This window comes from Nicotiana attenuata, unplaced genomic scaffold (genome assembly GCF_001879085.1).
Source record: "Nicotiana attenuata strain UT unplaced genomic scaffold, NIATTr2, whole genome shotgun sequence".
Lineage (NCBI taxonomy): Eukaryota > Viridiplantae > Streptophyta > Magnoliopsida > Solanales > Solanaceae > Nicotiana > Nicotiana attenuata.
This window is the reverse complement of record NW_017671063.1, coordinates 258,589-329,176: the sequence shown is the minus strand read 5'-3', so window position 1 is coordinate 329,176 and position 70,588 is coordinate 258,589. Positions and strand designations below refer to the sequence as shown.

At 35.2% G+C, this 70,588-nt stretch overlaps 8 protein-coding genes and 1 pseudogene across 10 annotated transcripts; 5 read left to right on the top strand and 4 right to left on the bottom strand.

Annotated features, from left to right (window-relative positions):
• The first annotated feature begins 7,303 nt into the window (after positions 1-7,303).
• LOC109205627 (signal recognition particle receptor subunit beta-like) lies at positions 7,304-12,278 on the top strand. 3 transcript variants are annotated; one of them, XM_019368344.1, is made up of 7 exons: positions 7,304-7,409; positions 8,676-8,856; positions 10,584-10,666; positions 10,760-10,846; positions 11,063-11,211; positions 11,293-11,424; positions 11,829-12,278. In XM_019368344.1, the coding sequence occupies exons 2-7, from the start codon at positions 8,712-8,714 to the stop codon at positions 12,016-12,018; spliced, it is 786 nt and encodes a 261-aa protein (XP_019223889.1). In that variant the 5' UTR covers positions 7,304-7,409; positions 8,676-8,711; the 3' UTR covers positions 12,019-12,278. The 3 variants fall into 3 exon arrangements, with proteins under 3 accessions (XP_019223889.1, XP_019223890.1, XP_019223891.1); XM_019368345.1 differs by lacking the exon at positions 7,304-7,409 and adding an exon at positions 7,436-7,561; XM_019368346.1 differs by lacking the exon at positions 7,304-7,409 and adding an exon at positions 7,617-7,905.
• A 545-nt stretch (positions 12,279-12,823) lies between these two features.
• Positions 12,824-13,364, top strand: LOC109205626 (photosystem II 5 kDa protein, chloroplastic-like). The gene has a single exon (XM_019368343.1). It carries the CDS (start codon positions 12,908-12,910, stop codon positions 13,241-13,243), a length of 336 nt encoding a protein of 111 aa, XP_019223888.1. The 5' UTR covers positions 12,824-12,907; the 3' UTR covers positions 13,244-13,364.
• A 285-nt stretch (positions 13,365-13,649) lies between these two features.
• On the bottom strand, positions 13,650-16,037 carry LOC109205625. The gene is made up of 4 exons (XM_019368342.1): positions 15,909-16,037; positions 14,913-15,246; positions 14,217-14,317; positions 13,650-13,914 (listed from the first exon to the last, which is right to left on the bottom strand). Exons 1-4 carry the CDS (start codon positions 15,963-15,965, stop codon positions 13,747-13,749), a joined length of 660 nt encoding a protein of 219 aa, XP_019223887.1. The 5' UTR covers positions 15,966-16,037; the 3' UTR covers positions 13,650-13,746.
• A 3,367-nt stretch (positions 16,038-19,404) lies between these two features.
• On the top strand, positions 19,405-29,076 carry LOC109205624 (glucosidase 2 subunit beta-like). Its single transcript, XM_019368341.1, has 16 exons — positions 19,405-19,634; positions 19,803-19,925; positions 22,067-22,162; positions 22,571-22,810; positions 23,857-24,053; positions 25,723-25,836; positions 25,936-26,001; positions 26,378-26,693; positions 26,771-26,875; positions 26,983-27,084; positions 27,209-27,266; positions 27,372-27,440; positions 27,955-28,042; positions 28,139-28,200; positions 28,300-28,351; positions 28,494-29,076. Exons 1-16 carry the CDS (start codon positions 19,526-19,528, stop codon positions 28,554-28,556), a joined length of 1,860 nt encoding a protein of 619 aa, XP_019223886.1. The 5' UTR covers positions 19,405-19,525; the 3' UTR covers positions 28,557-29,076.
• A 308-nt stretch (positions 29,077-29,384) lies between these two features.
• On the bottom strand, positions 29,385-35,004 carry LOC109205619 (histidine kinase CKI1-like). Its single transcript, XM_019368335.1, has 6 exons — positions 34,951-35,004; positions 34,696-34,776; positions 33,807-34,182; positions 32,100-32,692; positions 30,290-31,426; positions 29,385-29,606 (listed from the first exon to the last, which is right to left on the bottom strand). Exons 1-6 carry the CDS (start codon positions 35,002-35,004, stop codon positions 29,385-29,387), a joined length of 2,463 nt encoding a protein of 820 aa, XP_019223880.1.
• Positions 35,005-37,384: 2,380 nt separating this feature from the next.
• LOC109205618 lies at positions 37,385-38,621 on the top strand (annotated as a pseudogene).
• Positions 38,622-51,215: 12,594 nt separating this feature from the next.
• Positions 51,216-55,354, bottom strand: LOC109205617 (NAC transcription factor 29-like). Its single transcript, XM_019368333.1, has 5 exons — positions 55,319-55,354; positions 55,008-55,173; positions 53,676-53,956; positions 52,558-52,922; positions 51,216-51,429 (listed from the first exon to the last, which is right to left on the bottom strand). The coding sequence occupies exons 1-5, from the start codon at positions 55,352-55,354 to the stop codon at positions 51,216-51,218; spliced, it is 1,062 nt and encodes a 353-aa protein (XP_019223878.1).
• Positions 55,355-62,216: 6,862 nt separating this feature from the next.
• Positions 62,217-66,898, bottom strand: LOC109205623 (BTB/POZ domain-containing protein At3g49900). Its single transcript, XM_019368339.1, has 4 exons — positions 66,146-66,898; positions 65,837-65,906; positions 64,376-64,897; positions 62,217-63,125 (listed from the first exon to the last, which is right to left on the bottom strand). The coding sequence occupies exons 1-4, from the start codon at positions 66,295-66,297 to the stop codon at positions 62,373-62,375; spliced, it is 1,497 nt and encodes a 498-aa protein (XP_019223884.1). The 5' UTR covers positions 66,298-66,898; the 3' UTR covers positions 62,217-62,372.
• On the top strand, positions 64,801-69,247 carry LOC109205616. Its single transcript, XM_019368332.1, has 2 exons — positions 64,801-64,902; positions 68,247-69,247. The coding sequence occupies exons 1-2, from the start codon at positions 64,801-64,803 to the stop codon at positions 69,096-69,098; spliced, it is 954 nt and encodes a 317-aa protein (XP_019223877.1). The 3' UTR covers positions 69,099-69,247.
• The last annotated feature ends 1,341 nt before the right edge of the window (positions 69,248-70,588 follow it).

Below are 70,588 nucleotides of genomic sequence, written 5' to 3'. Positions count from 1 at the left end.
AGGGCTGCACGCCGCAGCATGCCATATTGGCTTTATATACTTTATTATTATGGGATTGGGCTGCACGCCGCAACATGTCAGATTGGCTTATTATAGCACGTGAGTTGTCCGTGCAGATCCAAATATTGATACTATAGCACGTAAGTTGTTCGTGCAGCACGTGAGTTGTCCGTGCGAATCCAGATATTGATATTATAACACATGAGTTGTCCATGGAGATCCAGATGTTGATACTATAACACGTGAGTTGTCCGTGCTGATTATAGTGCTTGGGCTGAAGGAGCCCCTCCGGAATCTGCACCCCCCCCCCCCCACAATGAGCGCATTTGATATTTATATTCGGGATGAATCTTCCCAGGGCATGGAGTTGCCTTATTTATTTAAATTTTATTTATATTTGGGTTGGATCTGTCCTGTATAGTGTGGAGTGACTAAGTGTACTGAATATTGAGCGTGATGAGTGGAAATGCGAGATAGTGAGATTGAGTACTCTGAGAGTATGAGTATATGAGTTCATCACTGTTCTGCATTGCATTAGACATGCATACTTGATATGTAAGCATAGAGAATCATTTTTTCCTCATGCCATCTGATAATGAAATTTCTTATCTGTTGTTAATGTTTTTGAGAAAAATCACAAATTTCAAACTTACTCATATTTTTGGTGATTTCGGCAAAAGATTTGAGTTTAATTGTTATACTTGAAAAGAAATGTTTATTTTTCTGAATTGTATACTAGCTAAGCATTTTATTGTGAGTTATTACCGGTGTTACTTTCATTATATTGTTATGCATTGTTGTTGGTTATTGGTGTTGTACGCTGACCTTTGTTTCAGCTTGTCACTACTTTCAACCTAAGGTTATGTTTGTTACTTATTGAGTACATGGGGTCGGTTATACTCATACTACACTTCTGCATCTTGCGTGCAGATTTTGGATGTTGATGTTGTTGTACATGGCGGGAGCTAGCATAGAAGATGTACCTGCGATCCAGTCACAGATGCCTCTTGTTCTTAGTAGCTTTAGAATTTTTTTATCTGTTCAGGTATATTTCAAACAGATGATGTATTTTTATTCTCACCGGCTTTGTAAATTATAATCTTAGAAGCTCATGATTTGTAACGCCAGTCATTGGGGAGTGTATTAGAGTTAGTTGAATATCTTTAAAAACTGGATTGTTATTATTTGGTTTACCTAGCAGGTGAAGTTAGGGCATCACGACTAGTTGAATTTTTGATCGTGACACTACTTCCCAACTACCTAACAACTTGATGGAAAATATTGAAGTGCCCTTAGTTTGACTGCGTAAATGTCTAAGATACCACTATTATATCTTTACTATAATATGCCTATAACAATCACCCAAAAAAAAATTGTCGCTAACATTTTGAAATATATTTGTATGGTGAATGTTTTGATTATTGTTTACAATCGGATATTGTATTTGGTTAAAATTCATTAAATAAGTACAAATTCCGAACCTAGTAAGCTAATGAGTTGTGGAAGAATATAATTCCGAACTTGAACATTCAAATCTTAGATTCGCCTTCAACAACAACAACCTAGTAAAATCCTACTAGTGGAGTTTGAGGAGGGTAATGTGTATGCAGACCTTACCCCTACCCCGAGGGAATAGAGAGGCTGTTTTCCGAAAGACCCTCGGCTCAAAAACACGAATAGAGAAAAGGAGAACCGGAGACAGTCATGTGGAAAAGGAGAATAATTAAGACACGGAATTAATATATGGAAACTTAAGGATTATGAAAGGAGAAAATTACCATAAATTATATTCTGAAAAAATAAATTTACTTGCCAAATATGGATAGGTCAGAAAAGGAGAATCGGACGCGGGATTTATAGTACAATGAGCTTAGGGTTAAAGTTTGAATTTTGGATAAGCCTCTTCACTTATAAGTTTATTTGAAATAAATATTTATTATAAATGTTAATTGATATACTCCCTCCGGTCCACTTTAAATGATTTTGGGTTGTTTTCACATAAATTAAGGAATTCTCTTTTTGTCATTAATTAATAATGAAATTGACTATATTAATTAACCTTAATTTGTTCATTGGAACTATAACAAATACTCCTAAACTCTTTACTCCAAGGGCAACTTTGGAGAAAAAAAAAACTAATTCTTTCTTGATATATGAAAAAATTAAATATTGTGGACCACAAAAAAAAATTAATTAAAATGAACCGAAGGAAGTAACATTTAATGTTTGGTGCAGTTGCTGTAATATACATTAATCTATCTGATAGAAGTTACTCGTTTCATTTCACTTTGTGTGATATATATTTCAAAGTATGTAGTAGGGTCAAACTAACTAATTTTCTGTGTGAATTAGATCATTAAATCTTCAACTTATTTCAAATGAAATGTACATACTTAAAAACTATTGACAAATATAGTTTTAAACATATAGAAATTATTTGATCGAGAAGAGGTGATACCAGCCTTCGTCTTCTTCTTCTTCTTATTTTTTTTGTTTCATGCAAAGTTCAATAATTAAAAGAAAAGAATGTATAATTCCTCATTAACATATAAAGCCTATAATTATTACTCTAATATTTGGATTCACGCTATATATAAACTTTTGGAAAATTACGCTAATCTGGAAGAAACAAGCAGGGGCGTATGTATAGCCTACAATACGGGGCACGTGAACTCATGGAGGGATCCCTCCGTCAAATTAGGTATATTATGTATGTATTTTCTAAAATTTGTCCAGTATTATGTATTGGCAACCATGCTCCATAAAGGTTGAATGGTACACTTGATTTAATGCTTAATTATTTTTCCTTATTTTTTAGTGGTGCACTAATGTTCTCGAAATCCTAGATCCCGAAAACAAGTGCAAGTCCTATATATGTCTCGTGATAATAACCAATAAAAAAATAGAAAGAGAGAAAGAAATCGCAAAATCAGACTAACTAATGCTATATATTACTAGTACTAGTTATTTGAGGCCAGTAAAAAGAATAACAAAAATACAATTGCAGTAGTGAAGGAATTAAGTAAAGAAAGAAAGAAATACAATAAAAAACACAAAACCTAAACCTGTTGCTAACTCTTCTATGGTGACTATATTAATTATTAATTATAATTAATTAATAATTAATAATATTAATCATTACAACCCAAATGAACGTAGAATACTATTTAACCACAAGTGCTTTATATATAAATTTTTGAAATATAACTCACCATGCACAAATATAGAAAAAAAGTACCGAGAATTTTTATATTATTTACTAGCCAAAATTATTACTTTTGAAAGATTTCCTACATAAGATCTTAAAGGTTTTGGATTCTGTCTTGCCAACACGAAAAGAAGTATTGTAAATTAAGACATAGTTTTATATAAAATTACTTGCTACAGTAATAAACTAAATTCACATGTTGTTACTGGACTTTAACTGCTACAATAGTAAAATGAATTTTTTTTTTATCATATTAAAGTAGCTTATAATGAACTCCTTTTGTCTCAATTTATGTGACGGTATTTAATTAGATACGAAGTTTAAAAAAGAAAAGAAAAACTTTTAAAGCTTGTGGTTAGAATAAGTCGTAAATATTTATATGATTATAATTTGTGCTAAGTACATGTATAATAATATATAATAGGTGTATAATCATGTAAAATTAATATTTAATTAATGTATATCGACTAGAAAAAACAAACAGTAAATTCGGCCAGCTATTTTTGCGAAGATCTCAATAATATGTACAACAAGGAAAAATGACATTGTATAGCCGCTGTAAAAATAATAAACAAAAATCATATATATTTTATACACTTTTTCGGCTACCAAATGTAAATAGTTTCTGGCGCGGGCTAAAAATGATAACAGCATTTGGCGGAGGAGGAGGAGCAATGGGCCTACTGTTTTGAAAAGGGATTTTTTCATTCCTATACACTATTGGAAACTTTATTACCCTAAATGTTCATGTTTAGTTAATTACCCGGCATAAACAAGTTTTGTTTACAAAATATATACAATCCACCTTAAAAGGCTCACAATCCATTATTTGTGCCTTCAATCAAGGGATTTAGTCACACCCTTTTCCTTTTTCTCTCCTCTGTCCCCTCATCTCTCCAAAATCTGAAGCATAAGAAAAAAAATTAAGTTTTGATAACAAATTAAATAAACGAGATGCTACTAGCACAACTGTGCAACTAAAATTGGTAATCGCCATTGATGATGGAGGCGCTAGCAGACTGGGCTATTGATTTCTTCCTAAGTACGTCCAAACACTTTGATGTTACTGTTCCCTAAATGTGATTTTTGGGGGATGGGGTGGGGGTGCTAGCAGCATAGTTTAGGAGTGAAAATTACTACAGTTAATTTTGAGCGCCCATAGGCATTCGCTCTACAGCTGGAGTACAGGGCTAATAAAGGGACAGAGCGCGGTCTCAGAATTCTTCAAGTTGAGATTTGTAGATAAAAAATAAAAAGAATATTTGATCAGAATTTTACAACTTATCTACATTATTTTGTATACATAGTAAAGACAAATTTCATATAACTAACTATATATTATACAACTTATCTACAATTTATCTACAACTTTCATACATTATTTCTCCCAAGTTATATACAACTACAATATCATACTACTTAATACAAATTTTATACAATATGTCTTTTGTATATTTTGTATCTAACTTATACATAGTAAAAAAAAAACATACAACTAATTATATATTATACAACTTATCTACAATTTTATACATTATTTCTACCCATTTAAATACAACTACAATACAAAATTTATACAATATGTCTTTTGTATCTGATTTATACATAGTAAAAACAAATTTCATACAACTAATCTACAATTTTCATACACTATTTCTACCCAGTTATATACAACTACAATATCATGCAACTTAAATATAATTTTTATACAATATTGTTCAGCTTTCATACAATAGTTAAATAAATAAAAAAATATATATAAACAACATAATATAATTTTTCTACAATTTTACTACAATTTCGTAAATATAATGTATATCATGTCTTCTTTTTCTTCTTCTTCGAGTTTCAATCTGAAATTCAGCCAAAATCAAGTCTAATCTTCACCAAAACACCCTCAAAATTGAGATATAAACTCCAAACCATATTCCCAATTGTTTGCAACAACACCCAATCCAAACAAATAATGATTTTTGAAAATCCAAATTCGAATTCAAAGCTTTTTAATGGCTTTGCTGCTCTCTTTTCCTTTGCTTTACATTACTGAAATTAGGGATTGGGAGATATAGAGAGACGTAGAGAGAATCCCAGTTCTTTGCAATAATACCCAATTCAAATAAATAATATTTTACGAAAACCCAAATTCGAATTAAAGGGAAACAAACGAAACAACTTTGATGAGAAAACATCCAAATCAAATGAAGGAATATCTGCTTCTTTGTCTTTTGTAGGGATGTTTTTTGAATATATCTTCTTCTTCATTGAAAATCAAGCTAGTAAGAGACGTTAATGGAGGTAGGAATTTTGAATGAGTAAAAATTTCGTCTAGTTTTTGAAGAAGAGATGAAATAGGCGTTAATGGAGGACTTTTGAGATTTGTGAAGAGAAACTCGTGGGTGAGTGCATAATACGTGGGTGAGGGGGTGAGATGTGGAGAGAGAAATGTGTGTGTGTGTGGGGTGGGGGGGGGGGGGGGAATATACGGTAGAGTTATTTTAGAACACTAATTAATATAATTAATTCCATTAAAATGTACATAAATGATAATTGGGTATATAAAAAATATAACGAGAGAACTTCATTTATAGCCCATCGGGCAAAACAAATTTCAACCGTTAGCCCACAAATTGACCCATACAAGTCATAGCCTAAAAATAATGACAAGTGCTAGCCGAAAACTTCACTGATCGAATTCCCTCGCCGGAAAATCCTAGATCTAAGAAGATCTGGACTTTTACCCATTAAAACAACAGCGAAACGCGGAAAATCCTAGAACCGGCCAGATCTAAGAAGATCTGGACTTTTACCCGTTAAATCAAAAACAAAAGAAAAAGGGGTGTGTGCAAGCATCTGTTACCAGCAACACAGAAAAAACAAAAAGCAAAACAATTGTAAAAATGGAGAAAGAAAAGGTGTCCTTGGTCCAGTTGAGAAGGGAGCCCGAGCTTTAAGTATTCTTCGTGACATATTTCTTGCAAATGTTCCTGTACATCAACATATTTCAATAGCAGCAACCTATAGGGAAGAAGAGGAAAGCGAGAGGAGCAGTGTGTAGCATAAGGCAACGAGAGAGACAGTCTTGTCTTCTTTCTCTGATTTTCTCTTATAGTTTCTGTAAATATGTAGATAATATTTTAAAGATCTTTGGCTAAATATTTAAAACTCCGGCGATCTTGTTACCATTTTCGGGAATTGTGAGGCCATGGACGCCGGTGGCTGGTTTCTCAATGAGAGGAAGAACAAAGGAGATGACTATGAAAAAAGTTGAAATATCTACAAAATAGACTCTTACTATACAAAAATTATACAAAATAGAATGTCACTATACAATTTATATACAAATAGACTGTCACTATACAATTTATATACAAATAGAGTGCCACTATACAAAATATATACAAAAATAGAATGTCATTATACAAAAAATATACTAAACAGACTGTCATTATACAAAATAGACTATCACTATATAAAAATATACTAAATAGACTGCCACTATACAATTTATATACAATTAGCTCTCACTATACAAAATATATACAAAATAAATTGTCACTATACAAAATAAACTGTCACTATACAAAATAGACTGTTACTATACAAAAAATATACAAAATAGACTGTCACTATACAAATAGAATGTTACTATACAAAAAATATACAAAAATAGACTGTTATTATACAAAAATAGACATTTCGTATATGACCTGCATTACATATTTCATTCAATTGTTAGCTAATACTTATCAGATCCAGAAGTACATTTAAAAAGGCAAAAAGGGTTGCTCTATAGCGCAAGGTAGGGGTCGAACCTATGACCTTCAGCTTAGGAAACATGCACTCTATCCACTGAGCTACAGGCGCCTGTGTTGTCATGCTTATTCCTTTCGGCATTTTTTTTAAGTAGGACAAAACATGGGCTATTAAAATTTTGAGGTGTTATAGAGGATAGTTTTCTCAAATATAATTATAGTAAACCTTGAGTAGGGAGGGTAATATAGTTTCATATAGTGTATAGGAATGTAAAAATCTCTTTTCAAAATGAACCAAATTACATCCTAAAAGGCCCATTTGAGTGGATTAACCACAGGCCCAAATCCTCATTTCCATTGTAATTCTACATCTTGACCCGAATTTCCACAGATTTTGTCTTCACTTTTGAATTCTACCTCATTGCTGCAGTCAATTGAGTGAATTACAGGTTTCCCTCTCACCCTTTCTTAGATTTATTCTCTTATTTTTCTTTTTTCTTTGTTGACATCAAATCCAAAACTCCAATTCTCTTTGAATAGTTCGGCAAAAATCTGTGTTCATTTCTTATTTGCATTTCTCTGTGTAATCTGAATTTTGCAGGTCCAATTGTTAATTTTTTTTCTGCAATTTGCTTATTGTGGCCTTTTTAGACAGAATTATTTGTTGAAAGATGTTTTCTTATTGAGTTTATGATCTGTTTGAGAGGAATTCAAAATTTTAAGTCAGTGAATGCTCATAATTGCTGAACCCATTAGCAACGTGTGTGTGTGTGTACATTTACATATTTAAATTGTTCAACTATGTGTGTCAACTATATATAGGTTGAGTCGAAAGCAATGGACACCTGTTGCACATATACTACCTCAGCCTATATTGTTAAAGGAAATCTTTTTGGCGGTTTCTGCATGACCCTTGATAGGAAGATGTGGAGGTCGAGAAATAAGGTAGAAGGCTAGTAGGTAGTCGTGAGTGTTTCTTTTTCATACCAATAGTATTAGTGTTAGTCTAGTGCGATACTACTGTTAAATTTATAGTGTTACGTGTTGTCCTCTTTGCTTTGTTTTCTGTTTTTCTTGTTGTTGTTAATGCTTGTGCTACTGCTTTATTTTCATCTTGCCCTGAGTCGAGGGTCTATTGGAAATAGTCTCTCTACCTTCCAGGTAGGGGTAAGGTCTACGTACATACTACCTCCCCAGACCCCACTTGTGGCATTATACTGGGATTGTTGTTATTGGTTTCTACTAGGGGCGGATGTAGTGCATTGCCTTGGGTTCATCCAAACCTAGTAGCTTTGGCTCAGACCCTGTATATGTATTAAAAAAATTCACTTTGTATAATAGATTTTGAACCCAGTTAATCAAATAGGCCGATGGCCTAGGTTGGTGACTTCCATTGCACTTTGGAAGGGCGCCCGCCTAAGGTCGGCCCAAGTGGCCGAGCCTACGTCATAATTTATGGCAGCGGGAGCCTGCGTTCATGCGGCTCCTACTATTAAATGCATAAATAAAAAATATCAAAAAAGAATCTCAACCTCATAAAGTTTGAATCTTGGATCCACCTATGGTTTCTTACAAGGGTTCTGCCCCACCTTGAATGAGATATCTGGTTGATAAACTTATGAAACACTTGCATGCTTTTATTGTGTCTTTGTGGGTGTATATATTGCCTCTATGTGCTATAGACTGACACTGTTTCTTTAAATGGTGTTTCTCAGAGAAATATTCAAACTCAGTGAAGGGAGTTCAAAGTAATGGATAAGGAGAAAATAGAGCATTTGAAGATTCAAATGCAGCAGTGGTTATATGAAGTTGAAGAATATGTTCATCAGATACCCCCTACTCAACTTTATGCTGCAATTGGTGTCGTCTTATTTACCGTGATTTTGTTTCTAATAAGTAAGCTGTTACTATATTCCTTTAACACATTTTGCACTTTAGAGTCTTTCTTGGGTGTGTCAAATGGCTATCTGTACTTTCCTTTTGAGCTCATCGCATGTGTGATTTACTCTTAGATCAAATGTATCTTCGTCTTTTGACAATCCAACATGTTGGGGCAAAAAAGTAACCACTATAAACAGAATGAGACTTGGGTAGAACTACCTTGTGGTTGTACCTTAAAGTGTTGGAGATTTCCCAAATCCTGTGAACTATTAATGCGAATGTTGGCTTACTAATCCAGTTATTCACGTAATTCAAGAAGTAAAATCATCAGGTATGTCTTCTTTTTGTAACTTGGAATTATCTTACTGTTTAAGAAATCTCTGTAATGCAACTTAAATTGCATATTGTGAAAAGGAAGTACCTTGAACTTGGAGAAGGATCTAGAAGGATAAGTATTTTAGGAGGTAAAGAATAGAGGCGAGATGACTCTACCACATTATTGCCTTCCTTCCAAGTCTGAATTAGCTTTTGAGCCGAGACTTGGCAGAAGATTCCTAATTATTCTGGATAATCTTCTTGTTTTGGATGCTCATTAGGTTAAAGGGATCTTAGTCTCTATCGGAATTTCAACCTATCTATCGCCATCGTCCTTGCTAATGTAAAGCAACCAAGGCTGTCCATTTTTAACATATCATTTATATCTTAATCAGGTTCAATTGCTCTTGACTCAAAGCCCCAGAGTTCCCTATATTATGTCTCCTGTAGTTCATAGTGCTACTGTCCAGCATATCTTCTTCTTAAGTCACTAGGTGCGTTGTTTCTTCTGGCTTCATGGTGCTGCTTCTTTCTAACCTTAATGAAATTTTTTTGACTTACTAGTATTCTTCCTTGAGGATGTGTATGACCAATGAAGACAACAGAGCCAACAAGTTCATCAATGGCCACTATTATCTCTACTGTTTTAATCTATAATTTTTTAAGTGTTATCAAACGTTTGATGCGTTTTGAAATTGCTTTACATATGCTGGATCCATGTTGGGTGATAATGTGATAACAGAAGAAAGGATTTGTTGTAGTGATGCTCGTAGAGGATATTGATGTAGCCACAAAAGCAATGCAGATTGATTAATGTTGATGTAGGTGTTGTAATCAATATGTGAACTCTATTCTTTCTTTTCCTCTGTAAAGACAAGTCATAAAGCTCTGACAGTACGAGCATTTGTTTCATATGTTCAATGAGTAGATGTCGGCCGTGTGTGGGTGTGCAGTGGAATATGTCAGTGGGAACACTAAGAGTTGACTTGGGTGTGTACTGTGTAGTGGATTGTGTTAGTGGAAACACGAGGCGTAAAATTGTGATGTCGATATTAACTCTTAGCAACAGTAGCACGTCTCCTGGTATCAGCAGCTGGAAACAATATATAGTTAATAAACTGAGTCACGTGATTGTAATAAATGATTCATGGAGAATTGGATATAGAAATGAACCACGTGCCGTTGAATTTAAATTGTCCTTGAATTACATGCCTCGCTTGGTCTTTCTGTTATTTTCTCCCACAGCATTTTTTCTTCTCTGTGTAATGAACTTATAGGTTAAGTCTTTTTTTTTAAAATCTACTTCCGTCTTGGTCCCTTCCCCTAAACTTTTATGTCTCTCTACTGTCCCTAAATGCTCCATGTTAGCTGCTGAATTTTTTCTCATCAAAAGCTGAAATTTAGAAATTCTTAGTGTCTTTTTGCAGTTCGCCTTTTTAAACGTACTACATCTAATACAATTTTACTCACTGGACTGAGTGGAAGTGGCAAAACTTTCCTCTTCTACCAGGTAAGTGCTGTTGAATGAACGAATGCAGAACCTGATATAAGCTTTTTTAAAAAGGTTATGTGACTTTATCTTTTTATGATGTCTGTTATATAGCTTAGAGATGGCTCAGCCCATCAGGGTACTGTGACATCGATGGAACCAAATGAAGACAGTTTTATACTACATTCCGAGAGGGACAAGGTAGTGACAGCCATCTCTCTTTTTTTTTTTCCGTGCCTTTTAGCTAGATTATCATTCTCTCAACCTCCACTAAGATGGATCGGATTTTATTAGTTGTTAGTAGTCCACCTCGATTGTATCTTTAGTTTTTATCTTAATTGATTTGCTGAAGTTCCAAGCTTTCTGCAAATAGACTTCAAAATTCAACTATTCAGACCTGTTTATATTTGGCTGCAGAAGGGGAAAACAAGACCTGTTCATATTGTTGATGTTCCAGGGCATTCTCGTCTGCGTTTGAAATTAGACGAGTTTTTGCCTCAAGCAGCTGGCATTGTGTTTGTGGTGGATTCAGTGGAATTTTTACCAAACAGCCGTGCTGCTGCAGAGTACTTACTTCTTCTATTCATTTCCATGTTAGATTATATGCTTGATAACTGATTCTAACATTTTAACACCGTCCCAAAAAGGTACCTGTATGAAATATTGACGAAAGCAACTGTGGTCAAGAAAAAGATTCCAGTACTTCTCCTGTGCAACAAGGTCGATAAAATAACTGCACATACAAAGGAGTTCATAAGGAAACAGCTGGAGAAGGAAATGTAAGATAACTCTACGCTCCCATTTTTGTCAATAGTAGGGATATCGTTAGCTGCTATTTGCATCAGCAAGCTACTCGAGTCCATGTTCTTAGAGTTTCTGAAACAATATCAGTTGTTATTTCAAAAAATAAAAACTAATGTCAAGTTGACTAATGTTAGATGTAAATATAGGATTATATTTGATAAAAAATGCATCCTCTACCAGGACTGCCTCATGGGAAAGCTAACTCAATAGTTCCGCATTTTATACTGTCACGTTTGTTTTCCTTCTTTTTTCCTTTTTCTTTATAGCAAACTTGTCCTTCTGTCAATGGACTTAACTAAAACTGCTTTAATTTTATGTTGAACTGGGAATTTTCTGTTTTCTGAATGTGTTCCACGGTTGTTTTACCAATGATATTCAGCGACAAGCTTCGTACATCAAGAACTGCTGTATCTGAGGCAGATATTTCTAACGAGGTTACGCTTGGAGTACCTGGAGAACCATTTGGATTTTCTCAGTGCTATAACAAAGTAATTGTTGCCGAAGCTTCTGGTTTGACTGGTGAAATCTCTCAGTTGGAGCAGTTCATCAGGGAGAATGTGAAACCTTGATTCAATAGTCAGTCAACGACTCAAAGTGGTTTCCTTGTACCCTTTTCCTTTCTTCCTCATTGATGGAGGAGGAAGAAAAAGACATAGTTAGATGGGATGATCAAGATAAAAATAGAATTTGGACAGTTTTTTTTCTTCTCTTTTGTAATTTGATTCATTCAGACTTTGTTAGTTTGTTATGTCTTGAAAAACTTGTTAATGGCAAATGCCTAGCTAGCTTGGACTATCTTTGTGTCTATTTTTTTTGCTCATTCCAGATTCCCCTTTGCTTGTTATTGCTATTGCCTGTGGAGATTGATTAGTTAATATTTGATAATTTAGGAAGTTCTTAGGGGAGACTTTGAATTCTTTTATGGTACAACGACGACGACGACCCAGTAAAATCCCACTAGTAGGGTCTGGGATAGTGTGTACGCAGACCTTACCCCTACTCGAGGGAGTAGTAAATTGATTGCAAAAATTGAGATTATTTTGCTGATGGTTTTCACTCTTAAGGCAAATCAACAAACTAATTGGAAAGATTTTGTTTTTTGTTTTTTGGGAGGGATGAAAGTGTCATTGGTTGTTAATATTAAAGTTTAAATAATATTTTGGAAAAGCTAAAGGAACCATAAAATGGTCATGAAAAGACAATTTGAAACAAAGTCGTCCTCAAAATTGGTACCTATAATAGGAGCTCAATAACCACAAATTTACTTTCCAAGATTGAATGTCCAGATGGCAAAATATCATTGGCTCTTAACCCTTTGTTTAGATAACAAAATGGATAACATTCCCATGGAACCTTACATGCATACATATTTTTAACACACACCAAATTCCATTCCTTTGCACAAAACAGAAAACAAGTAATAAGCAATCAAACTAGGAAATTTTTTGAGTTGATCAAATGGCTTCAATGACAATGACAACCTCCTTGGCCGGCGGCTCCGTCGCGGCCTTGACCAAAGTCCCGGCCGCGAACCGCCGCGGGGTTGTCATGGTGAAGGCAAGCTCAAAGGTGCCATGTGAGGGAGAAAATGTTGTAATGAGCAACAAGAAAGAGAGCAACAACAGTGGTCGGAGAGAGTTGTTCATCGCCATGGCGGCCGTTGCCGCTAGCTCAGTGGCAAAGGCCGCCATGGCTGACGAGGAGCCAAAGCGTGGCTCCCCGGAAGCCAAGAAGAAGTACTACCAAGTTTGTGTTACAAATCCAACTGCTAGAATTTGCCACAACGCAAATTAAGAGAGGGGAAGTGTATGTTGTCTTTATTCTTGTTATTATGCATGTTTTTTGTTAATGTAAAAAGGAAAAAAAATTAAATAAGACATTGTTAAAGCTTTCTCGTGCAAATTTAGTATTTCAATTACCCTTCTACTATTAAATTGCTTTTTTTACTTTTCTAATATATATGTACTACATTGTACAAATGTGTATATATTAATAATCAAATCCAAGAGCAAGATAGGGCGCGATTAAAAACTCAGTGAATAATGAGTCCGTTCGTTTCCCAAATTATATAATAGTTTGAAATTAATCAGTGACGAAATCATGGAGAGCTATGGTGGATGTAAAAAGTTTTTATTGTTCATTAAAATTTGCCAGAAATTAGAACATTTATTAAAAATTACTCAAGAAAAGACCGTCTAAATACCATGAAAATCAATTTAAACTATGTGAATGAGTAATACATAAAATAACATAATCTTTAAATGGATAATAGACTATGTAAAAAAACACTTTGGCCTTCAAAATTTTCCAAACACCAATGAGTAATTCTGGCTGGAATTTGGCATTTGCTTTCCTTCATTTTTCTCTAAAAATTCCATTGCTTCTGAGTGAGTTTTGAACCAAAGAAAACCATAGCCCATAGATTTGCCAGTTTCTTTATCTCTAATCACCTCCACAGAAACAAACTGAAAATCACAAATCAATTAAATAATCAAAATTTAATGTTAAATAACATAAAAATATGAAATTAGATAATCAACACATGATATGAATAAACAGTCGGGCGAGCCCCGAGTGTAGAATGTTATGCGAGTTTAGGGCGCATAGTCGACCGCTTGGGACATAAAGCTCACAAAACTAAGTCTCGGGCATTTTGCAAGTGTCCCGCCTAAGGGTGAGCCCCGGCAATCCCAAAAAAGATTTTTAAGATACTGATTATATTACCGGTTTAAAATTATATATGAAGAAAGATAAACAGTAATTATACCTTTTTGAATGTGTAACAGCACTTGTAATAAAGATAATTCTCATCCATCCAGTCCTGCAAATTATTAACCTTAATACAGCAATGTTTCTCTTCCTCACATTCTGCAACAAATAACCCCATATTGAAAGAAAAATTAAAATATAATATTACCAACTAAATTTTAGGTGAATATTGTTTAAAAACATAACAATTATTCCATACGTTTAAACAATAATAGCCTTCCACTTTCTCAAGTCAATTTTATCAAGTTTTAGTGTCTTTTGAAAGGAAAATACTAAGAGATTTAAGAAATATGAAAAGTAATTTTTTTTTCTCCTAAACAATTTTACAAGAATTTCTACTCATAAACTGAATAAGAAAGTAGAATGTTATTTTTAATAAATAAAGTTTGACTTTTATGCATCAATAATGTTTAGCTGACCTACAATAGCATGTTATTCGCTATAATAACATAATTTATTAATTTAAAAAATAACGTAAATAACATGCTATAGCAAGTTAAAATACATTGATTTTGTAAGAAATTCACTACTAAAATAACGAAAATTTCCGATGGACATTATTCCATCGGAAATCCCTCGGGATTTGGTTTCGTTGCAAAGATCAAATAAAAAATTCCTGTTCTTTAATAATAATTCTTTATACGGTCAGTATATATAAGTTAAATTATTTTTTATAATAAAGAGTATTAATTACCTGAGAGTTTTGGCGCATAAGGGGCAAGTCGAAAAATCTCTACTTTATAGCCAGTGTTGATTTTTTCCCAAACCTTAGCTTGATAATGAAGAATTTTCCTAGAAAATAAATCCATGGCTGCCAAAGTAATATAATAAATTGCACCAGCAGTAGGTTCAAAATTTACATTCATAATTCTCAATAATTCCAACTTTGATTTTTCTGATTTCTCATTGTATTTATCGACTGCAAAAGTTGTAGCTTTCTTTGCTTTTTCAAAAGCTTCAGAATTTTTGCCAATTTTCACTATTCCACATGGTGTTTTCCAACCAAAATCGTTCATTACATAGAAACCCTACATATTTTCATAAAAAAAAATAGCAAAAAGAAGGAAGAAGTTAGTTATCAACAGGGAAAAAAAAAATAACAAAAAACTTACGATATATCAAAACTATAGAAAGTTAAAAACCATACAGCTACATGAAAACACACAATAAAAATAAAATTTAAAAAAAAACATGAAATATCATATTGGATTGCAAGAAAAAATAAAGAAATTACAATCTGGATATTTTTAATTCAAAAATAATAATAATAATAATAATAATAATAATTATGCCAACAAGTTCAATTGAACTTTTAGTATTTCTACATATAGAAAATCACTATAACAAATATTATGTTCTGAACTCATAATTACAAGAAAGAGATTCGATAGTGAGGACATAAATATATATTGAACGTATCAAAATTAAATCCCTGAATTCACTTCTGGCTATTTTAGAATAACAACAATAATAACTTGATTAGCAGCTAGGGGTATTCACGAAAAATTTGTAAATACTTGATAAAATTAATTTAACAAAAAAATTTATAAGCACCTTAACTATTTAAAAACGGAAATTAGTAACGGACAATTGTGTAGCTAAACATCAAAATCACTCGCTGATACTACTTAACTACAAATTAGCAACAAATTATCAAGATTTAACGACAGATTAGCAACGAAGTTTGTACCTGACTCTCGATCACATCTTCCAAGTATTCGTTTTGTTCGAAAGTATACGTGGCCATAATTGGTATTGAAGAAATAGTTGTTCTTATTTGTGAAGAAGAAAGAGATTATTTGTAGATGAAAACAAGAAGGAAAGAACCAAAATATATATATAAGAGGTTTTATAACCAACATTAATATAATAAATCCCATGCCAACAAGGAGTAGGAAGCAAGAAATTAATTAAGTTCTATTCCTTTTGGGATTTCAATTAATTTAATAATTAGAAAGCTTTAAAGTTATTGGAGACTAGGAAAGGGAACCGTAAGGAAAGAGAAAGTAAAAAAGAAATAAATTAAGGGGCGAATCCAAATTAGTCGGGCCTAATGCGTTGGGCGCGAAACAAAAAAAGATATATATATAGAATTTTTCTTTAGTTGGTTGAAAAAATGTTGAAAAACTCCAACTTCCTCAAAACTCGTTAAAATAACACGGTATAGTCAGTTTTCGGACTAGTCATTCAAAAATAGCCAGCATTTACCAAGTCAATGAAAAATAGCCACTATTTTGCTGCAGCAGAGACCGATCCAGCATAATATACTGGAGTTCGGTGCACCTGTGTATGAACTCCAACATATTATGCTGTACCGGTATACTTTGCTCGCTCCAGTATAATATACTGGAGACTGGAATACCGGTGCTCCAAACTCCAGTATATTATGCTGGACCGATATACTTGCTAGAACTCCAGTATATTATGCTGGAGTTCTAGTGTACTTATGCTGGAGCTCCATCATATTATGTTGGAGTTCCAGCATACTTATCTTGGAACTCCAATATAATATGCTGAAGTTCAAGTATACTTATGCGGGAACTCCAGCATAATATACTTGCGTATTTTTCGGATTTTGAACAGTGTTTTCGCTCAGATTTATCTTTACATAAAAAGTGGCTAAATTTCGATTACTCATGAAACTGGGCTATTTTTGAACGACCAGTTGTAAATCTGGCTATTTTTTTATTTCACCTTAAAAAATCTCCTTTACTTTGGTTGAAAAATAATTAGAAACTCTATTTAACTTTGCTAATAGTACTTTTGCAACATTTGAATTATTTTTTTCGTTAATCATTGTAATTAATTGACATTATCTTCAATATAAACAAACAAAATAAAAATTAAAGTCAAAAGAAAAGTAAACGATATAGAAAAAAAAACATTCAATTATCATGATTCATGCCGTCACCTATCAAAAGTACTTGTTAGGTTTCATTAGTTAATCAATTATCTTTTTGCTTTTAATATTTTTTTTAGAAAATAGAATAAGAAAATTCAATTAAAGTATTTCAGGCATTTGTGGTTGCGTAACATATTGAAAGAAAACGATACAATATTTTTCCAAATAGCAAGAAGAAAATACATTCAATTAATCATGATTCATGCTATTAATAAAACAAACGTAATTAAAGAGATATATATTATTTTACAATTTGCTAGTACAAAAATATAAAAAATATTGCAACACTCGAAGTAACAATCTCAAACAATTATAAAAAAATATATATAAGGAATCAACCTCCAAAAACAATAACAACAAGAGGAGAAACGTTTTAGACATTCTACACATTATTTAATAAGTTTTTCTACATTTCAAGACACACTGGTGGTGTACGGTTATCGTTAGTTCGTGCAAAGGCGGAGTCATTTTAAGATTGTGGGTTCGGAGTTTTAATTTTATTAAGTTATTGGGTTCTATATTAATAAATTATATATTCAATAGATTTTTTCAGACAAATACAAAATTAGAATCAAAATTATTAGGTTTAGCCGAATCCACATTGGACACTGTGGCTCCGCCCCTAAGCTCGTGTGGTAAGGTGTTGGTTAGGTTCCGTAACAAACACAAGTCTCATGTTTGGACTCTGTTTTAAAAGGCAGAATTGGGACTCGCCCCGGGGCGGAGCACTCGTAAAACGCCCCTGGGCTTATGTGTGGGGCTTAGTTCCGTGAGACTTACGCCTCAACTATTGGGGCTTACGCCCCGGACACGCCCAACGCCCAACGTACTGGGCTCGCCTAACAGAACTTTATGCAATTGTATGTAACTAACCTTGTAAATCCTCAAATTTTCTTAATAAATCGTTGACTATTCAAATTTACTTTTTTTCTTCTAATTTTAAATCATTAAATTAAGAGTATTTTATGTCATTTAAAGTAAAAATTATTGCACGTTATCCACTAAGATTGCTATGATAGTTAATTTTAAATAAATCTTTCATTTAAAAAGTATTTATTTATTAACTTTTGTTATGTCTTACTATATACTAGTCCATAATTTTTTTTATAATTATTTTTTCTAATTTTTTTTTCATGTTTATGAGATATAATACTTATTAATTTAATAGCTCAGTATTAATAACTATTTACAAATAATTACATCATGGTATTGTATGGTGAATTATGTGTCACTTTATGAACTTGTTGAAACTTAAAAATGAACGATGCTTGAGAATCATATTTAAATTGTGAATTATGTTTTTATATAAATTCTCTTTCAAATACAAAGCATATTAAATAGAAAGAGTATTTTTAAGAAAATATCAAATTATAATATCGAAATTCTTTCAAGATTCATTACTCCTTAAGAGATACATATAAGATTTCGTATCGAATACATTACTTTTGATGTTTGAGCTGTAACGACGTTGCAGCTAATTTGCATATTATGATATATGTCATACTTTTCGTATTATTCATAGTTCAATTATAATTTATAAATATTTTTAAATAGGTTGTTCGTATAATTTTGTGATTTTAACGTAATTTTTATAATTATTTTTTATTTTATGCTATCTTAAAATTCTTGAAATTAGTAAAATTTAAAGATCCGTGGTACTTACGCCCCATGTCTCAGGGCTTACGCCTCGCCTCGTCAGAGGTAAAACGCCTCGCCTCACGCCCCCGCCTTTTAAAACACGTATTATTTCATTTTCATTCTTTTATATTACTTCGAGGCTCTTATGATTTTGGTTTTCTTGAGCCAAGATTCTATTAAAAACAGTCTCTTTATTTATACAAGGTAGATGTAAGGTCTAATTCTGTTACTTAAAAATCACCAATTCAAAGATCATTACACAGAAGTTTACTATTCTAACTATGTCCTAAAAAATCAATTAACTAAACACTGATCAATTCAATAGAAAATTTAGGGCCCGTTTGGCCATAAGAAATTTCTTTACCTTTTTCGATTTTTTGAAATCAGTGTTTGTCCATGAAAATTTCAAATTTCACTTAAAAACCTATTTTTCTAAATTTTCACTTCAAATCACTAACAAAAATGCAAGAACAGATCCAAATTATATTCATGTCCAAACATAACTCTAATTTTCAAATAACAATTTCACTTAAATTATTTTTCTTCACCTTTTTCCGAAATTTTATAATTTTTATGTCCAAACACCCACTTAGATAGTAGTCCTATGAGAAGATCATTAAACGCCGTCGTTTTTAAGTACCCACCATTACCAATGGAGGTCGAACTTTCAATTACTAACTGAAGAAAAAACTCTTTTGATTGGGCTGTCAGTAATGGTGATTTACAAACATACATAGGAGAGCTCCAATTGCATAATTTGGTGAAAAATGATGAAAACAAAATTTCAATTCATTTTTTTACTCTTTGTTATAATATCTTCAATTGACAGATCTGTATCTCTTCCTTCCATTGACAACCTCGGAATTTCCCCTCAAGGTTTCCCGTTAATTTGTCCTACACTCATTTCTTTATTTCAATTTATTTCGTAAAAAATAATGATAAATATCCAATCTTCGCTTTTATAATGGGATTAATGAGGATCCATTTCGTGATTTTATAATTTTCCGGTAAAAATATTCATTAATTTTTGTTATTGAAGTGCAGATGAGAATTATTACAAGGGTCTATCATTGGGTGCTATAAAATGCAAAGATGTGTCCAAGAAATTCACTAAGTCTCAGCTCAATGATGATTTTTGTGACTGCCCTGATGGGTCCGACGAGCCAGGTGTGTGTGTGTGTGTGTGTGTGTGTGTTTGTGTGTGTTTGTGTTTGTGTTTGTGTGTGTGTGTGTGTGTGTGTGTGTCTGTGTATGTGTGTGTGTGTGGTTTGTGTGTGAGTGTGAGTGTGTGTGTGTGTGAGTGGTTTGTGTGTGTGTGTTTTCCCTATTTTCCCTCTTATCACTTGTTCCTTTGTTTATGCAAAAAATATGCATTTCTAGTTGTGGAAATAGATACGTATGATATAGATCCAATGTGGTACGGCCCTTCACCAAAACCCACATATAAGAGGAGCTAAGTGCACCAGGCTGCCCTTTAAAGTGCCCCTCATGCGGGATCCTGATTGTTTATCTTGGTCCAAGCACGTGAAAATATTTTGTTTGTGGTGGCGCGGGGACTCGAACCGCTAGTGTCTTTGCTTGATATGAAATAATAATATTATGTGAACCACATTATCCAAAAATGGACATCTTCACTTATTTATTTTAGGTCAGCAACATCATAGTTGGGTTTGACTATACGAATCCTCTATATGCATTTCACATAATGGGGCTCATTTCATGCGAATACTAAATAATTTGTCTTTTTAGAAAATTGAGGATTTATTTGCTGTGCATGTCAGAGGCAATAGTATGTTAGAATTTTATTCGGGTACGACGAGCCAGGTGTGTGTATGTATTTCCCTTATTTCCCCTCTTTTTTTCACTTGTTCCTTTGTTTATGCAAAATTATGCATTTCTTATGCATTTCAATCAATCAACTATGCATCAATTTCAAATATCGAATTATGTAGACCACTACAGAAAGACACTTCCATTTACTTATATTAGGTTTGCAAAGTGCCCCTCATGCGGGAGCCTGATTTTTTTTATCTCAGTCCAAGCATGTGAAAATGTTTTGCTCGTGGTGTTGTTGAGACTCGAACCGCTAGGATCCCTGCATGCTCTGATAGCAAAATAAATTGCTTGAACCACCTTATCTAAAAATGGACATTTCCATTTATTTATTTGTTTATTTGAGGTAAGCAACAACATAATTGAGAGCCCGTTTGGATTAGCTGATTTGAAGTAGCTGATAAGCGTTAGGTGCTGAAAAACACTTTTAAGTGCTGAAACTGCTTTAATAAATAAGCAGTTACGTGTTTGGGTACAAGTGCTGAAATTGATAATAAGTTGCTGCAGTATTTGATAAAAAAGTGTTGATAAGCTCTTTTTCTGTTAAAATGACTGAAATAATCCTAGAACTGTTTACACTTATAATGGCGTAATTTCTTCAAAATTTTGGATTCCAGATCGATTCAAATACAAAATATTCTATTTGTCATTTTAATTTAAATACGACTGTGCTTAGATAAGATAATTTTACTGATAATTATAATTTATTTTATGATAAGCATATAACATAAGTTATAATAATTAATAAATTGACAAAAGTTTCTCAGAAAAAAATAAACCTAAATAGGACAAAATATTTGAAGAGAAACAAACATTGTCTTCATCACCACAACACTTAGAAAGCAATACACCAAAAATTTGATATGTCCTCATTTATTACATACAGTTCAAAGATTAATACACAATCACATATGTAAAGGAATAGAGAATTTGCTTATCTTAAATAATCAATGAGAATTGCAGACTTGAAGAGGAGGGGGGAGGGGGTTAGGTTGAATACTTGAGGGCTGAGGCTGTGGGTTTTGTTCTAAAAAGGAATATTTTAAGGATAAAATAATAAAAAAATTGGTCAAACTTAAAGTGCTTATAAGCTAAAAATTCATAAGCTGGGGGTGACCAGCTTATGGTTTTGGCTTATTTTTGACTTATAAGCACTTGGCTTATAAGCACTTTTAACTTTACCAAACGCGTAGATAAGCCGAAAAGTGCTTATAAGCTAGTTTGACCAGCTTATAAGCTTAGCCAAACACCCTCTGAGTTTGACTATATGAATCCTCTATATACATTTCACCGCAGTGGCTTATTTCATTAAAGTACTAAATTATTTGTCTTTTTAGAAAATTAAGGATTTATTGCATTTCAGAGGCAAAATATGCTAGAATTTCATTTGGCTTCAAAGATGTTTGCTTTTCTTTTTTTGGCTATGCTATGTGCATGTTGTTGAATGTTGTTTGTGCTTGGTGATTGGTTTGCAGGGACTTCGGCATGCCCCAGTGGAAAGTTTTATTGCAAAAATACAGGACATATTCCTCTCTTCATATACTCATCCAGGGTTAATGATGGCATTTGCGGTACGAATCACTGCACTCTTGCCTTTCTGTATAGTGTTTGATTAGCATCTTTTTCTACGTCACAGTGCTTTGTGTGATTTGCAATAGTGCATTTTTAGTAACTACAAAGATGTTTGAATGATGATCAATACAGAAGTGCCTATGAATAAAAAGAAAAAAGACAAAGATGTTGCACAGCACCTATCTTTCAAATCCAGGAAAAGCAAAGTTTCATAAATTTTAGATTTTTGAAGAATTCATTGTCAGTATAGGATATTACTTCTTACATAAATAACCATTGTAGAATGATTTATATTGCCCTTGGACTATCTTTGACAATCTCTTCCTGTTGATTAAATCATATTTATGTATATTCATGTTTCTCAAAATTTAAATCCTATTAACTATCTTAGTGGCACAATTGAGCAGATTGTTGCGACGGGAGTGATGAGTATGATGGTAAAGTTGAGTGCCCAAATACATGTTGGGAGGTTGGCAAAGTAGCTAGAGATAAATTGAAGAAAAAGATTGCAACGTATCAGGAAGGTATTACTCTTAGGTGGAAGGAGGTTGAAGAAGCTAAACTTGCAATAGCAAAAGAGGAAGCTGAACTATCTAAGCTGAAAACTGAGGAGAAGATACTTAAAGATACGGTTGAGCAGCTTAAGGGTAATTTTCTCTTCCCCCCCCCCCCCCCCCCTCCTCAAGTAAGATTGTACTTGAGACGATTATCATCCCAGCTTGATCAATCCACTCCCACTCCAGATTGGGGGTGGTTTGTATATCTCTGGAAAATGGTTCTCTCCAATATTGATGATTTCTGTGTTATCGTACAAATGAAACAAAGAATAAATAGAAAAGAGAATGGGCCTCATTTCCTACATTTCCTCATTTTTATGCTAAAAAAAGGGCCTCCATACTGCCAGCTTAGCAATGAAATACACCTTCTTTGGTGCTTCAGGAATCCAGAAAAAAGAATAAGGAAGGTCACTTTCTCCCCTTCTCAAAACTCTAATATCACAATCTTTCTGTGAAGAAACCATTCCTCTTTCCTGCCTCTTTCAATAGTCTCTGCATGTATTGAGATCTTTTCCCTGTCCAAGCAAGCTTTGAAGATATACCATGTCCCAATCTTGCAAAATTGTTCATGAATATGAGGTCACATACAACTCACGCTCTCTGCTCCCTTTAATTTGCTGGGAAGGGCTACTAAATATGGCGGAAATCATAGCCCAAGAGGTCATCTCCATTTGTTTACAAGAACTTACTCTGCTATCTATATGGTACCACTCCACAAGGCTAATCCACCAATTAAAAGCAGATTGTATTGCGATACTGTTTTGACCATAGATACTATTTTAGAAATGATTATAAGCTGTTTGTTATGCATATTTTGTTAATTTATAGGGAACATTCTGAGGAGATACCTAATAGTTCCCTGATCTGAGACCTTGTAGAAACTAGAAGACTATCATGTTCAATAACATATTTACACCTTTGCCAAGTAGAGCAACCTTCAAAACTAATTATTGATATCATTGTCACTTTTCTTGTTGTTCATTTTCTACAGGCGACATGAGAAAAGTCCAACTTTTTGTGTATTTTTGAGATTTCACGCACTAATATCTGTTTCTCTTCTAGCGAGGTGATAGCTTACAAGCAACTCAATGATTTGCTTTTAGTCATTTCTTATAAGTTCACTTCTGTTGATATAGATAAAAAAGAACAAATAGAAAAGGCTGAGGAGAAAGAACGGTTAAAGAGAGAAAAGGAAGAGAAGGATCGAAAGGAAGCTGATGATGCTAATCTAGAGGCAAGCAAAGCCAAGGAGAAAACTGAAGGTCAAGAAGAAGCCGTGAAGAGTGACATCCATGATAAGATTGGCCTCCTGGAAGACTCTCCTTCCATAAAGGTTAATTGTTTTACGTTTATAACTGTTACATTGTTAGATGATGTCAAACGTGTACCAAATTAAGGAGAGATTATTTTAATATCTTATAGAAGTAGATACTGGGAACTTGGGGAAAAATTTATGGTTGGCTGACTGATTTTTTTCCCTTCACATGTTTTAGGCAATTGATTTTTGCGCTCTAAATCGACCATTGTTTTTGCAGTTTTTAGATATCCAAACTATCAAAACCTCTTTATGAGTTTAGAAAGTAAAATTTTCTTTCACGGGTATAAAACTTGGTATCCTTGCTTGATTCGTTCACAGAATGTCTATCAGAAGGAGGAGGCTTACAATTTGTCGCATGCTTAAACAAAGGATTACAAAATAGATATAGACAAAGGGCTGCACTTACAAAATTACCGTAAAAGAAGAAATACAATCGTTAACAAACTTATAGGTGTTTATTGTTACCTTCTCAAAAAAAAAACTTATAGGTGTAGGAGGATAACTGTTATATTTCATGGTTCCAATCTGGGGTATTAGCTCTTTAATTGTGGGCATTAAATGCCTGAAACAAAAGGGAATATGTGAAGAAAGTCTTGCATCAACCATAAGAAAACGAGATATTGCCAACATTTAGCTGGTTGGGAAGCTCTTGTGATAAATTCCACCAAGTTCTGGAGTCTTTATGGGAGAAAGTGATCTGAATTACGTATGACTGAAGGGAATTTAACTTACTTCATTGACTAGTCATTCATTCATCCTTGTGTCCTTATAGGTGAAAGGCAAGGGTATGTGCTTTTGTGGAGATGCTAAGTAATCTGAAGCAAGTATGACTTAAGGGAATTTAAGTTATTTCCTTGATACATTATTCTCATGCCTTGTGTCCTTGAACGTGAAAGTCAATGCTATATGTTTAGTGAATATTTTGGCCTAGATATGCCACATGTTCTCTTTTTGATGAATGATTATGTAGCCTCGCACTGCTTCATTAGCTCCTACATGAATAATAAGGTAATGTATTCACATAGCAAAAGGCTTCTTCTAGCAATTTACATTTGCGGCTGCATAAGATCTTCATATTTGGAGTTGGATTTCATGCTTGCAATTGTTTCCACTCTCACCTCTTCCTTTCATAGGTTCCTTAGCCCTTTTTGCTTATTTACTTGTAATTTAATGTTCCCCCAAATGTTAAGGATTTACCTAATCGTGGGTCCACAAAGTGTAAACTACTCCGACAAATGATCTTTTATGGTTCCAAAGATCCTAAAGTTTCCTTATTTTTAGTGGTGAATCTATTTTACTATTGCTCTTTCACAAGGATATGCAGCATAACTAGTTTGGTTTTGCGTCAGATGTGTTATGTCCCATTATGCCTAGTACGTTTCTTTGTGATAAAATTTTGCAATACATTGTGACATGGGGTACTTCTTTTGTTTAGAAATAAAAATTTTCACTTTCCAAGAGATTTACAACTGTGTACACGCTGGAGATAATAATGCCATTGACATTTGGTCAATTAGTAAATGTAGAACTGATTCTAGATGTTCGTATTGCAACATTATCTGTTATCTCCAAATGATTGCTGTGAAACTTGTATGTGCTTTTTGGTAAAAAAAAGTCTCCTTTATGCTCTCTTTTTTTGACATTTGTTGCTTGATCTAGTACTTATGTTACATATTTATATCAGGATGCGGTAGAAGGCCATGACAAAAATGTGGACGAAGTACAGCATGGTGACCATTCTGTGAACGATGAGTTTACTGTTGATGAGGTAGAGCACGTGCCTGAAGATTCTTCTCAGGTTTGTTGTCTTTGAGAAGCCGAAGTTCCTTCACATGTGATCCCGTAACAGTATTTGGTTTATCTTTATCGTGACTAAACAGAATCTCATTTTGTATAGCATCCTGAAATGAAAGAGGAGCCTTCCACCAACAATGATAAAGTTGATGTTAGTAGCCGAAATGAGGTACAACTATTGATTTAAAAGTACTGTGTTTTAGTGGATGGTATACCGAGTAATTTTTATCTCCTTAATATCAGTGAAGGGCATAACCCCTCTCTTCTGCTCCTGTATGGTGTTAAGTAATCTTTTTGAGAGAGAAAGTCCTAAGTAGTGGTCCTCTGGTGTCTTTTGCATCTTCTCGTGGGTGAACAATTAATTTACTTTTCTAATCAAAGCATATGGAACTTGTCACTATTGGGCGTCCTGTTGTATCATTTGATTTTTTTGTAGCTTTGGAGTAAATAGCTTGTTCAGAACCATAGTGCATGAGAACAAGTGGTCAGGGATTTTGATCAACATTGTTAACATTTTAATCTTGTGATTCATTTTACGTTTTTAGGAGAAAGATGCTACTGAAAATACAGAGTCACTGTCAAAGGAAGAGTTAGGTCGTGTTGTTGGTTCTCGTTGGTTAGGAAAAAAGAGCGAGCAGGAACTTGAGGAGGTTGGTGCTAGTACAGATATCAACCATGATAACCATGATGAGGTGCTACCTGATACCCATGAAGAGGAGTATAACGGATATGATTCTGAGGTAGATGAACACAAGTATGATGATGGTGACAGCGAGGACCAAGTTGAAGATTTTGTTGGAGAGGACCATGATTCAAGTTCTTCACATAAGTCTGAGTCTGATGATGATTCTGATTTCGCAGGCATGCAGGACAACAATCTATTGCATTTGATGCCTACAGCTAGTACCTATTTAATTTGTTATATTTTAATTATCCAGATATTACAACCACAAGTAGTCCTTCGTGGATGGAGAAGATACAACAAACTGTAAAGAGCATTTTTCGAGCTGTCAATTTGTTCCAAACTCCCGTGAACATTTCTGGTAGTAATTGAGGTTTCATCCATTTTACTGCTCTTGTAGTCTAAGGAGGAGGAAAATAAAAGGCTGAGAAGGAAAATGATGGATGATGTTTTGTTTTTGCTCCGTAGATGCTGACCGCATACGCAAAGAGTACGATGAGTCAAGTTCTAAGTTGACAAATATACAATCGAGGATATCTAGCTTGACGGAAAAGTTGAAACAAGATTTTGGTATGGAAATTCATGTATTTATGTTTATTAATGTTCTTCTTCCTTGTGGATTTGTTCATAACTTTCCTTCTGTAAGAAGAAGGCGAATAATCTTGCATATGCTGAACCACTAGTTCTATTGCAGGACCGGAGAAGGAATTCTACTCATTCCATGGTCAATGTTTCGGGAGCAAGGAGAACAAGTGATGAATCTTTCATTGTCTTGTTAACCTAAGTTTTAGTTTTAGTTTTAGTAATATATTACTAAGTTATTCTTTAGCAGGCACTGACTTATTTTTTTACTTAAGGTACACGTACAAGATTTGCCCTTTCAAAGAAGCTAGCCAAGTTGAGGGCTACAGTACAACTCGTTTGGGGTAGGTTCTTTAATATCTTAAGCATATGCCTTATCTGAGTCGTTCTGTGCAGCAAATTTTAGTTGATTGTCTCTGAAGTAGAAGGCAAGCATGACTAGTTTTGCAAATATCCTTTCATGATTCTGGAGTACTTTCTGCACTTTGTTATCCTCTCTTTAGTTTTAGATATTGATGGCAGACCTATTATAGAAATGATAAAACCGTTTGATAGCTAGCCATCTTATTTCTATGATAAGAACGCAGCACGCGTGATGTGTGGGTTAGGCGCATGTCATGGGTTCGAATCCTGCTGCAGACAAAAGCGAAGAAGGGTAGAGGGGGAAATTATCCATCGAGTTTAGAACCATGCACTGCTGCTCTTGGTCATAAAAAAAAGAGATAGCTTTACCTAATTTTAGGTTTGACGTGTATAATTATGATCTTGATTCCTTTTTGAGATTTTATCTTTCTGCCTGAATGTTATAAGCTCAGAACTCATCATACTCCTTTTTTCTTTCTCCCTTGCTTCATCAAGAAACTGGGATAAATTTGAGGATTCCTATAAAACCATGCAATTTTCAAATGGCGACCATTGCTGGAATGGACCAAATAGAAGTTTAAAGGTGAGGATATCTTACTAATTTGATTGTCAGCATTCACTGTTAAGCATTCTTTTTAAGATCCCTCTTTGCCTTCTAAATTGTTTTTGATTTGTACAGGTCAAATTAAGGTGTGGTTTGAAAAATGAGCTCACTGATGTAGATGAACCTAGCCGCTGCGAGTAAGCATTTATCTTTGTTTGTATATGCAGAATTGTGCATGATTTATGTGTTTAGTGAATTTTTGTGCACTTAATCTGACTTGTTGTTTGTTATGGCAGATATTTAGCATTTTTGTCTACACCGGCACTTTGTCGAGAAGAAAAACTGAAGGTGCTCTTCCGAACCCCTATATTGGCTCCCCACCCCGGCACCCCCTACAAAAGCTTCTTCTAATACCGTATATATAATCTCCTCTTATGACATTAACTACTTATTGTAAAACTTCTAACAGTGAAACATTGAAATGTGATAGGAACTACAAGATAAACTAGAAACGATGAACAGGGAACAACCGCATGGTCACGATGAACTGTGACCCCTCCAGTATGCTGTGGGACTGCCACCATTGACCTCAAGGGATGCAAAAACTGGTGAAGTAGACGTATTGTCTCACGAAGAGTATTAACGATATGAAGTCGTCTCTGTTTACATTTTTTGCTCTCTCACTTCCTTGTGTAGTTGCCAATTTTCTCAAAATATGAACACACTGCTTCCAGCAAGAATGTAGGAGAGAGATGGCTTGGAGGCTTTTTTTGAGGATTTCTTGGATAACTGAGGCCAGGATTAGGACACAGTTATCCCTTTTAAGGGCTTGTATCTTCGACTCGTTCGGACTTACAATACAATGTTCATTGGGTTAGGAAAGATGATCACTGAGGCCATAGCTGGTGCTCAGATTTATAGAAATGAGAATGTTTCCATACGGATTTTGTAATCAGGAAAATATATCATAGTTGTACCAGTTGTCAGTTTACCCTGTCATTGTAGGTCAGCTTAATCTGATAGTGTAAAAATTCTTTACGGTGTCAGCACAAAATCATAAACTCATTTCATGAGCTCCATCTCCATCTGGTAAGATTTAAGAATTTCTTTCTTCATTTCATGTTGTAAATATCACGAAAACATTTACATGAGAGTAAAAAAAACAAGACACTAAACTTTAGAAAGAACATAAAACTATGAGAAAAGACAGTTAAGGGCCGTTCTCGCGACCCTCTGCACATAAGAATAAAAGGGCAGCCCGGAGCACTAAGCTCCCTCTATGCGTGGGGAATATCCCTCTGCAGGCAAGAATATCTCGAGAAATTTTACTTTATGTCTCACATAACAGACTTATTAATGCTCGACGAAATAGAACATTTTTTTAAACATTTCTATGCTCTATATAATCTATTGCTTTCAAAAGCTCATCACGATCGATTCGTTTATCAGGTAAGTAATAATCCATTCCAACTTGAAAAATCTTAGCTATGATCTCTTCTTCGGCTGAATGAGCTGTTAAAGCTATAATAGGAATTCGAATACCATATCGCGCTTCTTCTTCCCTAATGCATCTGGTTGCTTCATATCCATCCATTACTGGCATCTGTCAAAAACAAAAAAAAACAACGATATAAGTTATATATACTGACAATGTAATAAATTTTATACTATCGACGTAGTTTAACTTGTTATCTATTCTATTTTTCAGGTTACTCGATTTGGCTTGCTATAAGCAGTTACCTGTTATTATAGGCCAACGTAACCTAACAATGTAAAAGAATTATACACTGGCAAAATTACTTCTTCTTATGGTAACATGTAAAAGTCTAATGATCTCTAGCAGTTTAGCTTTCCTTTTTAATAATACAAAAATTTAAGCTTGCCATTTATGAACCATGCAACAAAAATGTTAACTTAAGTCCTATTTAACCTAAAAAAAGGGCAGTCCGCCGCATTCACGCAAGGTCCGGGGAGGGGCTGCACCGCAAGGGGTGTGACGTAGACAGCCTACCCTAATGCAAGTATTAGTGGCTGCTTCCACGGCTTGAACCCGTAACCTGTAGGTCACACAGAGACAACTTTACTTTATTGTTGTTCCAAGGCTCCCCTTCTTAAGTCCTATTTAACCTATATTTCTCAAATCATCCAAAAGTGATGCCACGCCCATGTCGGATCCTCCAAATATTATGCATTTTTGGAGGTTCTGACATTGGTGCAACAACATTTTTGGAGGATCTAGGCAAACTTAGTTTTCAACCAGAAGAATGAATATGAATCAGATCTTACCTCACAATCCATCAGAATATAATCAAATGGTGGTGAAGGAGTAGATGGCCCTATATCGCGTTGATCACTAAGGCCTTTGCGAACATGAGCTAGAGCTTGTTCACCATTTTTACATGTGTAAGTAGTTGCACCAAGCTGAGAAACCATTCTTTTGCAAACCATAAGTAATATCGCGTTATCCTCAACCACCAAGATTTTCTTTCCTGTTAAAGGTAAGTTGTTACTAGAACTTCCATTAACATCAGTAGAAACATCCTGACTTTTCGCTTCTAAAGGCGGACTTCTGGACCTCATTGGAGGTTGCTGAATCCTCATTCTTGAAGTTGTTTCATCCTTTGTTTCATGTGTGACAGTAGGTAAAATCTTATCTCTGAACTCTGGTACAAATTCGAGGACATGATATAAACAAGAACCATGTAGTGGTTTTGTCAGGACTATATCTGTTGAAGGTAGCTTATCATCATCTAGGCCTGGTTTATCGAGCCAAACAACTCGAAGGGAGACATTCTTGGGAAAGTCCTTCCGAAATTCAGCCATAGCTCGAGTTATTTCTCGAATGGGGCCAGCACTTGTGTCAATTATAATCATGATGAATCTTATAAGCGCGCTCTTAGAATTAAGTCCTCTTCCCCTCCTCTGAAACGACGGGATATGATCATCATATGTTCCATCTAAAGCACTAAGAGGAATTTCCTTTGATTTCCCTGAGGAGGAGGAGGCAGAGTTGTATGATGAAAAGTTGATAATTTCCTTTTTTACCTTCTTGAGCGTCTGTGAAAATTGCTCGTGTCGCCTCATGACATGTACCTCTAAGCCTATGATCCGCGTCATGAATCTACTAAGAACTCGGCTTCTTTCCTCCTCCCTGTTGAAAAGAATGACAGTACTGGAACTTTCTGGTTTCTGATGGCTAGTGATACTATTACTACTTGCTACTGAATAATGATAAGAGTCACTAGATATATAACCTCCAAAATGTGACTCCAAATCATCTTCTCTTGCATTATTAACACTAAATGTTTGACGTTCTTGAGGCTGATGATCACATGCTATCAGGAAAATGTTGAATCTAAAGCAAGCACCCTTCGCACCAATTTTCTTGTCGATGATACTTATTTTGCCTCCCATCAAATGTACCTACATATTGAATCAAAACAAGAAAGAAACATGAGTTATGAAGTGCACTAAGCTCCCGCTATGCGCGGGGTCTAAGGAAGGACCAGACCACAAGGGTCTATTGTACGGAACCTTACCCTGCATTTCTGCAAGAGGCTCTTTCCACAGTTCGAACCCGTAACCTCCTAGTCACATGGCTAGGAGGTCACGGCTATGAAGTAATGCATGTGGTAGAGGAGACAACTCGGAAACATACAGAACGCGACGCTTTTTGCTGATTCTTGTGTTTTATAGTGTTTCCATAAATATCTTTCTTGTTATAACACACATAAATTAGTGCTATTATATATATAAAAAAAAAATTAGTACCAAACAGAAACTTCAGTAGCCACTGATGACACAAAAAACTCGACCAACAGGGAAATTTTTTAACCTCAAATGCTGTAAATTTTATTCTATTTTATCATCACTCCTTTACAATGTTAAGGGATTTGGAATTGTACAGTATCTATAAAACTAGATGGCTATTAATATGATTGACAAACGCATATGTAGGAAGTAACAGATCTAGACTAGACGCAGCAGGTTTGACATATGCACGTGTAATTGTGTCGTTTATATAAAGAGCAGAACACACTGACTCTAAATTTTGAATTTGCGACTGTATGTAGTTTATAGTAAAAGATACACGTACCAAAGACTGAGTAATGCCGAGGCCTAAGCCAGTGCCTGGTTGTTCGTGGTTAGAAGTCGTCTCATTCACTTGAACATAATTCTCAAATACAGACTTATGTTTCTCTTTAGGTATTCCTTTCCCTGTATCTTCCACCTCGAATATGAACTCCACACAGTTGGGATCGTTCTGGACTTTGTTCGGTACTTGCAATTCAGCAGAAGCTTCATTATTATTGTGCAAAAGTAAACATGACATACAACCAATGCCAGAGTTACTTGTATTTGGTGCAGAGTTATTGGAGCTTTGATCAAAACCAGGTTTTCGAGCCCAAACTCGAAGAGTAATGTGCCCCTCTGAGGTAAATTTAACTGCATTACTCAACAAGTTAGTCAAGATCCGTTCTAGTTCTGTTTTATCTCCTTTAACGCGACAGAATCTTTTGATAGAACCATCACATGGATCTAGTATCACATCTACATTATTCATTGCTCCTTTTTGGTAAAATAAGTTGACAACATATTCTAGTAGATCTTCCATGTTGAATTCTTTTTGCTCAAGTTGCTTCTTCCCTTCTTCAATCTTGCTTTGATCAAGAATAGAATTCAATATGGCTGAAGAAAAAAGATCATAACTTTGTCATTACATACACTTCATTTATGAACTAGTCAGTTCAGTTTGACCTCTCACACACACACACACACACATATATATATACACACACAACAACAACAAACCCAGTGAATTCCCGCACTGGGTTTGGGGAGGGTGATGTGTACGCAGACCTTACCCTTACCTTATGAAGGAAGAGAGGTTGTTTCCGATAGACCCTCGGCTCAAGAACAGTGAAAAGGACACATTAGACAAACAATAACAACAGCAAGGTAATAAGACAACGAAAGTAAATGACACAACGTGTAGTAACAAAGATCTAGAAATACAAAACTACAAGAATAGTGCGAGAACTACCGGTAATAATGACACACCGTGTAACAATAAGGAACTAGGAATAGGAGAATACAAGACTGGTACTAATACCACTGGTACGACTAGAAGAGACTCTCGGCTACCTGTCAACCCACAACCCTAATTCTCGACCTCCACACCTTCCTATCGAGGGCCATGTTCTCGGTAAATTGAACTAGTGCCTATATATATATATATGTGTGTGTGTGTGTGTGTTTGAAATAAAATTCAAAATATATATGCGCACTCACAAGATAAACTATATCTATTTGAGCAGACTAATCTTAAAATCTTGAATCCGCTTCTATATGCATTCAAAATAAATATATCTATGGCAATTTAACTACCTCAGCAGAAGAAGTTTAATACTTGTAATTATTTTTAATCAAATGGCAGTTCAATGTACATCTATTTGAGGACTAATATATTGCAAAACATGCAGATTACAGAATTAGTATAATGGCCGAAACAGAAAATTTTCAATCTCAAATGCATTTGAACCTTTATATATATATATATGTATGTATATATACAGGGGATTTGCTATGTTTTAGTTAACTATTTTCTATATAACATCTATAGAAGATTAGAAAAGGGAAAACAGAAGAGGACAATGAGAATTAAACCGACATTTACTGAACAGGTAACATGCGAGATTAGTAACGTAGAAAATAAGACAGTTACCGACTACAACATGTTAAAATACATTGATACAAACGAAATAAATCTTTATACTGTCAGTATATATAAGAAAACACTGACCTAAAAGATTATTTGTGCAAGTTTCCATATGATTCAAATTCTTCTGCAATTCGGATTTTGGCGATGCATTGGCACGACACATCTCAATTAATCCACTAATTCCAGCAAGAGAAGCTCTAATATCATGATTTGCAAGAACAAATGCAGTGCTTTTGTTCATACTTTTCCTTTCTGCTTGTTGAGTTGCTTCCATTTGATTTATAAGTGCTGAACACAAATACATTTCTCTTCTTGCTCCTCTTATTGTTAGAACAACAAAAGTAATTATGGATATAGCCATTGAAACCATCATTAAGATTATAAGCATTAATCCAAATTTAATGTTCTTGTGAAAATGGCTTTGTAATACATCTTGTACATTGCCTGATATATACACCTGGAATTAAATCATACAATAACTTAGAATGATTCAAAAACAAGTAATGTACAAATTAAAATTATATACATTTATAGTGTAAAATTTGGAGCAACAATACTAAAGTCGTCTCCGTGTGACCACGGTTTCCAGCCGTGGAAGCAACATATAATGCATGTATTAGGTAAACTGTTTACATCACAACTCTTAGGGTGCGGCCCTTCTTTGGACCCTGCATGAGTACGAGATGCTTTGTGCACCAGAGTGCCGTCTTTTTAAAAAAAAAAAACTAATAGTGTAAAATTATAATGTGGTATAACTTACTGTATTTTCCAGGTTACTGTGCATTTTAGGCTCGTTTTGAAGAGTTACATGTTGTTATAGGTCAACAACCTGATATTTATATACTGCATTGGCTGTTATGCTAAAGCATAGCAAAGGTGCAATTCTTGTTATTTTTACGTTTTTAGTTTAAGTTTTATGCACTAACGACGACAGAGTTTAAAAAAAAAAAAGATAAATGTGAGGCATTACCTTAATTTCGCCTTCAATTTTTTTAACCTTGTTGACCCAAAAAGGTATCAATAAAGCAGGTACCAATAGCATTATGACTGCCTGCATGTGATAAATATTCAAGAAAAACACATTAGTATGCTAATTAGATTTTTTTGTTAAATATTAAAAAGGGCAGCCCGCTGCACGAAACATTCCGACGATCGCCCAGAATTCGAGGAAGGACCTTACCCAAAAGAGAGCGTTATGTAAATATTTCAGCACTGAAAAACTTACCAGAACTAAGCAAAAACAAACAGGCTTTGGCACTTTAAATGAGCTTTGCTTCATAGCTTGATATGTTGAAGTTCCTTCATGGTTATTAGAAAATTTTAAACACTAGTGATAATATAACATAGAGCAATCAATAAATTCAAAAATTGGAGCTAGCTGAAAATTTCATGCAGGAATTGACTTTAATAAGCTTAAAACAACAAATTTTTTCATCGGCTCAAACAAGTTGGGGTCGGTATATATATATATGAATCATCATGAATTATGATGATTTATCATGAACTGGCAAGTTTTACGTCGGCTACAACCTACCGTAACCCTCCTCCTGACTTGGGACCGATAATATGAGCACGCTCACACGAGCGGATTTAATAAGCTTCAACATGATAAATTAATGTAAGCATGGTCATGTACAAATACAACTTACCTCTACTTGTTTACTCAAGTTAATTTTCCCTAAGTCCATGGCATTATCACGTATATATGGCAAAGAAAATCAAGAAATGAGATTTTTAAAAGGTAAAATATAAAAGAATGGATGGAATGTCCATTTTCTTAAATTTTTTTCCATTTTGCTGTAGTATTTTTTTAAAAGCTCATGTTTTTTTTAAGAAGATTATAAATTTACTACCCAGATGGAATTAAAACTACCAAATTGGACATAGAACATATATAGTACATAATAATGAAGCAGGAAAACAGCTGTTCAAATATTGAGAATTTCAGTAATAACTTAGGTAAAAAAAGAAGAGGTGACAAAAAAGGAAGAAAAATAAAATAAAATAAAAGGTGTGATTTTAGATTCCAAATATATTTCTTTTCCTTTTTTTGTAAATGCACAATAATTTTGGTCCATCAGAAAATATGTATTAACTTTGTATACTACTACAGTTAATTAGTGATAGGCGAGAAGTTGTATTATTTAACTTTAATATTTAAGTAGTACATGTAAAGACATAAGTATATCATATGAAATACTGATGCAAGATGAAGAATATAGTAAATCTAAATATATGTAGTTTTTTTTTCTTTAATTAGAATTGTACAAAAATTAGCTTACTAGTATTGTCACAAAAAAGAAGCTATATATTCTTTCATAAGCGTGATCATTATTCATGATCAAGTAAAACAAGAAAATTCTGTATTTTGTGTCTGTAAAAAAAGATTTCAAAACGTACGAAAAAAATATTTGTTTCAGTTTACAATTAATAATAAATAAAAAAAGCCGTTTAATAGTTTAATAATTTAAATTAGCCTAAACCAGTAGCTTTAGTTCCTATCATATGTCTTTGTTTTCAAAATTCATTGAATATGCATAAGTTATTACTTAGAACCCAATAGCAACTTAATAAGACAAGAATCCCGGACTCGTAAGCTTGATATCCTACGTGCACCTCCAAGCCTACTTCTTAAGAAAATTTGCCGTGGTGGGGCTTAGTGTAACAACTAATTAATTATAATGATCAGTAATTGTTACATTTTTTTTTTTTTGGTCTTCTTGAGCCGAGGGTCTTCTGGAAACAACTTCTCTACCCTCGAGGTAGGGGTAAGGTCTGCGTACACATTACCCTCCCCAGACCCCACTAATCGGATTACACTAGGCCGTTATTGTTGTAATTGTTACGTTTTTCAAATCGTAAAAAGGAAAAAAAGTAATAAAAAGTTTCATTATTTTAGTACCCCGTACTTAAAATACCTCGATGAAAATTCATTCACTGATCTCATGCATGTCCAATTTACTACTCCATATGAGGATTCCTTTTTCTTTCTCTGCAAACAATCAAAAAGCAAAGTTAATTTATTTGTTGATAAAAATCAAATCCATCAATTTTAGTTCAGTCTGCTGAGACATGAGGCTTCAAGAATTGTTAGTTAGTTCAAAATGAGTATAATCTTCCTCTTTTGCATATGTACATATCAGGGGCGGCTCGATACATTTTGTGGCCTAAAGCCAAATATGAATACGAGGCCTTTTTTCTATAATTTCTATCTTAATTCAATATATTTTTAAAGAAAAAAAAAGAAGAATTAACCCAAATAGCTACCCTCTTAGTCTCTTAAATAAAAAATAGCTGATGGATGTATAATATATTTATGATTCATATATAATATTTGTATAATCGTGTATTGTCAATGTTAATCTATGTATGTTAGCTAGAAAAGGTAAACATTGAATTTGACTGACTATTTATGTAACAATTCCCACACATTAAATTCCTGCCATTAGTAACTATTACTGAAAAGTGGGGCCCTCAAAATTTGGGGGCCTAAGGCAACAACAGCAAGAAGCCCGGTATAATTTCATCTGTGAGGTTTGACAAGGATGGTGTGTAAGCAGATTTTACCCTTATATAAATATATATTATAGTAATGATGACTGTAATTGAACCTGCTCTAGAACTCGTCTTAAATCCGCCTCTAACTAACGAAGAACGGAATGGCGGGGAGGGGAAGATATAGGGTAAGAACTTTGAGAGAAAGAGAAGTATTTTTCTTTATTTAACTCCTGCTCTTATTAAGACCAAATATAAAAGGATGTTCCTAGTTTTAAAAAAGGAAAGAAATATATAATACGAAAAGAATTCTAAAAAGACACATGCATATGTTTTCTTTCCATTTGTCTTAAATTTTTTAAAGGTTTGACTACTCTTAAAGTTTGTTTTGCATCACTTTGAGTCTATGTTGAACGTCGAGTTATGAGAACTAGTTACTAACTAGTAGTTAGATACTTAGATTATCTAATTTATTCTACAAAATCTAATAAATAAGGCTGCGAGATATGAGGATGAACTAACAGCTTGTTTGGATAGTTGTTACCTTTGTATTTTATCGTATTGTTACTTTAAAAACAATATTTGTTTTGATTGTTTGTCAAATTTTATTGTATCGTATCGTTAAATCCATCGTTACGAAACGATGAAAAGTGTCACTTTATGGAACGGCGGATTTGATGTGGTAGCATCGTTTCCTTATTTTTTTTTCCTCTCATCTTGCACTTTCTTATTATTAAAATTTTTTATTTTATCCTTTATCCTGCTTTTTTTATATAATAATTCTACTCCGTATCCTATTTTTTCTTAGGAGAGTCATAGGCAGCGCCTCGGAAAGCACGGACGAGCCACATGCAGGGAAACTTGCACGTGTGGTTCTGGCCGGGGACCCCGGTATACTGTACTAATATGTGTAGGTTCTCGTAATTCGAGTGAGATTGTCATGGCGCAAAAGCAGATATGGTCCGGTATTCCCTTGTTCCTGTATTGGTTATGTTCTTTATATCTCGTCTAGCAGAAACTAATCGAGCTCCGTTTGATCTCCTAGAAGCGGAAGCTGAATCAGTTGCAGGCTATAATGTAGAATATGCGGGGGATGCGATCCTTAATAGTTCACTGTTGGCAGAAGCCAATGTCCCGGGGTCTCGGGGACTCATTCTGACTGAAACAAGGGGCGGGTCTTTACCAACTTCCAAATATTCTATTTTAGGGAAGCCAAAAAAGGTGAGCGCCTAGCGCGAAAGGTTGCTTTACTAAGTAAGATAAGGCAAGAAGCAAGGGCGCAGCAGCTGCACGAAGTTGCTTCTTAGCGCATCCGTTTTCTTGCTCGTTAGCGCTTGACTAATAAGATAGAAAGAGCCTTTCTTGCTTGTTTAGTAAAGTCTCGCTTTTTGATAGGAGTAGGTGCTTGCAAGTTTATTCTTTATATGATTGGTGTGTGACTTCATGAAACGACGACAAACGATACAATTTATTCAAACATTGTATTCATCAAACAATACAATACAATACTGTACATACAATACAATACATTATGAAACAACAGGTAACAACAATCTAAACAAGCTGTAAGTATGATAAAGGAAAAATATAGAAATCATTGATAACATTGGTTGATTAAAGAAAGTTTAAGAATTAATTGAATTAAAGAAAGGCATGCATTGATGGGCATAAGAGATCATAGGGAGGAAATTTCGCACAAGGTGTTATGTGTGAATAGTCAATAGTCTAGGGCTTGATGATCACGCCCAACTCTAGTCCTAAAAAGGATAAGCGGTTGCTGTAAATATAATCCGGTCTAAAAGTCTGGAGTCGAATCCCACAGAGAACTAAGGCTTGGCTATATCTGTTTAATATCACTAAGAAGATAAGTTTGAACAATTTACTAAATTATAAAGATTGAGATTTATATTTCTAACTAATTAACTAGCAAATACTACAAAGCGATAAAATTATCAACTAACAAGACAAAGGGTTGGAGACTAAATTAAGGAGACCTAGAGTTATGATTTCCCCAATTGTCGGAATCCTTCTAGCTATGTTCCCTACAATTTCGCCAATGTATTCTCTACCGATTGTGAGTACTTTGGTTGTCGTAATTCTCTCTCGAGCAACTACCATAATTTACTAGATGTATTCTCTCGAACTACACTAGCTGAAATTAATTCACTGCTCACTACGATCGCACCGAGATTTCGTTATCTCTAGTCCCGCCTTTAAACCCTCCGTATTGATCTCTCACATACGTTAGGAGTGATGTTGTTCAACAACTACCTAAATATGTATCCTTTCTCAAGCAACACATAATAAATAGGCACAGTCAATCGATGGCCATTCAATCAACAACAATAAACACGTAGTTGAACAAGTAGAGAAATCCAACGGCTCAATTATATAAAAACATAACAGGAATTTATCCTACAAAAGGTTCCATCAAACCCTAGATAACAAATTAGCTATTCATAATAGTATGTAAAACTACAATACTAAAAATCATAACCAACAATGAAAAATGGGAAGAGAAAGGAAAAACTCGTTGAAGACTTCTCCGCCTTGCTCCAGTGTGTTCTTGACTCCTTAGGTCGAATCCCCGGTCTCCTTAGCCTCCTTACGTCTAAATTATGTCAAAAGTGTGTCAAAAATTGGTCTCCTCTCTTAAAATACCGTTTTTTCATGTATATATACCAAGTAGGGTCGGGCCCAAACTATTATACCTTCTCCTACGCGAAAAAGGACAATTTTTTCACGTCTGGACAGCCGCGGCCGCGGTCAACCACGGTACGACCGCGGTATATGGCAAGTATACTGCCTCAGCCCGCCTCAGGTCCGCGGTCGCGGTTTCGACCATGTTTTTCACCCTGTTCCTTTTGGAATTTGAAATAACGTAAAACATAAAAGTTGTAGCCTTTTGAGTTAGCTTTCCAACCATATATTGTGGAGCCCAAATGGAGTTCTGAGAAAAACGTTATGTGCATTTTACTAGACAGTGCGCAATATGCCTACTCGATTCTTCGTTTTGTTGCTCTATCATCTGTTGATCCCCGAATACGATCCCGGCTTAATTCCTTGGGCTTTTACTCAGACTTCAAAGCTCCAAATCACTTGAATTCATTCCATAACATCTATATAGCTCGAAATCACTCCTACAAGGCATAAAACACACAATTAGTGCAAAACACTAGCGATTAAAACGCAAACTCAACTAAAGTGCAGTAAATTTGAGTGTAATAAGCGACTAAAATACGTAATTATAGCCTATCGTCACTTGACCACCAAAAATTATGGTGGAGTGGTAAGTACTACTCCATCCGTAACTATAGGTTATGGGTTCGACCGTTCGAATTATGAGTATTGAGTTGTATTTGGTAGGAAACATTTTATCCCCTATAAGTGGAACTTTTTAGTGCAAAGCTGGATTAGACAAACCTCGAAGTGGATACCAGACACCGAATGAGAAACAAAACAAAAAAATAGTCTAGGGCTTGAAACATGATAAAAAAATAATTCACGAGCTTGAAAGTTTTTGACAAATTTAAATGATCATACTATTGTTACCTTGAGTAACTCATAATTTCTTGAGATCAATTGGTGAATTCTAGTCTTAACTCTTAAGGTAAGATTTCTACTATAATTCTTGAGTTTTTCATTAAATTGATAGAAGAAATAGGGTTCTATGTTTTAGGTAGTTTTCATGGATGGTATCGAATTTGCTTGTTCATAGATCTCATTGAGGGATTATTGATAACTCGAGACAATTGAAGTATTTTAGGGTACGTCAGCGGACTTTCGAGTGACTTTTTATTTTGCTATTCGATAGACAACAAATAACTTTAATCTTACTAGTTTTAGTGTACGCGCGTTGCGTGTGTACCTTAATAATAATTTTTTTTAAAATGAGACCACAATAATATCATATTAAAAATTGTGCTTGAGTTATAAAATAAAAGTGTAAGATATATTAATGTAGATAAATAGATAACGAATTTTTAACTGACGATTATTTTACTTTAATATAATCGAAGTGTAAGATATAAAATAAAAATGTAAGATATATAGCTCGATACAAATTGGAAATATGAATTGGAATTAAACGTTTATCGAATTCATTACAAAATTTTATTTTAGATAAAAATAGTTTCTAAAATAGTAAAGAATCAATGACTATTTTATTTTGGATCTTTATGCATGTTGAATCATTAATGTTATTTATATAAATCAAAAACTATTTTATTGAATACTTAATTTTTTTTCATAAGAAGATTATTGACAGGGAAAGAAATTAATTACAGTATACTATTAAGAATCAAATTTGCTAAAATTAATACTTGAAATAATAAGGATAAAATAACGATAAATTTATTCTAAATTAAATGAGTTGTAATTAAGAAACCTTTTTTTCTTCAACAAATAGGATCTCTCTATGTTTTGTTATATTAAGTTATTTTTGTAAAATATTAACTCACCATTAATTTATTTTTAGACTTTATATTATCACTCATCAATTTTTCTTACGAGTTGTGTAGGATCAACCTCTCCATTCTCAAATCTTTAAAAGACCGTTAGCAACAAATAAACAAAAAGAAAACTCTAAAAGACCAAAAAAATCCACTTTATAACTCGAAGAGACCAAAATATGCACTTTATTTTATTTGACAAATCTTTAAAGAATCATGATATAATTATTTTCATGTTATTTATTTGTATTTAGTATAAAGTCATAGAAATAACAATATTTTTTATAAAATATTCTTGCAGAAGTTCTTATAACTTACACTTTTTTAAAGAATTTTTATTTTATCTGTAACGACCCGGCCGGTCGTTTCATGAGTTATCGCTCCTTTTCCCCTATTTTTGCTTCTTATTGTCTTGTTCAGCTGTATTATGTGTTAGCGGGTTAGCTGGCTCGGGTTCGGAGAGGTTTTGGTAAGGTTTGAGACACTTAGTCTCTTTTGAGAAAGCTTAAGTTGGAAAAGCCAACCGGATGTTGACTTATGTGAAATAGGGCTCGGATGTAAATTTCGATGATTCGGATAGCTTCGGGAGGTGATTTGGGACTTAGGAGTGTGATCAGAACGTGTTTTGGAGGTCGGAGTAGATTTAGGCCTAAATTGTCGAAATTGGAATTTTTGGCGTTTTCCGGTTGATAGGTGAGATTTTGATATAGGGGTCGGAATGGAATTCCGGGGGTTGCAGTAGGTCCGTTGTGTCATTTGGGATGTGTGTGCAAAATTTCAGGTCATCCGGACGTGGTTTGGTAGACTTTTTGATCAAAAGCTGAATTCGGAAGTTTTAGAATTCTTAGGCTTGAATTCGATGTGTTTTGGTTGTTTCGATGTTGTTTGAGCTGTTTTGAAGATTGGTATAAGTTTGGATGGTGGTATATGACTTGTTTGCGCTTTTGGTTGGGGTCCCGGGGGCCTCAGGGCGATTTTGGATGGTTGTCGGAAAGTTAAGAGTTGAGAGTTTGCAACTGAAGTTCTAGGACTGCTGTCATAACCGCATATGCAGTTGAGAGGGCGCAGGTGCGACCCTCGCAGATGCGGAAAGCAAGTCGCAGAAGCGGAATGGACCATGGGGAGCTGGAACCGCAGAAGCGGCTAGGTGAGCGCACCTGCGGTAGCGCAGGTGCGTGTGTCTTATTGCAGATGCGGAACATGGGTTCTTAAGTGAAAACCGCAGAAGCGGTTGGTGGAACGCAGAAGCGGCGCCGCAGGAGCGTGATTTGGACCGCAGGTGCGAAAAATCTGGGCCAGAAGGTATAAAAGAATTCCTTCGTGATTTTTGAGTTATTCTTCACCATTTGCATGCGGGTTTGAGCTTGGGAGAGCTATTTGAAGAGGAATTTCGTAGAGGTAAGGTTTTTGGACCCTAAATTCGTTTCTATGGTGTTATTTCACTGATTTGGCTTGAAAATTTAATGGAAATTAAGAGTGAAAAATTAGGAAACTAGGGTTAAGATTTGAGACCTTTGAGCAAGGGTTTGAGGGGTCATTTGTGGTCGGATTTTAATACTTTTGATATGTATGAACTCGTGGGGAGATAAGGAGTCTATTGATTTAAATTTTATCGAATTCCGGGACATGTGCTCGGGGGTCGAGTTGGACCAATTTCGAGATTTTTGGTATAATTTGATTATTTTCGCATGGGCTTCGTTCCCTTAGGTTATTCTAATGTTATGATTCTGATTTTGGGTAGATTCAACACGAGTTAAGGCCGAGGTGAGAGGCAAAGGCGTCGCGGAGTAGTATTTCATCCGGTTTGAGGTAAGTAACCATTGTAAATCTGGAACTGAGCGTATAAAACCCCAATATTTCATATTGGTTTGATGAATGAGGTGATGCACATGCTACTATTAAGCCGCGTACTTGATTTGAAATCTTATGATATCACGTATTTTAGAGATTGATACTATATTATGGGCTGTATGCCGTGTTTGGGGCCTTGTGCCGACCTGCTGAGACCCTTAGGGGCATTTTTACTGTTTTTCCTCACTCTATTTGTTTGAAAGCATATCCTCAATCATGTTTTACCCGCTTATTGCTTATACCTAGTTTTTATCACTCTGTTTCTTAAAATATGAAAACTGTTTGGGCTGAGTTTCCCTAATTTCCACTGTTACGCCCGAGGGGCTGTGAGGTTAATGACTGAGAGAGGTTGAGGACCTAATTGTGAGGATTATATCTATATTATGGATCAGGCTGCACGCCGCATCAATATTTTATGTATATATTATGGATCGGGCTGCACGCCGCAGCGATACTTATATGGATCGGGCTGCACGCCGCAACGATATATGTATTGGATCGGGCTGCGCGCCGCAGCGATATGACACTTGGGCTGTAGGAGCCCCTCTGGAGTCTGTACACCCCCAGTGAGCGTAGTCGACTATAAACTATGGATCGGGCTGCACGCCGCAGCGATTATTATGATTATTACTATTATGAGATATTATTGAGCCTGAGTGCTGAGTGTGAGTACTGTGTGACGAGAGTTGAGTCACGAGTGACCGAGAGGCTTGCCCAAGAGGCTATATTTGTGAGTGATACCTTGCCCGAGGGGCCCATTTATGACATATTTGCTGATTTCACTCTTCCTGTTACAATGAGCCTTTGTTGAAACCTTCTAAGTAAACGATTTCAAAGTATTTCAATTTAAACTGAAGTTCTATGATGTAACTGGCTTTTAAACTGTTGAGTTTGACTTGATATTCTGTTGCATACTCTTATATATAATTTTTAGCTGCTCGTCACTGCACTCAGGCCTTATTTACTTTAGTTACTTACTGAGTTGGCGTACTCACGTTACTCCCTGCACCTTGTGTGCAGATTCAGGTGCCCGAGCGGCAGAGTGAGGGTTCTCAGCATTTTCGGAGCTTATCAGAGACTACAAGGTAGCTGCACGGCGTCTGCAGCCTTGCTTTCCTCCTTCCTATCCTTGTTTTTCCGTATTTTTAGACTTATCATGTATTAGACAGTCGGACTGGTTGTATTTAGAGGCTCTAGACCTGTGACACCAGATGGTTGGGTTGTGTTTGGTTTGTTGATATATTGTCTTTCCGCACATTTCAGTGAATTAAATATTTCTCTTGCAAATTTGAAGCTTAATCAGTATTAGCAAAATGGTTTATTAAAAGAAAATTTACTGTGGTTAATTGTTTGGGTTGGCTTGCCTAGTATTGTGATAGGCACCATCACGACCGGGGTATTTGGGGTCGTGACAAGTTGGTATCAGAGCCTAGGTTACATAGGTCTCGTGAGTCATGAGCCTGTTTAGTAGAGGCCCGTTTCTATGCACTTCCAGCTAGACCTGATGTTGTTGCTTCAGATGCGGTGATTACAGGTATTATCTCAGTCTACCGCAGAGATGCCTTTGTGTTATTTGATCCTGGCTCTACATTCTCTTATGTATCATCTTATTTTGCCCATTATTTGGATACGCCTGCGAGTCTCTCATCTCTTCAGTTCATGTCTCTACTCCGGTGGGCGATACTGTTATGGTAGACCGTGTATACCGGTCGTGTGTTGTGTCTATTGGGGGTCTGGAGACCCGAGTGGATCTTCTATTATTATGTATGGTAGACTTCGATGTGATATTGGGCATGGATTGGTTATCTCCGTGCCGGGCTATTCTGGATTGTCATGCCAAGACGGTAACGTTAGCTATGCCGGGTGTGCCACGGATTGAGTGACGAGGTCTGCCTGATTATGTTCCCAGCAGGGTAATCTCATTCTTGAAGGCCCAGCGTATGGTTGGGAAGGGTTGTCTTTCATACTTAGCATTTGTGAGGGATGTCAGTGCAGAGACTCCCAGCATTGATTCTGTTCCAGTTGTGAGGGATTTTCCAGATGTATTTCCTGCAGACCTGCCGGGCATGCCACCGGATAGGGATATTGATTTTGGTATTGATCTGGTGCCGGGCACTTAGCCCATTTCTATTCCACTGTACCGTATGGCACCAGCGGAGTTGAAGGAGTTAAAGGAGAAGCTTCAGGAACTCCTTGATAGGGGGTTTATTCGGCCTAGTGTGTCGCCTTGGGGTGCGCCTGTCCTATTTGTGAAGAAGAAGGATGGCACGATGAGGATGTGCATTGATTATAGGCAGTTGAACAAGGTTACAATTAAGAACAAGTATCCCCTACCTCGCATTGATGATTTGTTTGACCAGCTTCAGGGAGCGAGAGTGTTCTCCAAGATTGATCTCCGTTCAGGTTATCACCAGCTGAGGATCAGGGACTCGGATATTCTCAAGACAGCTTTCAGGACCCGTTATGGTCACTATGAGTTCCTGGTGATGTATTTTGGGCTAAACAATGCCCCAGCAGCGTTCATGCATTTGATGAACATCGTGTTTCGGCCTTATCTCGACTCATTTGTTATAGTTTTCGTTGATGATATTCTGGTGTATTCGCGTAGTCAGGAGGAGCACGCGGAGCATTTGAGGGTTGTGTTGCAGAGATTGAGGGAGGAGAAGCTTTATGCAAAGTTCTCCAAGTGCGAGCTTTGTCCCAGTTCAGTGGCTTTCTTGGGGCACGTGGCGTCCAGTGAAGGTATTCAGGTTGATCCAAAGAAGATAGAGGCGGTTCAGAGTTGGCCCAGACCGTCCTCAGCTACAGAGATTCGCAGTTTTCTCGGTTTGGCAGGTTAGTACCGCCAGTTTGTTTAGGGATTTTCATCTATCGCATTGCCCTTGACTAAGTTGACTCAGAAGGGTGCTTTATTCAGGTGGTCGGATGAGTGTGAAGAGAGCTTTCAGAAGCTCAAGACTACCGTGACCACAGCTCCAGTATTAGTGTTGCCATCAGCTTCAAGTTCTTATACCCTATATTGTGATGCTTCGAGAGTTTGTATTGGGTGTGTGTTGATGCAGGAGGGTAGAGTTATTGGTTATACTTCTCGTCAGTTGAAACCCCATGAGAAGAACTACCCTGTTCATGATTTGGAGTTGGCTGCCATTGTCCACGCGTTGAAGATTTGGAGGCATTACTTGTATGGTGTGTCTTGTGAGGTTTTTACCGATCATCGTAGCCTCCAGCACTTGTTCAAGCAGAAGGATCTCAATTTGAGGCAGCGGAGATGGTTGGAATTGCTAAAGGATTATGATATTACTATCTTGTACCATCCGGGGAAGGCCAATGTGGTGGCCGATGCGTTGAGACGAAAGGCAGTGAGTATGGGGAGTTTGGCATATATTCCAGTTGGGGAGAGACCTCTTGCAGTGGATGTTCAGGCCTTGGCCAATCGGTTCGAAAGGTTGGATATTTCGGAGCCCAGTCGGGTATTGGCTTGTGTGATTTCTCGGTCTTCTTTATTTGATCCCATCAGAGAGCGCCAGTATGATGATCCTTATTTGCTTGTCCTTAGGGACAGAGTTCAGCACGATGATGCCAGAGATATGATCATTGGTGATGATGGGGTGTTGTGGATGCAGGGCCGGATATGTGTGCCCAATGTAGATGGGCTTCGGGAGTTAATTCTGGAGGAGGCCCATATCTCGCATTACTCCATTCATCCGGGTGCTGCGAAGATGTATCAGGATCTGAGACAGCACTATTGGTGGCGGAGAATGAAGAAGGACATTGTGGGATCTGTGGCTCGGTGTCTCAATTGTCAGTAGGTGAAATATGAGCATCAGAGACCGGGTGGCTTGCTTCAGCGGATGGATATTCCAGAGTGGAAGTGGGAGCGGATCACCATGGACTTTGTAGTTGGGCTTCCACGGACTTTGAAGAAGTTCGATGCTATTTGGGTGATTGTGGATCGGCTGACCAAGTCTGCGCACTTCATTCCTGTGTGTACTACTTATTTTTCAGAGCAGTTGGTAGAGATCTATATCCGGGAGATTGTTTGTTTGCATGGTGTCCCGATTTCCATCATTTCAGATAGGGGCACTCAGTTTACTTCACAGTTTTGGAGGTTTGTACAGCGAGAGTTGGGTACTCAGGTTGAGTTGAGCACAACTTTTCACCCTCAGACAGACGGGCAGTCCGAGCGCACTATTCAGATATTGGAGGACATATTGCGCGCTTGTGTCATTGATTTTGGAGGGTCACGGGATCAGTTTCTACCGCTCGCAGAGTTTGCTTATAACAACAGTTACCAGTCGAGTATTCAGATGGCTCCATATGAGGCTTTGTATGGGAGGCGGTGTAGATCTCCAGTGGGTTGGTTTGAGCCGGGTAAGGCTAGACTATTGGGTACAGACTTGGTGCAGGCTGCTTTAGACAAGGTGAAGGTGATTTAGGAGAGGCTTCATACAGCGCAGTCGAGACAAAAGAGTTATGCTGACAGGAAGGTTCGGGATGTGTCCTACATGGTTGGTGAGAAGGTTCTGTTGAAGGTTTCATCCATGAAGAGTGTTATGAGATTTGGGAAGAAAGGTAAATTGAGTCCTCGGTTCATTGGGCCTTTTGAGGTGCTCCGGAGGATTGGGGAGGTGGCTTATGAGCTTGCATTGCCACCCAGCCTATCTAGTGTGCATCCGGTATTTCATGTTTCTATGCTCCGGAAGTATATTGGGGATCCGTCTCATGTTTTGGACTTCAGCACGGTTCAGTTAGATGATGATTTGACGTATGATGTGGAGCCAGTAGCTATTTTTGAGCGGCAAGTTCGAAAGTTGAGGTCAAAGGGTATAGCTTCAGTGAAAGTGCAGTGGAGAGGTCGGCCCGTGGAGGAGGCTACCTGGGAGACCGAGCGGGAGATGCGGAGCAGATATCCTCACCTATTCGAGGCTTCAGGTATGTTTCTTGACTCGTTCGAGGACGAACGTTTGTTTAAAAGGGGGAGGATGTAACGACTCGGCCGGTCGTTTCATGAGTTACAGCTCTGTTTTCACCATTTCTGCTTCTTATTGTCTTGTTCAGCTGTATTATGTGTTATCGGGTTGGTTGGCTCGGGTTCGGAGAAGTTTTGGTAAAGTTTGAGACACTTAGTCTCTTTTGAGAAAGCTTAAGTTGGAAAAGCCAACCGGATGTTGACTTATGTGAAATAGGGCTCGGATGTAAATTCCGATGATTTGGATAGCTTCGGGAGGTGATCGGAACGTGTTTTGGAGGTCCGGAGTAGATTTAGGCCTGAATTGGCGAAATTTGAATTTTTGGCGTTTTCCGGTTGATAGATGAGATTTTAATATAGGGGTTGGAATGGAATTCCGGGAGTTGCAGTAGGTCCGTTGTGTCATTTGGGATGTGTGTGCAAAATTTCAGGTCATTCGGACGTGGGTTGGTAGACTTTTTGATCAAAAGCGGAATTCAGAAGTTTTAGAATTCGTAGGCTTGAATTCGATGTGTTTTGGTTGTTTCGATGTTGTTTGAGGTGTTTTGAAGATTGGTATAAGTTTGGATGGTGGTATATGACTTGTTTGCGCTTTTGGTTGGGGTCCCGGAGGCCTCGGGGTAATTTTGGATGGTTGTCGGAAAGTTAAGAGTTGGGAGTTTGCAGCTGAAGTTCTAGGACTGCTGTCATAACCGCATCTGCGGTTGAGAGGGCGCAGGTGCGACTCTCGCAGATGCGGAAAGCAAGTCGCAGAAGCGGAATGGACCATGGGGAGCTGGAACCGCAGAAGCGGCTAGGTGAGCGCACCTGCGGTAGCGCAAGTGCGGGTGTCTTATCGCAGATGCGAAACTTGGGTTCTTAAGTGAAAACCACAGAAGCAGTTGCTGGACCGCAGAAGCGGTGTCGCAGGAGCGTGATTTGGACCGCAGGTGCGAAAAACCTGGGCCAAAAGGTATAAAAGAATTCCTTCGCGATTTTTGAGTTATTCTTCACCATTTGCATGCGGGTTTGAGCTTGGGGGAGCTATTTGAAGAGGGATTTCATAGAGGTAAGGTTTTTGGACCCTAAATTCGTTTCTATGGTGTTATTTCACTGATTTGGCTTGAAAATTTAATGGAAATTAAGAGTGAAAAATTGGGAAACTAGGGCTTAAGATTTGAGACCTTTGAGCAAGGGTTTGAGGGGTCATTTGTGGTCGGATTTTAATACTTTTGATATGTATGAACTCGTGGGGAGATAAAAGAGTCTATTGATGTAAATTTTATCGAATTCCGAGACGTGGGCCCGGGGGTCGGGTTGGACCAATTTCGGGATATTTGGTATAATTTGATTATTTTCGCATGGGCTTCGTTCCCTTAGCTTATTCTAATGTTATGATTCTGATTTTAGGTAGATTCGATGCGAGTTGAGGCCGAGGCGAGAGGCAAAGGCATCGCGGAGTAGTATTTCATCCGGTTTGAGGTAAGTAACCATTGTAAATCTGGAACTGAGGGTATAAAACTCCGGTATTTCATATTGGTTTGATGAATGAGGTGACGCACATGCTAGGTGACGAGCGTGTGGGCGTGCACCAGTAGGGACTGTGACTTGGTCCGTCCCATAATGACTATTAAGCCGCGTACTTGATCTGAAATCTTATGATATCACGTATTTTAGAGATTGATACTATATTATGGGGTGTATGCCATGTTTGGGGCCTTGTGCCGACCTGCTGAGACCCTTAAGGGCATTTTTACTGTTTTTCCTCACTCTATTTGTTTGAAAGCATATCCTTAGTCATGTTTTACCCGCTTATTGCTTAAACCTGGTTTTTATCACTCTGTTTCTTAAAATATGCAAACTGTTTGGGCTGAGTTTCCCTGATTTCCGTTGTTATGCACGATGTGAGGTTAATGACTGAGAGAGGTTGAGGACCTAATCGTGAGGATTATATATCGGGTTGCACGCTGCAGCAATATTTTATGTATATATTATGGATCGGCCTGCACGCCGCAGCGATACTTATATGGATCGGGCTGCACACCGCAGCGATATATATATTGGATCGGGCTGCGCGCCGCAACGATATGACGGTTGGGCTGTAGGAGCCCCTCCGGAGTTTGTACACCCCCAGTGAGCGTTGTCGACTATAAACTATGGATCGGGCTGCACGCCAAAGCAATTATTATGATTATTACTATTATGAGATATTATTGAGCCTGAGTGCTGAGTATGAGATATCATAAGTTTGACAAATTAAAATTGTGAGTCGTTTAACCTATTAATTAGTGAATGAACTCTGAGTTTGAAGTTGAATGTATAGTCATATCAATCACTAGTAGATATTTGGACTACAATTCGAAGCTAATTAACATGAGTACTGGGCATCCAACTTTTGGCCTTGTATTTTTCCCTTGAGTCGATTAATCTGTTATATAATGCTTAATTTGCAATGGTCTTGTATTTCTCCACTATTTATATTAATAACTAAAAGAGAATTATATTTGTAGACGATTCAGCTTTATTGTTAGTCCGAAAATATGATGAAACAGAAACCACCTAAGTTTCTATACTATCATTTTTATATATGCCTTCATTTTCCTTTAGGAAAAAAAAGAAAATAAAGTATTTTCTTTTTTTTTAGCAAACAGGAAATATATATATTAATAGCTAAGGAACATGCAGTACATGACTTTCATAGTTTGTGTCACATAGGACACTTTGGTTACCTAGGCTTGCTAAATTTTAGCAAGCATCATAAGATAGGAATTTTCCAAAAACATATTGTTCTAGTAAGTCACTTTCCACGAAACATTTTACATCATATGGTGGTTCCACAAAAACTTTCTTCTCCTTCATTAGATCAGCAGTTGCCTTCTTTGCCATTTGATGAGCTACCCTATTCCCTTGCCTGAACTCGTGCTGGATGGTTACCTCCCTCTGCTGGTGCATTAACAACCTGTATTAATTGTCGACAATGTTAGCATAAAGTCTATTACATTGTTGGATTGATAGGATTATAATGAGCTGTTTCTATTTGGAGAGGGAACATTTCCCAAATATGAGCTGTTTTAAGTCCCACTAGGAGTGCTTTGATTTCAGCATGTAATGATCCACGAGCATGAGCTGGTTTTGCAAGGCCAATTATCCAATGCCCATTGGCATTTCTGATTACACTACCCAGTCCACATTTTTGAGTGTTTTTATTGAAGCTAGCATCTATGTTTAATTTGAACCATCCCTTTGGAGGTCTATGCAATTTAATATTGATGTGGATTTTTGGAGAAGTGAGTATACTTTTTTCAGTTAGAAGAAGAAATTCAGTGGTCCTAGCAATAATATGGTTAATATTGATAGGGTTTTCCGTATCATTTTGGTTGTTATTATTCCTATTTAACCAAATGTGCCAGATAGCAAAAGAAAAAAAGAGATTCCAATTTATGAAGTTGTTTTTATTCAGGTAGTCAAAACTTTTTAGCCGAATGAACCAGTGATCACCCTGCTCCTTATAGAAGTTTTGCCATCCAATACTGTCCCAAAAATATTTAATGACTTTGCAGTTAAAGAAAATGTGGATTATGGATTCTTCTTCATGACATTTGCATATAGGGCATGCTGGGTCAATATTTAAATCGATTTTTGCTAGGTCAAAAATAAAGTATTTCACTTAAGGGAAAAAAACTACCTAAGTTTCTTAACGATATAGATATCATAATATCATAAGATAACAAATAGAATAGAGACGGCCATATGATACACTGCAATGTTAACCATGCACAAAACTTTAATTTATGAAGGAGATAAAACTAAATAGTTAAACTTAACTTTATATATATATATATATATATATATATATAATATAGATATATATATATTATATATATATATATATAGTTCCATCAAAGTCGACAACCCATACTAAACAACTAAAACTAAGTTTCTCTAAACTATAGAATTGAAAACTATAAATTTCTAGAGAGCTAATGAACTACTAAAATTACCACTAAATCTTAAGGTCCAAAGCCATTAAATGCCTGGAAAAGAATTAATATTGTGATATTCCAATGGCAACAAGCAATTTTCTTGCCAACTCGGAAAATCCCATTGAACATCATTCATATAATCAGAGGTAAAATCGTTCCACGTAAAATTTTCTTGTGCCATGTTAAAGTTTGCTTCATCATGCAAAGGATAAGCATAATCAACGTTCAACTTGGCGAATTTCTTAATAGAAGAATCAACAAGGATATCTGAGGAATTATCAGAGATATCGAGCAATTGAACATTTTCTTCAAATGTTGTATCAGTTCCAATTGAATCTGTTGTTCCTTCATAGTCACAGTCCATACCAACTTGATCATTGATACTAAGAGGAGAGTTCAGTTCTCTTCCAATGGTTTTTAATGACTTATCAACTTTTTGATAAATTCTGCATAAGACCCAACTGTCGAGCTGAAAAAATGACAAAGGAAAAGATAACACCATAGGGAAAAGTTTAATATAGAAACAAATTCAAGAACGTAGTGTATGAAAACGCCAATTCTACAAGAATTATGGATCACAAATAGGGATGGCAATGGGGCGGAGTGGGTGCGGGGCAGGTTTCAGCATTCGCCGGGTTACAGTGTTTGCGGGGGCGGGGCAGATTTCAGCATTCACGGGGCAGGGAGGGTTACAGTGTTTGCGGGGGCAGGGTGGGTCGCGGGTCAATATTTTAATTTTTTGAACTAAAAACCTAAAAGGCTAAAACGTTACCAGCCACACTAATTTCTCAGATTGCAGAACTGTTATTTTGTATGAAAGACAAAAGATTTTGAAAGAAAAGGCTGGACGTATTGGATAGACGATAGTTATAAACTTCATAGATAAATATTTATGAGTGTTCTATGAGTAAAAGACTAACTTTTTAGATCAAAAAAGAAAAACTACTCCTATTTCATATTTATTCTTCACTGAACAAATTTTTTTTATACTCCAAAGTAGAAAAATTATAAAAATAAATAAATAAATATATATGCGGGGCGGGTTTGCACATGGCGGTTTAAAAACAGCAAATTATACTTTGTGGGGTGAGGCGAGTTAAAACCTTAGCGGGTTTACACGGGTTTGCCCCGCAACCACACCTCCCGCATCATTTATCATCTCTAATCACAAAAGTGGGGTCGAACTCATATATCAAAGTAATTAATAGAATACTGAACTTACCCTCCAGGTATTTCCGTCTTTTCTCTCAACACGAGATTCGTTCACTCTATATTCATGCATAATCCAGTTGGTTTTTTTTCCTTTCTGACGTTTACCATGGTAGAAAACCAAAGCTTTTCTGAACCCAACTATTGAACCATTGTGGTTTATAGGTCTGTCTGCTCCAGTAGCCTTCCAGTAGCCTGTTCCAGCAGCTCGGTTTGGCCTCGTTCCATTTATATATTTTTTATCCCTTGGAGTGAAAAAATACCATTCCTTTTCTCCAACCACAGGATATGTCTCTATTTGCATTTATAGTAAAAAAAAAAAAAAGTATTATTATCAATGAATCAAGAAATTAAACATGTATTTAGTGATGTAACCTTAAATAAGTAAGAAAATTCTCAAATCCCGTAGAGCTCGTTTGGTATGAGAGACAAGGAATAATTAATCCCGGGACTAAATTTAAGAAGAGTTTATCCATGTTTGGTTCAGAGAAAATTATGGTATAATAAATTCCGGGATTGTAGTGTATTTTTATCCCCATGGAAAGGTGGAATAACTAATCCCCGGATAATTAATTCTGGAATAACATCTTTCCAACCAGACGACCCCTTAAAGTGTTTCACCAATCAAGAATAGGTTTCTATTTGCATTCTTAGTAAAGTAGAAGGGAAATAGTAGCAATATTAAGGAATCAAGAAAAATGTCTTTAATGGTGTAAGTAACATTAAATAGTTCAGTAAATTCTTAAATAAAAAATGCATTAATCAAGATAATTACTTTAGGTTTTCAGTATGACAGTGTCTATTAACCTAAAATTGATTTGAAATGGATATATGAAAACCTAAAATACTTATCTTTGTTCAATATTCTCTTTTCTTTATTGGGGTTTTCTCTTCTATTTTTTTTTCCAGAATAGCAATGTCTAGTGAATTAAAAGAGCAGGAAAAAAAAAACTAACGATTAATCAATATTGTATATACAAACTACAGAAGAAACTCTTTATACTTAAATTAAGCTATACTCCAAAGTTTCATCTATCAAACAAATTAAAACAATAAAAATGACATAGAAAGTCAAAAAAAGATACATCAAGAGCATAAAATATGTTACCAAATTGTGAACTATATGCAGAGGTAAATAAGGGATATACATATCCAGGGTTAATTCAACTTGATGAATTTAACCTTTAAAATTGCACTTTGACACATAGATTCAGAATTTAACATCTATTAAAGTTTTAGTGATTTTTGAGATATATTTCTACGTTCCATGTCTGAAATATTAGATTCAGTTGAAACTATTAACAATAAAGACCATCAACCTTTCGTAAAAAACCAGAATAAAAACCTGAAAGTTGTTGAGGACTATGCATGCAAAGGTTGACTTCCTTGATTTCATTAGAAGGTAAAGGTTCATTCATGACTTTCTTCTTGAGATAATGAACGATGAGTTCATCGTCGCGGGGACAAAAGCGATAGCCCGGTGGAAAATCCAAAGAATCATAGACGTCTACCTGCAAAACACGTACACAGAAACTAGTATTACACGACGAACAAATATATGCATGATTTTATTATATTGTCAAGAACTTCTTTATTGTTCTTGCTCTTGTTTTTTCAATATTAGGGTTTTGATCAGTCCTAGAAGAATTAACATGCCTTGAAATTCGCCTGAATTTGCTTATCAGACTCCATTGTTTTGCTTGAGAAGGACACTCGGAAAGAGTCCAAATTGAAATATATGATCAGGTTTTGTTTCAACAAATTGATTATATAAAGATTTGGGTTAATCTAATATAAAATGTAATCCTATCATATCTAAACTACCTGATATGAAATCATTATTTTAAGCGGTCAGGTTAATGGTAAATTTGGTTTTAACTATGTAAAAATGAATTTTAATGATTAAATAATTAGAAAAAGGAGTTTTCAACGAGAAATAATATTTTTTTCACTTTTGATACGTCTTAATAAAGAAAGAATATTTCATGTGGTATGCTTAAAACTTTTTTTTTTAAGAGTAGACTAAAAAAATATTGATCTCATACTAGTGTCTTTTTCAGGTGGCTAATAGTGAATTTTTCTTAGTACTTGTACATGTGTTCTTTTTTTTTTTTCCCACTTGGAACGATGGATGTCTTCCATAACAGTTTTAGATCGGTTATGTATCCAAAACAGGTTTTAGATTGGTTATATATCCATAACAGGTTTTGGATTGGTTTTGTAACAACGAAATATTTCTATAAATAGGTTCACTGATGAACCTATTCGATACTCTGAAACGAAGAAATATATCCTCTCTTCTAATGTTGTCATTCTCTTCTATTATTAGTCCTAGTTAATTACATAGTTCTTGCTATATTGCTTTTATTTTATAACACGTTATCAGCACGAGGATCTAATCCTTTCCATTACCATTTTAAGGTTTATTTTCATATATCCTCCAGGTATGTCTTAATACAGGTTACATATTTTATATTAATTCAAGTTCTTATAGTAGTTGTTATGTCGTCGCAGAAAAGAAATTAATAGACGTAAAATAATTATGTAGTAATTCATTATTCACATGTATATCAGAAAGCATTTGGTTAGAGATATTGTAAAAATTCGCCATGATTTTTAATTGGTAGAAATACTCGTTAACTCCTCTTAACTGAAGATGACCTTAGTAATTTTATTTAACCAATTTCTTTTAGATTTATATTCAGATATAATACTTTTTTTAAAAGGAAATATTTATGTGTAATTGAAATGACTTGATCAAGTGTTTTGGTTCATTCAATAAGTACTGGACATACATATGTTTCTCACTAGTCATGGAAATTTAACTTGCTACTAATATATTGTGAAAATACTTAGAGTTCCCCAGTAAAATTTTATTTATGTATTCTATAATATTTGTCATATACCATCTTAATTTATTACAAGTTATTTGCTGTAAATTTAAAGCCTATAAATATACTAATAATTCTGAAGATGGCTCTCTCATTTAAAGAAGAGAATTTTAAGATTCATTTTATTTGGAAGATGAGAGGATAAATAGTAGCTGGCTGATGTGAATGCTTAGTTATACGATTTATTTGTCAATGAATCATAATGATCTCTTAATCAATTTCTGCATGGTTGTTACTACTTTGCTGATGGTTTACCAGTACCTAACATTTATCAACCAATAGTTAATTATTTGTATTAGAAGGTATACTTGAACTATATTCAGTTTCATGATATACACGACTAGCAGAAGTGATTATATTCTTATAACTAATTTTGTTTTTTCTTATGACCACAAGAGTGATAATTGATATTTTCATAAATGGTCGGGGGTAAGTCCCACGACACTCTGAGAATAATGCATCAAGTTCATGTGCACCGTAATAATAAGAGGGTTCGAGTCCGGATGATTAAGGCATAATATGCATTTATGAAGGTAAGACATTGGTTCCCAATGCATCATATTGATGATGATTTTGAAAAATATAATATAATTATCGTGGCCATATGAATTGGCGTGGTCGTGGCAAGAAACGAAATAATAATCGTCATCATGGTAGTAATTATAAAAAGGAGAACAATAAGGGTTCTCAATATATCCTTCAAAAGGTAAAGGCAATGTCTACCATCAAATTGGTATGGAAAATAATAAATCACGTCGCAATGATTATACTCCATTCCCTGAAGAGAATGTGACTTGTGATAAACATTTAGAATGCAGACTCATTCTTGAAGGTGAATGTAGCAATATGTGTGTAATGAACAAAGACGTGTTGGATACATACCACAACTCACCCTTAAGGGAGGTTTAAGAGGAAGAAAGATAATAAATATTACTGTGTGGTTACATGAATATGTCATTGGTCGCGTACATGTGGTACGTCAAAAATATATATTGGCGTGTCTTATAAAAGGTTATTAAAGGCAAAATGCAAGCAAAAAATAATTTTGCTTATGATGACTTTGACCATGACACTTTATTATAATATAACTTTCTTTATGAAAGAGACATTCACCATATGAATGGTGTGACAAAAGATCTTGTAGTACAAATCAATTAAGAGCTCCGGAGGAACTAATTTATTATTACCCAGATGAATAAAATTATTCATGACATTGATATTGTAGTAAGTCTCAAAAGAAACTTTTTGAGTTTCAAATGTATAAGCCAAAGTGGTTGGCATATTGAGACTATAAATGAAAGGAAGGTTGAATATATTCATATTACTATAATCATACCGGGTAAATATAAAAGGTTATCCGACTTTCCTTCTATTTGTACTACACAAGTATAAGTATGATGATGCAATCACATAAACTCGAGGTTTACTGAAACAAATATTAGTTGGCATGACTGGTAGGCCATCCCAGTTCAATTATGATGCGCAAGTGATTGGTAATTCACATTGACATATATTGAAGAAATAGAAGATTCTTCAAGAATTCTCTTGTGCTGCTTATTCCCATGATATACCAGCTAAGGTAGGGACTGAATCCCTTGATTTCTGGAACGAATAAAAGGTGATATATGTATATATGGGCCCAGTCACCTGCCATGTGGACTATTTACTATTATATGATTTTAATAGATGCATCTATTCTATAGTCACATGTGCGTTTGTTATCAACTTGCAGTTTGGCTTTTGCAAGGTTGCTTGCTCAAATTATTAGAGCACAATTCCAGAACGTAAATTATGATGATTTATCTTGATAATGCTGGTTTAAATCCATGTTGGTTTAGCAGAAATTATATGCCTCCAACTATAGCTAACTAATTGGTTATGAGAACAAAACTCCCAAAAATAAAATTTGGTATGAGATGTATTATTTAATATATAGCAGCACTTGTACGCATCTAGCAAACAAATTATTGATAAATTCTCTCTATCACAATTGGTTCAGGGTCAGGAACCAAATAAACTTCATCTAGAAATATAAATGTGTTATATGATTTAATTGCTCCACCATAACGCATAAAGATGAGTCTCTAAATAATGACGGAGATATGTTTTGGTGATCCAACATTAGGGGGAGAAAATGGGCAGCTGAAATAAATATTATATGAAATGAATTATTATAAGTACATCTAGATCCTCACACAAGAAAATATGAACTTGAAGTTCAAGTGATAATACATTTGAAAAATATTGCTAGGCACATTTGTTGACCCAAAGCTAAATATCATATTTCAGCTGCTAGTGCTCCAAAAAAAATAAAAGGATAAAGTCCATGAAGGATAGAGTCTATGGCGCACATGAAGCATAATTGACTAATCGGTTTCAAAAATAGAATTCCTTGAAGAAAGAGAGGAGCAAATGATCAAGATGGTCATAATAAGGAGGCAAGTGCTCTATAAGAGCACCGCGACATAACACTTTATAAGACCTCATAAAAGAGGCTCAGGTACCTGAAAATAATAAGATCTCGATAAGTTATGTCTTTATTGAGTGATGATGAAACCGATATAAAATGATCATCGATGATATTATTGATAGAATGTAGCGCTCAATATTATTAATATTGACGAGGATCTTGAGCTCAAATCTGTCATTGAATGTGGACAAATAAATGATTGGCCAAAATAAAAAATATGCAATCAAGATTGACTTCACCTGAAAAATGCGAAATTGGATGCAATTACATTCGGGTATCTTATCAGTCTAGCAATTCATGAAAAACTTGATATGCATCTTATGGATGTTGTCACGGCCTATTTATATGGCTCACTGGACAACGAAATTTTTATGAAAATCCCTGAAGGATTCAAAGTACCTGAAACATACAAAGATTCCAGGAAAACTTGTTCGATAAAGCTTCGGAAATCCTTGAATGGATTGAAGTGATCAGGGCGCATGTGGTATAATCTCCTCAACGAATACCTATTAAAAGAAGGGTACAAGAATGACACAATTTGTCCTTTTGTCTTTATAGAAAGATCTGGATCTGAATTTGTCATAATAGTTGTGTATGTTGATGACTTGAATATCATTGGAACTCCTAAAGAGCTTCCAAAGGCCTAAGAATGCTTGAAGAAAGAATTTGAAATGAAAAATCTTGGAAAGACAAAGTTTTGTCTTGTCTTACAAATTGAGCATTTGAAAAATGGAATATTTGTCCATCAATCAACGTACACCGAAAATATTTTGAAGCGCTTTTATATGGATAAAGCACATCCATTGAGTACCCCGATGGTTGTGAGATCGTTTGATATAAATAAAGATCCATTTCGTCCTCATGAAAATAATGAAGAACTTCTAGGTACTGAAATACCATATCTTAGTGGAATTGGGGAATTAATGTACCTTGCTAATAATTCTAGACCAGATATAGCTTTTTCTGTAAGCTTGTTAGCAAGATTTACTTCTTCCCCAACACAAAGACACTGGAATGGTATTAAGCATCTATTATATCTGCGAGGGACCATTAATATAGGATTATTTTATTCAAATGAATCTAGGTCACAATTGATAGGTTAAGCAGATGCAGGATATTTGCCTGACCCACATAAAGGTCAATCTCAAACAGGCTATTTATTTACATGTAGAGGTACTGCAATATCATGGCGTTCAACAAAACAAACTATGGTTGCTACTTCTTCAAATCATGCAGAGATAATAGCCATTCATGAAGCGAGTCGAGAATGCGTTTGGTTGAGATCAATAACTCAACATATCCAGGAGCTATGTGGTCTTTCATGGGGAAAGGATATCCCAATAACATTATATGAAGACAATGCTGCATGTATAGCTCAACTAAAAGGGGGATATATTAAAGGAGACAGAACAAAGTATATTTCACCAAAATTCTTTTTCACGCATGATCGTCAAAAGAATGGTGAATTAGATGTTCAACAAATTCGTTCAAGTGATAATTTGGCATATTTGTTCCCTAAGGCATTGCCGACATCAACATTTGAGAAGTTAAGATACAAGATTGAAATGTGTCATCTCCGAGATATCAAATAAGGTTTTTTTTTCAGGGGGAGAAATACGCATTGTACTCTTTTTCCCTTAAACCAAGGTTTTGTCCCATTTGGGTTTTCCTGGTAAGGTTTTTAATGAGGCAACTCTTAATGCGTATTACAAGATATGTGTACTCTTTTTTCTTCGTTAAGATTTTTCCCACTGGGTTTTTCTTAGTAAGGTTTTAATGAGGCACATTATCTATTAGTGGACATCCAAGGGGGGGTGTTATAAATCCTGCAAATGGATCCATCCACTTGCAACGATGGATGTCTTCCATAACAGGTTTTGGATTGGTTATGTATCCATAACAGGTTTCAGATTGGTTATGTATCCATAACAGGTTTTAGATTGGTTATGTATTCATAACAGGTTTTGGATTGGTTTTGTAACAACGAAATGTTTCTATACATAGGTTCACCGATGAACCTATTCCATACTCTGAAACGAAGAAATAAATCCTCTCTTCTAATGTTATCCTTCTCTTCTATTATTAGTCCTAGTTAATTACATAGTTCTTATTATATTGCTTTTATTTCATAACAGGTTCAAGTAGTTTTCACATCTTCTCTTCATATTTTCTCCCCTCTATAAATTAGCCACATGTGACTGCATTAATAAATCACGTTTTAAGTGGGTTATACTCTGCAGCATAAGTAAGAATTTAATAGGTTCAACTCAATTCAGGTATAAATTTATGTGTAAAAAATTATTAAAACTACAATAAATAGTAGATATGAATTTATGTGTAAAAAACTATTAAAATTATAATAAATAGTAAATATAAACTTATAATTTTAAATATACTAACCTTAAATGCTTAACCCATAGAGTTGCCTCTACTCAGGCCACTTTATAGTTCGAGAGAAATAAGTATTCAATTTGAATTTTATAAAGTCACATATCTACACATTAAGTTTGTCATGAAAAAGTAGTGATGTAATAATATAAGGATATTTTGCCTTTGTTGATTCAAGATATTGAAGGCGCGTTTGAATTTGGACAACTTAAAAGTAATTTGGGGTCCAATGTCATAATTGTAAGGATGAGATCGTACAGTTCACTTAGAACCTTTTTAGCCATAGATTTTTTCAAAATAAATTTGAGTTTTATCATGCAAACACATGTTTGGCCATAGATTTTGTTTATATTTTGGCAAAATTTTAAATCCCAAAACCAGTTATATTTTTTAAAAATTGCCCCAAAGTTTTGTATTGTATAAAAGAACCCACCATTTATCATTTTGTAACAATGTTGCTTTGTCTTCTCGGTAGTGTATCATATAGTTCATTATAAAAATGATAATTTTGCATCAAATTTATTTATGTTCAGGACGATGGTTTGTAATAATATAATGAATGTTATTGATAATGGTACTGTTAGGTATTTGTGATAGTTTTTAGAACTTGTGAGTATAAGTCATGTTTCATGTTTCATGTTTTTCCAAAATAAAGTTGGGAAATATGTTTTAAAAATTGATGTCCAAATACATTTTCATCGTGAAACCAAACTTCACCCAAATCAGATTTTGAAAACTAATTTGAAAATCTATAGCCAAACGCTAGCTTACACGTAGCAATTAGCTAGTAAGACCATTTAAATCCTACGCCAGTACCCCAAATCAATCCTATTAGAAAAAGCTGTAACTAGAAACTTTACACTTTTTGAGAAACGTAGTCTTGTCGGGAAGCCAATCTAATAGTAACACAATCTCATAAAACACATAAATAAATTTAAAAGAATTGTGAAACGAACAGATTTTACTGATGTTGAGAACGAGGTTGCCTGCGAAAAGGTACGTCCTTCTTAATCACCACAACGTCTTTACCATCTTCCTCTTTTACATTTTCCACCTTACTCTCTGTTTTCTTTTTTGACACTCGAAATGCACTCTTCAATCCATTCATAAACCTTCGACTAAAGTTACTCTTTTCCGCTTTCATACTTTCCTCGTACGACACTTCTGATGAATTAGACGACCCAAGTATTACTCCTCTTTCTCTACCTGTAAGAATCCGAAAGCTCGCTGAGGAAACTGATCCAATTTGTCCTCTATCAATCTTATTCTCAGAACTCAATCGAAAACTAGCAGACCGAGCAGAATCATGCGTCAAATTACTCTTCGTGTTTTGATCTGATTCTTTAAGAAGCTTCCTCATACCACTCAACTCATTCTCCAAGCTCTGAATTCGCGAGCTCGTGGCATTCATCGCTGCCTTGAGCTGCGCCACTTGACGTAGTGCTGCATCTCGTTCGAGAATTGTACCTAAACTGACTTCGTTTTTGTTTTGGCGATGATTAATGTGATGATGGTGGTGGTTGTCGGCCGCAGTGGCGGTGAGGATAGAGCGACGTGTGTTTAATTGTTCCACAAACATGGCTTGGACCACAAACCTTAATGGCATTCTTGAGTTTTGGACCGCATGCATGAGAAGTTGAGGCGAGAGGATGGTACAGTCGATGTAATTGCACATTGCTATTTTTTCTTCATCTGATATCTTGCCCTTGTATTCCTGTTGAAATAAACAGATTCAAAAGATTAAAGGACAAAACAAATGGTAGGAAATTATTATTTAGACCCAAATTTTGAAACATTTTTATTGAATTTAAAGTTTAATTTTATCATTGATCCATGTGACTTGACGGTTTCCACGCCCATGATTATTGTAGACAAGTTCATTGATTTTTAATTGAGTCAGTAAATATTTTCTATATTGTGTGAATAAAATTTAAAACTAAGTTATGTAAAAATATTGAAACTATGTACGTGCGACGTCAAGGGAAAGATTTATTCCTTATTCTGGATCTGGATCAAGTTAATTAGTTGTGTGGCCTTAAAATTTTCTATGGTACACTCTAATACTGTCGTTATCTTTGAAGCAAATTTGTCATTTAATTTTGTAGTAGAATAGAACCTTTTTTTTTTTTTATTTGCACCGGGTTTCCGAGTCTCTAAGAGCCCCGACTAATTCCGGGGGTGCACAGGACCTCGGCAAGGAGTTTCCCGCAAGTGTACCACGGTTAATTCAGGTTTTACCCAGTCCGATGGCCCTCAGAAATTGTTTGCACCCAGTGGGTTTCGAACTTGAGACCTTGAAAGGGGGAAAACCCAAGGCTCAAGTCTATTGCCACCCGGCCATACTAACATTGTACACATTATCATATTACCTAAAACGTAGTCCCTCCGATCCACAATAAGTGAATTGCTTTGGGCACACCCATTAAGGAAATATTAAATTTTAGACAAAAATAGTTAGTGTGACTAAACTACCCTTAATTAAATATTGCAGCATAATTTAATATGAGAAGTAAAAGACTTTTTAGTGATACGTATATAAGGATAATTTTGAAAAAATAAATTAAATATTTTCTTGATTATATAAATGGATACTTATTTTGGACCAAAATAAAAAAAGCAAATTGGTCACTTATTGTGGATAGGAGGAAATAACATGCAACTGTTCATGTGGATATAATTGCCTGAAAAAATAAGAGACTACTTGGTACGACAATTTTTTTACATTGCTAGTATAAAAATTATTATACATGTTTCGTGTAGGTACTTTAAAACCAATTTCATACCGATTCCGCTCATTCTTTATACAGTGAGTCTACCAAACGATAAATTTTAAAGATATTTCTATCTTGAAATTTTGCAATTTTTACAAAGATCTTTCGCTAAAAATAGCCTCAGATATGGCCAATCAAAAAAAAAAGAAAAAACTTCAGTAAATAAAGCAAGTAAAGTATATAGCCAACTTACCTTAAGATAAAGGTCAACAACTCTATAGAGCTGGTCATGGCTTCCGCTCAACCACCGATTCATTGACTGAACGATTAATTGAAAATCCACGGGTCGCAACTCTTTAACGTCGTTGAGGCACCTCATAACGCCGTTACCATCGTCCACCAAACTCAACGCTTCAATACATCGACTCAACACTGACGACGTGGTTTCAGACTCCGGCAGCAGCGAAACGCAAGAACGCAACACAATTGATGCATACTCTCGGTTAACGGCAATTACACGGCGGAAATATGCTTCCGTTTTCTGTGCCAAGTTCTCGCCTCCCGCCATGTTATTAGCCTCCGTCATTTCTAGCAACTCCGCCGCCGTACGAAGAGCGGCGACGTTAAACGGCGTTATGACGATGTGCGCATCGTAACAAAACTCGGCGATTAAAGAAAATGTTTCTGCCGTTATCTTTAACGGCGGAGAGAGGGTTAATTCGGATTGGCCCTTCAGGTACCTTTTCAGAAATCCACTCCTTGCTGTCAACGGATCCTAAGGTAAATTTTAGGAAATTAGTAAATGCCCCCAACTTTTGCATTAATTGCGAAAAGTACACTTCAGTTTGTAGGCACAGCTCTCAAGTACATACCCAAAAATAATAAAAGCAATTTATAGTCTTTTATTTATGTACCGGTTTTTTTTCCAAAACGTATAAGTTGAATTAGATGGATTGCAAATTATAATATGTGCATTACACTTATTCTATTTATCTTGAAATAAACAATATTCCAAACCTTAGGAAACATGAAAAGAAAAAAGAAGTGCTGCTAATTAATGGCGAACACTTATGAGTAGCCCAAAAAACTAAAAAGTAGTACAATTATCATCCCTCTCACCGCATTTATCAATTTCGTTGTTAATATATTAGTAGTATAATACTATAATTTTTGCATTCTGACTTTCTCAAAACAAAAAAAAAGGGGGGGAATTCTAGAGATATGCTATTAAGAAATGCGCCACATTTGGATTATTACTATTAGAACTTTAAGTATAGATATTAGAGATGTGTGTTGAAACAATTTAACTTAAGATTACGGTAAGATACGAACAAATAAACAAATTATTGTGTCATCAGCTATAATTTATGCCTGTTCAGATTGATAGCGATGTAGCAACAACATAGCAATAAGTCAATTTTATATCCAGCAATTCATGGCGACAGTCTCTCCTGTTATTCATAATTCAAGATTGGAAAAACGTTTTATAATTTGCAGCTACACATATAGACAAAAGACAAGAAGCACATATCAATCACAAGTAAAATAAAAGAAAAATTGTCGAAGAAACAAAAGAGGACCAAAAAAAAAAAAAGACCACAGATTTCGTACAAAGCTCCTTTCTGATTCTCTTTTCCCATGGGAAAACGAAAAAGAAAAAGAAAAAGAAAAAGAAGAGAGGTGAATAGTGAATATATTTGGAGCATGAAAGTACCTTGTGTAGGCGAAAAAGTGACTCTTCAACATGTATAACTACATCAGTGTCATTTCCTGTAACTTGGGACCTTAAATAACAATTTCAAAGAAAAAAAAATTATAGAAAAAAAAATCAGAGAGTAAATCATAGCCCTTGAACGTAAACTGAGTAGGAATTTAGCAGTAAATTGTATACACCTCCAACCCCCGAGGATGATAATTACAACTAATCGTCAATAAAAAGTGACATTAGTAACTTGAAAAATCATAGTAGTAAGTTATTTAACAATTCTTGCATATTATGAGTGTATATAAGTTAAATTCTTACCAGGAGACAACCCGAGAGCGGGGAGGTGAAGGAGATGGGGAGATTTCTGGGGAGACAGAAAGGGAAGTGGAGGAATCTTCAACATCATCTTCATAGATAGTATTCACAACCCCTAAATCTGCCCAACGTCCTCTGATGGCTTCCATGGCCATGGCCTTCAATTTTCACCTTACAGTAGAAATCACTGCTGCTTCTGCCGAAACGTTACGTTGGTTTTTGTTTAAATTATTAGGGTAGTGGAGAAACCAAAGGAAGGGGGTGAAAGAAAGAATTATTCCCCTGCTGGTAATTATGTAGTTGGGGGCATTAAATGGTAACAGGTAAGGTAATAAATGCCTTTGCCTTAATACCCTTTTGGTTGGAAATTCAAAAAAACTTGCTTTCTTTGATGATTCTCTTCCTAAACCAGACTTTGAAATATGATTTGCTTTCTCTTGTAATCTCAACTTTCCTTAGAAATCCATGAAGGTGCATATGATGTGTAGTCCAAATGGCTGGAAATTTCATTGGACGGAAGACAAACAACTATTTTACTAAAAATAGAATGAAATCATGATGTTTTGTTTTACGGTTAGAAAAGAGAACGATGTATTACCAAATGGCAATGAAAAGAGAATGGCATGTAGTAGACTATATACAACTTACACAAATTCAGAACGTAAAAAAGAGAAAGCTATTGAAGTTGGGAAGAAGCCATCGCTTTCGGGAGCGGTGCATGTAGTTGTGCCAAATCAAACTAAATAGGAGACTCATTCAAAGGGGTGTAAATTGAGTAATTATTATTATTATTGTTATGGAATTATCATAATTCTTTTTGTTTATATTTGCATTAATGTATCAAGGGTTGCTACGTTGGTTGACAACTAGCAATATTGTCATTTGTGATTCATTCCCCAAAACAATATATAAATAGAGCAATGATTAGTTTTTATATTTGTTTGACGGTCAAAGAATATTTTAGGTAGTCTAAGTAGGGATTTTATAGGATAAGTATGATCAATATTTTATAAGACGCTGAAAAATATAACTGAAGAAATTATTACTAGCATTTATAGTCATTAGTTTCTTTGTTGGTCAATGAGATTTTTAAGTAGCTTTAATAAGGTTTTGGTAAGAAAGTATTGCATTGAATTGGGAAAAAAAAAAATTGTAAAAATTGCATTGGGCGCCCTATTTGGTCGCCTCTTTTTAACCTGTAGCCGCTTTGTTTTTCTGTTTGCACATGTACCCGTTTTTTTGTTAAAAGCCTTTTAAAATGACTATTTTGCCCTTCTTTATTAAAAGACTACTTTCCCTCCAAGTATACGTCAGTCCTCTACTATCTCTGTCTCTCTCTCCCGTTCTTCGCGTTTTTGATTTGTTCTTCTCTGAAATCAAACGGTTTTCGTCATTCTTTTTGATTTTTCAACTGTTTGTTCCCCAATAACATTACGTATAATCACAGGAACATTGCATTAACTTTCTAGGTTTTATTTTAGTATTAATTTTTATGATTTAATTTCTGGTTTTGGTTTTGATAGTCATGCTAATTGAATGGTTTCCCTTTTTTTATTTATGATAAAATAGTTTCCTAGGGTTTAGTTTGATTAGTGCATTAGTTTTACTTTTACGATTGTGTTTTTAGGTTTTTTGAACGTGTGTTTGTGTTTTTGATGAAAATTCTATAAATTCTTCAGTGATTTTTGGAGATGTCGAAATTTTTAAAAATTTTGAGAGTTAAATAGATGATACTATTAAAGTGTAATGTTTATAATACTTCAAGTATACCTTAGTTTTAGGAGGTGAAGTTTTGTTTCGTGTTTTGTATTTTTTGTTATATCTTTTATGAACTTCAGCATTATTTTAGAGTTGAATTTGTGTTTTATTTTTGTAAAAACTACAGCATGTTTTTGCTGAAGTTTTTGTTTTATAACTGGTGAGCTTCATCATTCTAGGAGCTGACGTTTTGTTTTGTATTTGTTGAACTTCAGCATTTAGGAGCTGAAGTTTTTGTTTTATATTTGCTGAACTTCAGCCTTCTTAATTAGACTGAAGTTTTAACTGATTTTTTTGATAATGTTCTGACATTATTTTTCCTATCTTTTACTTTTTTTTTGAACAGATGGCATCTACGAAATCCAAATCACCTGCAAATTCTAAAGCACCAAAAAAACGTAGAATATGCACAGGTCCTCCAGTCCTTGTTGCTCCACCCACAAAACCAGGGGATAGATGCTATGAGTTTCGAGATTGGTTTAAATGTCGTGCTTACTGGAAGGGGAACCACGATTTGAAGAGTTTAATTGCAACTTTCTTGACTCCTGCACAACAGGATAAGCTTAATAATGATACATTTCGGTATATTATGGCTATGGAGAATTTTAAATGCAGCATGAAATTGGTTCATTGTTTGTGTCTTTCTCGAATATTCACCAATGATCGAGACTCCATTAGTTTCAAGATTTTTGGCCATGATGTATCGTTCACCCTTGAAGACTTTCACATTATGTGCGGTTTGCGGATCACAGCACATAACGTTGAAAAACCAATTAAACGAGAGAGCAAGATTCTGAAGCGCTATTTTGGGAAGTCTAAGTGTGCGATCTTGAAGGACATTCGAGATTTTATGTCCCAGAATGAAATTCAAAAGGATGATGTGAATTTCAAACACGTATGCGAGAGTGATGAAGATGCTGTGAAGCTTATGGAAATTCTTGTTGTGGAGTCTATTTTGTTTGGAAAAAAGAATGAATCAACTGTGTTGGAGGAGTATGCAGCTATTGCTGAAGATGATAAGGCTTGTGCTGAATATCCTTGGGGTAATGTGTCTTATGAGAAGCTCATTATCTCAATGAAACATGCACTGGACAACCAGGACAAATATCATTCAACTGAGTTACTGGTGGTGGATTTCCATTTCCGTTATGTGCTTGGTTCTATGAGCGCTTCCCAGATATTCGGGAGAAGTATTTAAGAGAGGACGAGTACCTTGATGCCCCTCAGGTTCCCAGGATGTTACGTTATATATGTGAGGGAGAGCCTAAATATAGAGAACTTCATGAGGATTACTTCAGTAATCATAGTGTAAGTTAATTTTTTTTATTTTTGAAGTTGTGTTAATATGTTGACGTATTAGTTTTATTTTATTTTGATAATATACTTTTTTGTATTAAATAGAAATATCGAACGTTTAGGGTATTGGATATAATTCCTACAGAAGAGGAATTGAATTCAATGCCTTTAATTAGACAATTACCATGCAGCCGGATTCGTTCAAAGGTACTTAATGCGGTTCCTTCAACTGGTGAATCACCACGTAGTCGGAGTCGATCAAAAGAAGCCAATCGAACTCCTGTAATTGGCGAATCACCTCGTATCCAGAGTCGTTCTAACCGTTCTACAACGGCGTTTGACAATGAATTAGTCAACGGAATATGTTCTGTAAGTTTTGAGCTGAAGTTTTTTGGTTTTGTGTTTTTGTAAAACTAGAGCATGTTTTAGCTGAAGTTTTGTTCTATTTGTGATGAACTTCAGCATTCTAGTAGCTGAAGTTGTGTTCTGTATTTGTTGAACTTCAATATTCTTTTATATCTGAAGTTTTGTTATGTGTCTCTATACTAGAGGGTAACGATGGAGGTGAAAAGGCATGTAGAAGAAGAAAGACGCATGATCGCGAAAGAAGTTGCCGAGCAGTTTCAACCGGATGAGCGATCTGCTATTGTGGATGCGGTTTTTATAAAAGTCAAGGTAAGCTAATTTATAGAGAAGTCTTTTTTTCTGAAGTTTTTACAAATGAACTAAACAACTACAGCATCTGCTGCTGAAGTTTTGGTTAAAACTTCTGCTTTTTAGGCTGAAGTTTTGGTTAAAAGTCGTAACAAAAGTGTCAACTGTAGGACAAAAACTTCAGCTTATTTAGTGCTGAAGTTTTTACAAATGAACTAAATAACTGCAGCATCTTCTGCTGAAGTTTTTGGAAAAGCTTTATGACAAAACTAATGAGTCCAGGACAAAAACTTCAGCTTATTTAGTACTGAAGTTTTTAGAAATGAACTAAATAACTTCAGCATCTTCTGCTGAAGTTTTTGAAAAAGCTTTACGACAAAACTATTGAATCCATAATAAATCTTCAGCATATTTATTGCTGAAGTATTAGCAAATGAACTTAAAACTTCAGCATCTTCTGCTGAAGTTTTTGAAAAAGCTTTACGACAAAACTATTGTATCCAGGACAAAACTTCACCAAAATAACGTTATGAACATCGAATTAAACCTCAAGATCAATGAAATTTCTCAAAACTTCTTAAACATCAAATTTTGCATTTAAGGTTCGAATCACGTCAAATGTATTCCGTTTCTTACCAAACTTTACCGACAACACATATAAATCATATTGAACCTGTACCGTGCTCCTAAACCATAATACGGGCCCGATACCACAGGTTTCACATAACATTTCACTTT

Coding starts and splice junctions, on each gene's coding strand:
- LOC109205616 (XM_019368332.1), top strand. CDS start 64,801: ATGTTTCTGCCGTTATCTTTAACGGCGGAGAGAGGGTTAATTCGGATT. Junction 64,903..68,246: donor TGCTGTCAACGGATCCTAAG/GTAAATTTTAGG, acceptor TTTTTTGAACAG/ATGGCATCTACGAAATCCAA.
- LOC109205627 (XM_019368344.1), top strand. CDS start 8,712: ATGGATAAGGAGAAAATAGAGCATTTGAAGATTCAAATGCAGCAGTGG. Junction 10,847..11,062: donor TACATTCCGAGAGGGACAAG/GTAGTGACAGCC, acceptor ATTTGGCTGCAG/AAGGGGAAAACAAGACCTGT. Junction 11,212..11,292: donor AACAGCCGTGCTGCTGCAGA/GTACTTACTTCT, acceptor CGTCCCAAAAAG/GTACCTGTATGAAATATTGA.
- LOC109205626 (XM_019368343.1), top strand. CDS start 12,908: ATGGCTTCAATGACAATGACAACCTCCTTGGCCGGCGGCTCCGTCGCG.
- LOC109205617 (XM_019368333.1), bottom strand. CDS start 55,354: ATGGAGTCTGATAAGCAAATTCAGGCGAATTTCAAG. Junction 55,174..55,318: donor AAATTCAGGCGAATTTCAAG/GCATGTTAATTC, acceptor CGTGTTTTGCAG/GTAGACGTCTATGATTCTTT. Junction 52,923..53,675: donor AAGACGGAAATACCTGGAGG/GTAAGTTCAGTA, acceptor TCATTTTTTCAG/CTCGACAGTTGGGTCTTATG.
- LOC109205619 (XM_019368335.1), bottom strand. CDS start 35,004: ATGAAGCAAAGCTCATTTAAAGTGCCAAAGCCTGTTTGTTTTTGCTTA. Junction 32,693..33,806: donor TTGCACAAATAATCTTTTAG/GTCAGTGTTTTC, acceptor TTTTTTCTTCAG/CCATATTGAATTCTATTCTT. Junction 29,607..30,289: donor ATATTCTGATGGATTGTGAG/GTAAGATCTGAT, acceptor TGTTTTTGACAG/ATGCCAGTAATGGATGGATA.
- LOC109205624 (XM_019368341.1), top strand. CDS start 19,526: ATGATGAAAACAAAATTTCAATTCATTTTTTTACTCTTTGTTATAATA. Junction 19,635..19,802: donor CCTCGGAATTTCCCCTCAAG/GTTTCCCGTTAA, acceptor ATTGAAGTGCAG/ATGAGAATTATTACAAGGGT. Junction 22,811..23,856: donor TACGGTTGAGCAGCTTAAGG/GTAATTTTCTCT, acceptor CTGTTGATATAG/ATAAAAAAGAACAAATAGAA.
- LOC109205625 (XM_019368342.1), bottom strand. CDS start 15,965: ATGGCCACGTATACTTTCGAACAAAACGAATACTTGGAAGATGTGATC. Junction 15,247..15,908: donor AAGATGTGATCGAGAGTCAG/GTACAAACTTCG, acceptor GAAAATATGTAG/GGTTTCTATGTAATGAACGA. Junction 13,915..14,216: donor GCTGTTACACATTCAAAAAG/GTATAATTACTG, acceptor TGTGATTTTCAG/TTTGTTTCTGTGGAGGTGAT.
- LOC109205623 (XM_019368339.1), bottom strand. CDS start 66,297: ATGGCCATGGAAGCCATCAGAGGACGTTGGGCAGATTTAGGGGTTGTG. Junction 64,898..65,836: donor CACTTTTTCGCCTACACAAG/GTACTTTCATGC, acceptor AATTTACCTTAG/GATCCGTTGACAGCAAGGAG. Junction 63,126..64,375: donor TTGTTGACCTTTATCTTAAG/GTAAGTTGGCTA, acceptor TTATTTCAACAG/GAATACAAGGGCAAGATATC.